The sequence below is a fragment of the Entelurus aequoreus genome, linkage group LG04 (assembly GCF_033978785.1).
Source record: "Entelurus aequoreus isolate RoL-2023_Sb linkage group LG04, RoL_Eaeq_v1.1, whole genome shotgun sequence".
NCBI classification, from domain to species: Eukaryota; Metazoa; Chordata; class Actinopteri; order Syngnathiformes; family Syngnathidae; genus Entelurus; species Entelurus aequoreus.
Window position 1 is genome coordinate 22,721,551 of NC_084734.1, and position 72,089 is coordinate 22,793,639.

Sequence of the window (72,089 nt, forward strand, 5' to 3'; positions counted from 1 at the left end):
ACTAGACTTCTTAAAGGAAAAAGGAGTCTGTTTTGGCTGTCTGAAAATAGGACATTTAAGTCGAGACTGCAGAAATCGTCTATTATGTGAAATCTGTAAACAACAACATCCACAAATACTCCACATTGAACAGACAGAACAAACACAAACCAAATCAATTGGAACCAATGCTGTTGTCCCACCTCCCAAGCATACTTGTGGTCATATTGGGGCCGGGCACCACCCCTCCATCTACTCCATTGTACCTGTACAAGTTAAAAGCAACAAGGGAGACACAGCGTTACAAACATATGCATTTTTGGATCATGAAAGCACCTCCACATTCTGCACAGAAAAACTGATGCAAAGACTGAACATTACAGGACAAAGAACAAACATCCTTCTCAAAACCATGAATCAAGTGAAACCCAAAACCAGCTACCACATCACTGGACTGGAAATAGCCGGGATAAATAGGAATGACTTTATTCAATTGCCTGTTGTATTTACACACAAAACCATGCCAGTTTCACCACACAATATTCCAAAACAGCAGGATTTGAAACACTGGCCATATCGAAATCATATCACATTACCTGAAATTGACTCTGACATCGACCTCCTCATTGGCACGAATGCCTCTAAGGTACAGGAAACCTGGGAGGTGGTCAATAGCCAGGAGGACGGGCCATACGCAGTGAGGACCCTATTGGGATGGGTCATTTATGGTCCTTTAAAAGGAGATGACACCAGCAGGCATAATGGCTGCCCTGTTGCTGATGTCAATAGAATATATATTCTAAACCTGGAGGAGTTATTAGTCAAACAGTACAACCAAGATTTCAGTGAAAGATCCAGTAAAGAAACAGGAAATGTCAAGAGAAGAGGAAAAGTTTCTTGATATTGTGAGTCACTCTGCAAAGATTAAAGGCCTACTGAAATGATTTTTTTTTATTTAAACGGGAATAGCAGATCCATTCTATGTGTCATACTTGATCATTTTGCGATATTGCCATATTTTTGCTGAAAGGATTTAGTAGAGAAAATTGACGATAAAGTTCGCAACTTTTGCTCGCTGATAAAAAAAAGCCTTGCCTGTACCGAAAGTAGCGTGACGTCACAGGAGCTAGGATTCCTCACAATTCCCCGTTGTTTACAATGGAGCGAGAGAGATTCGGACCGAGAAAGTGATGATTACCCCATTAATTTGAGCGAGGATGAAAGATTCGTAGATGAGGAACGTTACAGTGAATGACTTGAGAGGCAGCGATGGACATATCTTTTTTCGCTCTGACCGTAACTTAGGTACAAGCTGGCTCATTGGATTCCACACTCTCCTTTTTCTATTGTAGATCACAGATTTGTATTTTAAACCACCTCAGATACTATATCCTCTTGAAAATGAGAGTCGAGAACGCGAAATGGACATTCAGTGCCTTTTATCTCCACGACAATACATCGGCGAAATGCTTTAGCTACGAGCTAACGTGATAGCATCTTGCTTTAACTGCATATAGAAACAAAAGAAATAAACCCATGACTGGAAGTATAGATAGAAAATCAACAATACTATTAAACCGTGGACATGTAAATACACGGTTAATGCTTTCCAGGCTGGCGAAGGTTAACAATGCTGTGCTAACGACGCCATTGAAGCTAACTTAGCAACCGGACTGCACAAAGCTATGCTAAAAACATTAGCTCTCCACCTACGCCAGCCAGCCCTCATTTGCTCATCAACACCCGTGCTCACCTGCGTTCCAGCGATCGGCAGAAGGACGAAGGACTTCACCCGATGCGTTTGGCGGCCCGGAGACGTAGGAAGTCAAGGTGAGGTCGGCGGCTAGCGCGGCTAGCGCGGCTAGCCCGGCTAGCGCTCCAACAAAGTCCTCCTGGTTGTGTTGCTGTAGTCCGCTGCTAATACACTGATCCCACCTACAACTGTCTTCTTTGCAGCCTTCATTGTTCATCAAAAAAATTGCAAAATATGTCCAGAATACTGTGGAATTATGAAATGAAAACAGAGCTTTTTGTATAGGATTCTACGGGGTACCATAACTTCCGTTACTCGGACTTCGTCACGCGCATACGTCATCATACCGCGATGTTTCAGCCGGATATTTCCCGGGAATTTTAAAATGTCACTTTATAAGTTAACCCGGCCGTATTGGCATGTGTTGCAATGTTAAGATTTCATCATTGATATATAAACTATCAGACTGCGTGGTCGGTAGTAGTGGCTTTCAGTAGGCCTTTAAAGATGAACATTACTGTTTAAACTTACCTTTTAAAGAAGAAGATCCCATCATGCCGAACAACCGTTGTATTGCAGAGCAACGCACCCAGAGCCTGAAACGGAAGTTCAACAAAAATGAAAAGTTCCATAAAGAATATACATCTTTCCTCACAGATATGATTGACAGTGGCTATGCTGAATTGGTACCAGCAGACCAGCTGAATAGAAAAGATGGAAGACTCTGGTATATTCCACATCATGGTGTGCACCACTCAAAAAAAGGAAAATTAAGAGTTGTTTTTGACTGTGGTGCAGTCTTTAAAGGAACATCACTGAACTGTGAACTATTTCAGGGTCCTGATCTTACCAACTCACTTATCGGAGTCCTCATCAGATTCAGACAAGAACCGGTTGACTTGATGGCAGACATTAAAGCCATGTTCCATCAGGTTAAGGTGTCTGATAAGCATGTCGACTACCTGAGATTCTTATGGTGGCCTGACGGTGATATGCAGCAAGATCTGACTGAATATAGGATGAAGGTACATCTATTTGGAGCTGTGTCATCACCAAGTTGTGCAAATTTCGCTTTGAGGAAAACTGCTGAAGACAACCAAGCTCATTTTCCACCTGAGGTGACAGACACAGTACGCCATAACTTTTATGTAGATGACTGTTTACGTTCGATTCCCACAGAACAAGAAGCAGTACAATTAGTAAAAGATCTGACTGCTCTCTGCCAAATGGGTGGGTTTACTCTGTCCAAAGGGATCAGCAACAGCTGTGCTGTATTAACATCTATTCCACAAGAGCACAAGGCTAAAGAAATCAAGGAGTTGGATTTGGACAAGGACGATCTACCAATGGAAAGAGCCCTAGGACTACACTGGTGTGTGGAAACTGATATGTTCAAGTTCACAGTTGTTGTACCAGAAAGACCACACACTAGACGTGGCATTTTGTCTGTGGTCAGCTCTGTATACGACCCTTTAGGATTTCTAGGACCATTTACTCTGCCAGCCAAAATGATTATGCAGGAGCTCTGCAAGGAAAAGCTTGGATGGGATGAAACCATACCACACGTTTTCTCTCAACAGTGGACAGGATGGCTAGCAGATCTCAGCAAAATGAAGGAGTTTAAAGTTGACCGGTGCATGAAGCCTACACACTTTGGTCAAATCACACACTCACAGCTGCATCACTTTTCGGATGCCAGTGAGAGTGGCTACGGAACCGTCTCATATCTAAGACTGGAAAACAAAAACAAAGAAGTGCATGTTGCATTCATCATAGGAAAATCAAGAGTGGCACCATTAAAACAAATGACAATTCCCAGAATGGAGCTGGCTGCAGCTGTCCTCGCTGTCAAAGTTGACACAATGCTGCGAAAGGATCTACAGTTAAAACTGGAGAAATCATTTGTCTGGACGGATAGCACAACCGTGCTTAAATACATAAGCAAGAAACCGAACGCTTTAAAACATTTGTAGCAAACAGAGTCTCTTTTGTAAGGGATGCTACCGACATATCACAATGGAGATACGTGAGCACAAAGGAAAACCCTGCAGATGCAGCATCAAGAGGGCTTACAGCAGATCGCTTCTTAGGCTACAAAAATTGGATAAGAGGACCAGATTTTCTCTGGAAAGCAAGCCAAGAATGGCCAATCTTGCAAGTTGAATCCAAAATCTCTGTTGATGATCCAGAGATCAAACCTGGCATCACAGTGAATGCCATTGTCAAAAGTCAGTTGAACCCAACTAACTATTTCATCCACTACTTCTCATCCTGGATGAGACTGAAGATTGCAATAGCCTGGCTTTTAAAAGTAAAGACCACACTCTTACAACTGACTAGGGAAAGAAAAGAAGTTCAAACTGCTGTGAGTAGTGTTGAAAATGATCCTGTCAAATTGAAGAAGAAGAAGTGGTGGAAGAAGAAGAAGAAGAAGAAGTGGTGGAAGAAGAGGATGAAGTGGACAAAGGAAAAAACAAAGAAGGAAAAGGCAAAGACAAGGACAAGAAGGCATATGTAGGAACACAGGTGAGCCAAACGAGGAAGGACTCAGGTGTGGGAGCACAAACCGTTCTTACCAGCAGCAGACAGCAGCAGACAACAGCAAACCACAGCAGACAACAGCAACAGGCAGGAGAACATATAACACAATATCACTGCAATAATCCCTGGTATGTTTCATTCACCCTGCAAATTCGTTAATAAACATGCATAAACTGGATTTCCGACTGGACCTCACTTTATATACAATGTTTGCTACTGCGTAGGATCACTCCCTCAAACCTGTTGAGTAATGACAATAAATTGGAACATTTGAAGGTGAAGATTGCCATTACAACATGTTTTGATGTCGGATCGACTGTTTGCAATAACAAAGTTTCCTTTCGACTTCCTGCCAACCGTCTTTCATTTCTGTTGATCTTTTACTTTATCTTACTTACTAAATCAGTCACAGTTACAATCTAAATGTTATGTTATCACTGCATCTTAACCCTAATCTGAACACGGAAGTGAAGCACCACCCACCTCTGAACGACACACACAGCAGGGGTTTGCTGCAGGGATGTCGCCTTTTCTCACGGCAAAAATAGTCCTTTGCTGTCGGGAGGACAACTTGCCATGGCTTTGAACCTGATACTGGTATAAGGTAGACTTTTCCTTGTCTATTTCCGCTCGCTTGTGGCTCATCAGTAGCAAGTGAACTGCAGCCAAGTTCCCCCACTACGGCACGGCTCGAGGGTCAAGAAGGAAGTGTTTGCGTTAATCGTTAAATTTGGCCCGTTATTGAAATGTATACTTTTACTTATATATATATATATATATATATATATATATATATATATATATATATATATATATATATATATATATATATATATATATATATATATATATATATATATATACTGTATATATATACCTGTGTGTGTGTGTGTGTGTGTATATATATATATATATATATATATATATATATATATATATATATATATATATATATATATATATATATATATATATATTGCATGTGATCTACTAAAACCTAAAAGTGGTGCAGACCGCCCTATTTAAAAGTGTTTTTTCTGTGTACTACTGGCATTATTTACCCTTCACATTAATGTTATTGTGCTCTCCAACCTGTGTGTGTGATCTTGTTGAACTAACAGCACATATCTATAATATGTACCACCTATTCTGCAATATATATAATTGCAATCGAGAGACAACAGAAACAATTTTTAGCACGTGATGCTCTTCAGGAACACAGTGGACCGTCAAAACTTCAACGCTTTCATGCACCCTGAATGATCCAAATGCAAGAAAATGCTTATTGAAAGACATCTTTTCATACAGGAGATGTATTCTAATAATATGTCCTAAATGGAAAAATTACAGGCATTAAAAAAGTGACACCAAACGCATTGGTCGAATTTGTTTTTATCAGCCCTTAAGTCATCCAGCAGCTATAAAATTATAAAATGATAATGCTGAATAGACGCAATAACTAATGCATTTGATTTATGTTGACACACACTGCCAGCAGACTATTGTTATGGTGTTAGTTTATTTCCAACATGCATACAATTACAAAATGATACATCCATTTTTCCAGTTTCCAATTTCTTATTATTGCATGTCCAAAAGGGAGTAGGAAGAAAGCGGATCTTATTTATTCCTATACCCCAAGGATGTCCAAAGTGCGGCCCGGGGGCCATTTGCGGCCCGCAGGTCATTTTTTAATGGCCCCACGGCTCGTTTTAAAATACGATTAAAAATATTAAAAACATAAAAAGTGGTATGAAAGACCAAACAGGTGAAATGTAACAAGAAAATGTTGCAATGTTTACTCTAATAACACAAAGCTGCCATGCAGGCTGTTTCTTTCTTTAAAAAATAATAATGTATCCAAATCAATGGTATTATGAATTATTGACCTATCCAAGGCTCCAATTACGTCACATTAAATATTGCACTTTAAGATATTTGTTTGGGAAAATGTTGCATATTTTGTGTTTGCCGTATAAAAAATGTAGCTTTTTTTTTTTTTTTTTAATTTTTTAAAGAAGGGCCTAAAACGAACAAACTAAAAACATAAACCACAATTCAACGTATAATTGACGGATAGATCTGAAGTGGATCTCGAGATTATTGTGTTAAAAGTAAATAGTAAAAAAAATGTATAATTTATTTTTTAACACTTTAATGAGTAGGACCCTTTTGGTTCCCCAATCATTTTTGTGTGATTTGTTTTTAAGTGTCATTGCTCAAAAAATAATAATGAATTAAAATTATTGGTGTTATGAGTTATTGACCTTTTTGAGGCTCCAATTATTATATAATCTGAAATATTCCTCTTAAAAAATGTATTGGGTGAAAATATTGCATATTTTGTGATTTTTCCATAAAAAAACACGATTTTCTTTGACAAAAAGAGCATACGACTTAAATCTTTAAAAACGTTATATTGACAGATAGACCTAATGTTGATCTAGAGATAATAATACTGAATAATGACACATTTTAAATATTTTTTGGACCAAAACCCTTTGGGGTCCCCAGGATCAAGCCTGAGTGGAGGCCTTAATGTATATTTTTTATACATATATTGTATTGGTTTTTAAAATAAAAAAAATATCAAAATGGCCCCCGCTTGCTTTGATTTTTCAGTGTTCGGCCCTCAGTGGAAAAAGTTTGGACACCCCTGCTATACCCCTTTTTGTATCCTAGCAGTTTTAGTTAATAACAATAAAGAGATCAATAAAAAAAATTGACAAACGAGAAAGTAGATAATTATAAAATACATAAATAAACAATAAATAAAGATTAGAATTTATGGTTCACATTATGAACCATAAATTATAAATCTTATCTATTGTAATAAGGTTATTAATGTTTATAAGGAGTCTTCTTCTTTGTACTTTGTAAACACTTTGCATCTGAATGGTTTCTTAAATTCGATCACATTGTTTGACTTATTTGCTTAACCCATTCCATAATTTAATTCCACATGCTGATATGCTAAAGGTTTTAAGTGTTGTACGTGCATACTAATGTTTTAAATTAGATTTTTCTCCAAGGTTGTATTTCTCCTCTTTTGTTGAGAAGAATTGTTGTAGGTTCTTGAAAAGCAGGTTAAAATTGGCTTTTTAGCTGTTTGCAAATGCACCAAATCATTGAATTTCAGTGTGTTTGATTGTCGTAATTTTTTTGCACTATAGGGCGCACTGAATTATAAGGCACACTGTCAATGAATGGTCTATTTTCGGTCTTTTTTCATATATATAGCGCACCGGATTATAGGGCGCATTAAAGGGGTCATATTTTTTTTTTCTGAATTGAAAACACTTCCTTGTGGTCTACATAACATGTAATGGTGCTTCCTTGGTCAACATATTGCATTGATTATGTTTTACAGATCATCTTCAAACCGCTTTCTAAAAGTCGCTTCAGAATGCAACATTTTGTGGGCGGTCTTATTTACGTGGCTCACCTTCGGCAGCGTCTTTTCTCTATCATCTTTGTTGTAGCGGTGTAGCGTGCAAGGACAGGAGTGGAAGAAGTGTCAAAAGATGGAGCTAACTGTTTTGATGACGTTCAGACTTTACTTAAATCAATAACAGAACAGCATCTCCTAATTCATGGCTCACTAGTGCAACAAACACGCCGGAAATGTGTCCTGTGAAAAACCGTCTGACCGGAACTCTCTAATAACTTAAGTTCCTTGGGTGAATAATGTAAACTCACTACACCGGTATGTTTTAGCGCTTTCATGGCGAGTTTACTGACAGATATAAGTAAGAACTTTACACTACTTTATATTATAAATGGCAACAGCGGAGGATGAATGTCCCATAACAAGAAGATAGAGAAAAAGAAGAAGCTTATCGGCGGACGAGTGCAAATTCTCAGGACTTATGCAGATCGCAAATACAGATCAGCAGGTACCAGAAGGTAAGAAAAGTTGCTTTTGCATAACATTGCGAAACAAAATACCAGATAATATGTCTTACCTTATATGTACACCATAATAATACTTGAATGTTGAAGCACAGTTCAATCCATCAAGCGGTCCGGCTTCATAGCTTACCAAAGTCATACTAAAACATTTTGATAGATTTTTGAGCACTGTGTGTAATGTTCTATACATTCAATGGAACATATAAAATGTTGGTGTTGTTTACTTGAGTCATATTGCAGTCTACACGTATCTCTTATGTGTGAGTGCCATCAAATTGCAGTCTACACGTATCTCTTATGGGTGACTGCCATCAAATTGCATTCTATGCGTATCTCTTATGGGTGACTGCCATCTACTGGTCACACTTATCATTTCACCATGTACCAAATAAAATAGCTTTGAGGTCGGTAAGCACAACCAGAATTATTCCGTACATTAGGCGTACCGGGTTATAAGGCGCATTGTCGAGTTTTGAGAAAACGAAAAGATATTAAGTGTGCCTTGTAGTCCGAAAAATATGGTAGGTTTATGAGTCCAAAATGATGTATAATTCTAACACCGTAGCCCTATAGTTTAGTTTCAACAAGTTTGCTCAGGCAGGAAGCCTTCCTCTCTGCTCCCCTCTGAATGGAAATGAACCTGTTTATTTGTGGGGATCCTCAAAGGAAAAACAGGGGGAAATAACGAACCAGTTTTGACTGTAAGAAGGCGTCCATAGAAATGGGACAAGTGACTGCACACTGCAAAGTTTGCCTAAAACCATTTGCAGCAAAAGCCAGCAGCACAACAAACCCATTCCAGCATCTAAAACAGAGACACACCACTCTTACGAAGACACAAGAAGGCTGCAACCAACAACCTCCTGCCAAACAACAAACATGGTGGATTTATTTACCCAGGAAAAGGGCAAGATGGAAAGAGATCACTGAATCAGCATCAACAAGTCTCTGCCTTTTGGAAGTTACAAATATATTTCTCAAAAACAAAAGAACAGCTGGCATTTTCATTCCAGGTGGAAAATAAGGGTTGTAGCGAGTCAAGTTTTGTTTTGTTTTTTTTTTATCTAAAAAGTGCACTTTGTTTTGAATTATCATTTGTGCCTGCTGTTTTCTTTTAAAAAGTAGAAACATTCTTTAAGGAAAAAAAAATGGAGATTTAAATGTTCAGCCAAACAAAAGCGACTTTATTGAGTTATGATGTGTATTTCAGGTCTTGCCACCCGCTCCCGGGAGACGTCGGAGACGCTTTGCTGGACAAAAAGTTGCTTTTTTACAAGCGAGCATCATTATACTGCAGTACCTGGAGGAGGTCAAGTAAAAAAAAATGAAACACTCCTAACTTGGAGAATCCAAACCATCAGTTTGTATATTCCTCCTTCTTGGCTTTAAATGTGTGTGCTAAGTCAAGAGACCATAAAAGGAGAAATGTGTGTGTAAGTGTCTAAAAAAATGCTTAAATGTTGGCGGTGGGCTGAACATGTAGTCTCTTCTCAAGGACAGGGCTATCACTTTTGCATTCCAAAGTCCCAATTAGGGCCTCTTTTCTTGGCGAAGTGATCCAATCCACCTGCGAATGTCAAACGAAGGGGCCTTATCTTATTCTGTGCTCAAACTAAAATATCACTATTTACTTAAACTTGGTGGTTTGCTTTTTCCAAGATGAATATGAAGGTTCACCATACGCAAAACATAATGTGACTTTATGAATTGACTTCAGTTACTTTCCTGTGCCACGTTGGACAATACATCATATCAGGGCCGTCCCGAGGCATAGGCCGTATAGGCAAATGCTAAGGGCGCCGTCCATCAGGGGGCGCCACGCCAGTGCCACAAATGTTGGAGGAAAAAATAAAAAAATAAAAAAAGTTGGTACTATTTTTTCTAAATACATAAAATAATCCCACGTTAATTAAAATGCAAAGTAAAGCCTATTTAATAGAAATATTATTTGTTACAACATTACGCCCCCCATCCCCCGGCACGGTGCGGCCTCTCCCTTCCCGTATCATGACTCTTTTTGGACGTCACCACAAAAAAAAATCAACACAAGATGTCAAAACAGCCAAAACTGTCAGGTGCCCAGGGAAGAAAAAAGAGAAAAGAAGAGGAGAAACGAGAAAAAGACAGAGGTAGCAGGTAGGTAACGTTAGCCTACATGAAATTATTTGTCTGTTACAGAATGTGATAGTAACCTGGCTTTTTTGCATTAAGCTAATGTTACATGATTCGGCAATTGCTAATCAATAAATAGCTAGTTCTGTTTTAACGCCGGGTTAATATTGTGGAGGGGGCTAAATTGTTATGGAAAATAATAATGTAACGTTAGGTAATTACAGTACTCCCTGGTGTACAGTAATGTGTAAGTCATTCTAGTTAATGCAATATTAAAAAGCACAAATAGAGAACTCTGTAGGATCCCCTTTTTTTGTAATATAGTTGTTAAAGTCATACTGGTTTGATATCTTGTTTTGTGCAGTGCCTTATTTATATTGCATTTTTAATTTATTTTATGCAACTTGTTGACACATTTTATTTTGTGTTTATGTATGTAAAAAATATTGTATTTCATATATTCATTTTTTATTTTTTGTATTCATTTATTTATACATATTTTTTTTTATCTTGTTAACTATTCTGATTGTTAATTTGCTTTCTTTAAGTAAAAAAAAGGTCAAAGACAAAGCTATTCAGTTTCTTGTGAGTATATACACTTCACTGCCGATGTGGGGGGGGCGCCACCTAAAATCTTGCCTAGGGCGCCAGATTGGTTAGGGCCGGGCCTGCATCATATTTATTGTTAGTTGACCCACTCTGAGTCCAGCCCATGTGTGTGTTGGCCGAAACTTCCTTTCATGCAATCTTTATGTGTTTATTTATTCCTCCTCGCCTTTGTCCAGAGGGATTATGCTACTTTGTTGTCATCCTTCTATGACCTTTACATATTTTCAGTGACATTTTGACATGGGTGGACAGGGTGGGCGAGCCCTGAGGAAATGCACAGGTTGGCTGAACGGCTTCCCGTGTGTGTTTGTGTGTGTGTGTGTGTCCTAATTCAGTAGAAGAGCCTAGAAGGCAGAGAAACATGGTACTCTCTCATGGTTTGGCTTTACTGCTGCAGTGTGAGGCTATTATCAAGCCAAGGCAATAGAGGCGAGGAAAGGGGCTGCTGTAATAGTTTTTTATAGGTTCACCACTGCCCTGTCTCTGCACCTGGCATTTATCTCCCCCTGGAGGGGCAGCAAATGATTTTAAATTAATAAGCAGGTGCAGTGTGGGCTGCCGGTGATGAGCTCGGATGCCCTGATGAGAGGAAGTTGTATAACTATCTGCACTATGTGGTCTAATATTTTGTTTACCTCCGCCTTGGGGGTTAAACAAAGTAAATCAAATAAACAGGGACACGACAAGAGTTGTCACTTGGGAGGTTGGTACTGGAACAATGATCCCATCGTGGTATAGGGAACTTAAATTCACTGTTCAAATAGGCTTTGCCCTAAAAGTCTACAAAAAACCGGGATTTCAAACCATTGTCATGGTGGGGAAAGAGGAACATGTAGTAACTGTAGAACTAGACATGGAACTGGGAATTTAACAACATGATCTCATGAAGTACGGTAAGACCTCGACCTACGAGTTTAACTGGTTCCATGACGGAGCTCTAAACTTAAAACACTTGTACCTCAAATCGTCACGGACTAAAACGTTTCGTCTTAGTTATCGTCAACGACCAAGTTGGCAAGTTGTGTAAATCATAAATAAAAACGGAATACAATGATTTTCAAATATTTTTCAACAAAGCTGGCACAAGTGGCAAAAAAGACTGATAAAGTTGAGGAATGCTCATCAAACACTTATTTGGAACATCCCACAGGTGAACAGTTGGGTGCCATGATTGGGTATAAAAGCAGCTTCCATGAAATGTCATTTACAAACAAAGATGGGGCGACGGTCACCAATTTGTGAACAAATGCGTGAGCAAATTGTCGAACAGTTTAAGAACAACATTTCGCAACAATCTATTGCAAGGAATTTAGGGAGTTCACCATCTACGGTCTGCAATATCATCAAAAGGTTTTAGAGAATCTGGAGAAATCACTGCAACATTGAATGCCCATGACCTTCGATCCCTCAGGCTGTACTGCATCAAAAAGCGACATCAATGTGTAAATGATATCACCACATGGGCCCAGGAACACTTCAGAAAACCACTGGCAGTAACTACAGTCCGTCGCTACATCTGTAAGTGCAAGTTATGCAAAGAGAAAGCCATTCATCTACAACACCCAGAAACGCAGCCGGCTTCACTGGGCCTGAGCTCATCTAAGATGGACTGATGCAAAGTGGAAAAGTGTTCTGTGGTCTGACGAGTCCACATTTCAAATTGTTTTGGGAAACTGTGGACGTTGTGTCCTCCGGACCAAAGAGGAAAATGACCATCCGGACTGCCAAAGGTGCAAAGTTCAAAAGCCAGCATCTGTGATGGTATTTGGGTGTATTAGTTCCCAAGGCATGCGTAACTTACACAACTGTGACGGCACCATTAATGCTGAAAGGTACATACAGGTTTTGGAGCAACATATGTTGCCATCCAAGCAAGGTATTTTTCATGGACGCCCCTGCTTATTTCAGCAAGACACTGCCAAGCCACACACTGCACGTGTTACAACAGCGTGGCTTCGTAGTAAAATAGTGCGGGTACTAGACTGGCCTGCCTGTAGTCCAGACCTGTCTCCCATTGAAAATGTGTGGTGCATTATGAAGCGTAAAATACAACAACGGAGACCCCGGACTGTTGAACAACTTAAGCTGTACATCAAGCAAGAATGGGAAATAATTCCACCTGAAAAGCTTCAAAAATTGGTTCCCAAATGTTTAGTGTGTTGTTAAAAGGAAAGGCCATGTAACACGGTGGTAACAATGCCCCTGTGAAACTTTTTTGCAATGTGTTGCTGCCATTAAATTCTAAGTTAATAAATATTTGCAAAAAATAAATTAAGTTCCTCAGTTTGAAGATTAAATATATTGTCTTTGCAGTCTATTCAATGGAATATAAATTGAAAATGATTTGAAAATCACTGCATTCTGTTTTTATTTACGAATTACACAACGTGCCAACTTCACTGGTTTTGGGTTTTGCATTTTCCCTTTGACTAAAATGGGATAACGAGTCAAAACAAATGCATGTTGAGGGAAAAATTTGCAAGATTAATTGACAATTTAGTCAAAAACGTGACAAAAACAACTGACATAGACGAAATTGAATCATATGTATTGCTCCAAAGCATTCACACGTTTTGTACACCAAGAGTCATATATTTATTCTTCAACTTAAACTTCTTCTTCTCCAGATTTTGGCGCGCTCTACCTTCCACATTGTTCATCTGATTCGAACCGTTCTAACTTCAAACTGTTCAGCCTATTCAGGAATTGCAGGCTGTTCCTTGAAAAATTTCAAAAATTTCCAGATTTTCCATAATTCCAGGTTTTTCGGGACATTTTTCCTATTCAAAATGAATTGGCCATTTTTCAAACTTCCACCATTTTCACATTTGTCAATCGATTCAAACCATTCTACTTTCAACATATTTCACTCATCCTGCACATTCGAAATAAAAAAATTTCAAGTTAAAAAAAATTCCAGGAATTCCCCGAATTCCCGTTTTTTCAAACCCTTTTGTTCACCCTTTATTCTGTCGACTACTCCTTCCACATTTTTCAACCCACTTCAACCGTTCCATCGTAAAATCATTCATCTTAATCAGGATGAAAAACAAAGTTGTTTTTTGAACTGGAAAAATTCCCTGTTTTCCCGAAATTCCAGGAATTCCTTAATACCATTTTTCAAATAAAAATGTTACTACTCAACCGATTTTTAAAAATTCCAACACCAAACATTTCAACTCATTCAGACCATTACAATTATTTTGCATTTTCCCAAAAAATTCCCTCTTTTTCCGAAATTCCCAAATTTCCATCAAATTCCCAAATTTCCATCAAATTCCCATTGAAACGAATGGGACATTTTTCAAAGTTCCACAATTCCCACATTTTTTATCCGATTCAAACCGTTCCAACTTCAAAATATTCAGCCTGTTCAGGAATTGTGTGCTCTTTTTCAACAATTGTAAAAAAAATCCTGGATTTCCTAGAATTCTCAGTTTATAGGGGCATTTTCCCCACTCAAAATGAATTATCAATTTTTTAAAATTCCACAATTCCCACATTTTTCAACCTATTCAAACCATTCCAACATTCAAACTATTCTTACATTCAACTACATTCTGTCAGCCTTCATGAATTGCCTCATCTAGTTATGTTTAAAAAGCTTTTTGAGCACATTCCACAATAAAAATTATAATTTTGGTCACAATAAATGTGATATGAAATTGTCATATTGTTACATTTTATGACAACAAGACAATTAAGTTAACCCTATGGCTTAATATTCTAAAAATACACGTTACCACACTGTTGAAAGATATTTTGGCTTTTAGTCAGAAGGGCTATTGTTGTCAAGTCGACCGAACAAATTACCCATCCCAACTACTGTAAGTAAGAAGAGTTATGACAACTTCAACTAGGAAAAAGGGCGGAAATTCATTAAAAAGCCAGAATAATAAGTTCAGTTAACTTCAGAAAGTAAGTCAAGGTGAGACTTTCAACCAACAGGCCGGCAATGTGACATCATGCGTAGTTTTGACCCTTGAAAATCTGATGACATGAATTTATCCAACGTCTTTTTCAGTTCTCTTGAGTAATGTTTTCCGGTGAACGTCACATGATACAGAAACAAACAGCCAGTGGTATCAACTATTTCCATATGGGCGGTATAGTAAAGCGCTATGCTTGTTTTTCAGCTATATAATTACAAAACCCAAAACCAGTGAAGTTGGCACGTTATGTAAATCGTAAGTAAAAACAGAACACAATGATTTGCAAATCCTTTTCCACTTATATTGAATTGAATTGACTGAAAAAACAAGACATTTATTGTTCGAACTGGGAAACTTTAATTTGTTTTTGTCATTAACTTAGAATGTAATGGCAGCAATACATTGCAAAAGAGTTGGCACAGGGGAATTGTTACCACTGTGTTACATGGCCTTTCCTTTTAACAACACTCAGTAAACGTTGGGGAACTGAGACCACCAATTTTTGTAAGCTTTTCAGGTGGAATTATTTCCCATTCTGGCTTGATGTACAGCTTAAATTGTTCAACAGTTGTGGTATTTTAGGCCTCATATTATGCCATACATTTTCAATGGGAGACAGGTATGCACTCTTTTACTATGAAGCCATGCTGTTGTAACACGTGGCTTGGCATTGTCTTGCTGAAATAAGCAGGGGCGTCCATGATAACAGTGCTTGGATGGCAACATATGTTGCTCCAAAACCTGTATGTACCTTTCAGCATTAATGGTGCCTTCACAGGTGTGTAGGTTACCCATGCCTTGGGCACTAATACACCCCCATACCATCACAGATGCTGTTTTTTTAACCTTGCGCCTATAACAATCCGGATGGTTCTTATCCTCTTAGTTCCGGAGGACAAAACGTCCACAGTTTCCAAATATAATTTGAAATGAGGACTCTTCAGACCACAGAACACTTTTACACTTTGCATCTTAGATGAGCTCGGGCCCAGCGAAGCCGGCAACGTTTCTGGGTGTTGTTGATAAATGGCTTTCGCTTTGCATAACTTGCACTTACAGGTGTAGCGATGAACTGTAGTTACTGACAGTGGTTTTCTGAAGTGTTCCTGGTGATATCCTCTACACACCGATGTCGCTTTTTGATGCAGTACCGCCTGAGGGATCCAAGGTCACGGGCATTCAATGTTACATGCAGTGATTTCTCCAGATTCTCAAAAACTTTTGATGATATTACGGACCGTAGATGGTGAAATCCCTAAATTCCTTGCAATAGCTCGTTGAGAAATGTTGTTCTTAAACTGTTGGACAGTTTGCTCACGCATTTGTTCCCAAAGTGGTGACCCTCGCCCCATCCTTGTTTGTGAATGACTGAGCATGTCATGGAAACTTTTTTTTATATCCAATCATGGCACCCACCTGTTTCCATTAGCCTGTTCACCTGTGGGATGGTCCAAATAAGTGTTTGACGAGCATTCCTCAACTTTCTCAGTATTTTTTGGCAATCTTGCCAGCTTTTTTGAAACATGTTGCAGGCATCAAATTCCAAATGAGCTAATATTTGCATAAAAATAACAACGTTTTCCAGTTTGAACGTTAAGTATATTGTCTTTGCAGTCTATTCAATTGAATGTAGGTTGAAAAGGATTTGCAAATCATTGTATTCTGTTTTTATTTACGATTTGCACAACGTGCCAACTTCACTGGTTTTGGGGTTTGTAGAAACCATGTAGCATGTTGAGCAAACTTGACTTACAGTTGTAGGAACTTGATAAAATCCATTGAACCAACATATTTTAAAGTTATCTCAACTGATATTGTCAAGTTCATCTTCCATCAGACTAAATGTCAACTCGTGTTTTGAAGTGTAAGAAACTTGACACTATAAGTTGACTCAACGTAACTCAGTCAAAGCAACAAGATGGCCTGCCTGAATTAAGTTGAGTCAACACATTTTTTTTCACAATGCACATACTTGTGTCTCCCACCCTTTTGATGGGTTGAAATTACAGATGTCTGATAATATCAGACTGCCGATATTATCGGCCGATAAATGCTTTAAAATGTGATATCGGACATTATCGGTATCGGTTTCAAAAAGTAAAATGTATGACTTTTTAAAACGCTGCTGTACAGAGTGGTACACGGACATAGGGAGAAGTACAGAACGCCAATAAACCTTAAAGGCACTGCCTTTGCGTGCTGGCCCAATCACATAATATCTACGGCTTTTCACACACACAATTGAATGCCACGCATACTTGGTCAACAGACATACAGGTCACACTGAGGGTAGCCGTATAAACAACTTTAACACTGTTACAAATATGCGCCACACTGTGAACCCACACCAAACAAGAATGATAAACACATTTCGGGAGAACATCCACACCGTAACACAACATATACACTACAGAACAAATACCCAGAACCCCTTGCAGCACTAACTATTCCGGGACGCTACAATATACACCCCCCGCTACCCCCTACCCCCGACCCTCCAACCCCGCCCACCTCAACCTCCTCATGCTCTAGAGAGAGCATGTCCCAAATTCCAAGCTGCTGTTTTGAGGCATGTTAAAAAAAAAAAAGCACTTTGTGACTTCAATAATAAATATGGCAGTGCCATGTTGGCATTTTTTTCCATAACTTGAGTTGATTTATTTTGGAAAACCTTGTTACATTGTTTAATGCATCCAGGGGGCATCACAACAAAATTAGGCAAAATAATGTGTTAATTACACGACTGTATGTATTGTATCGGTTGACATCGGAATCTGTAATTAAGAGTTGGACAACATCGGAATATCGGATATCGGCAAAAAAGCCATTATCGGACATCTCTAGTTAAAATATGTTTTTGAAAGTGTTCTGTTAAATTACAAAAAACACATTGGAGCCTGCATACACAACCAATAATTGCAATTTTAATGTGTTGCATCATTGTCTCTTACTGCAAAACTTGTGTTGAAATATGAAACCTTATTTGTCAAGGTACCAAATTTGACCTCAGAAGCACTAACATAAAGTACAGTATGAAAAATAAGGTTCATAATAACTTCATGTGTTGTTATTTTCTTTGGATCCGCCTTTTCAGCTGCACATTGCCTGCAGCAAAAGTGACCCTTTCATATTGGAGTTCCATTCCGTGCATACTCCAGCTCCAGCTCGCTGTGTTATGTTTCAAAACAGCGGCCCAGCTCCTATGCCAAACAAGGTTTACTGCTCTCGTTTTGAAAGGTGTTATACAGTAGGGGCCTCCTCAGCGGGTGGTAGTTTTCTCCTGCTGTTTGCTGTTTTTTGCCTGCATTTGGCTTGGAGAGATACCTGAATGCTTCCCACAACCATGACCAGGAAGTTTTTATTCCAGGTGTTAGAATGTGTGCAGAGGAGGCACAGGGTGGGAGGCTGAAGTAAACAGCATGTGTGCATGCATTTTTATGCAACACCCTCAGCCCTCCTGGTTCCTGGTTGGCAAGTTGCCTTTTCACCAGAAGAAATACGTTGGGTTTTTTTCAATACCACCTACACACACACACACACACACACACACACACACACACACACACACACACACACACACACACACACACACACACACACACACACACACACACACAGGGTAGGCAGCACGTGAAGGTCTGTGAACTCAAAGACAAAAGAAAACACAGCAATGGTTCAAAAGAGCAGATGAAGTATTGTGTACATCAGTTGTGGACATAACTGTCTTTTTAACTCATTGGTCTATGCAGAGACTTTTCAAAGTTGCTTTCTAAATTCTGTGGCAGAAAACAGAATCTCATTAGCTTCGCTCCGGCGTGTTGCTCTGTGGCAGCATAATACATCAGAAATATAATTCCCACGGGATTATTCTCCCTGATTTAGTTTTTTGGATGTATCGTGCATTTCCATATTTGAATTCAAATCAAAAAGTGGGGAAAGTGCAAAATACAGAGCCGATATTGTTCAATGATACTACTTTTTTGGGTCGCCTACACAATTTAGCTGGGAATTCATCTTTTTACCTAACAGTAATAATAATTAAAGCATGTGAAAGGAAGCTAAGACTGTTGTAATGTCCACCACAAGGGGGCTAATTGACGGCACTGCATTGATGCGGTTGCATCCCACCCAATACTCCGACCCACCATCAAAAATGTCGGGAAGATCAGAGCATGTGGAAGGAAGTTATGACTGTCAATAATTTTTCACCACAAGGGGGCGATAAAGGCGGCGCAGTAGTCATGCAGTTGCGTCCCACCCAACACTCCATTCCACCGCCAACAATAACAGGAAGATCGGAGCATGTTTAAGGAGGTTATGATTGTTATGATTTTAACCACAAGGGGTCGATATTTGCACCACTGCAGTAATGCAGTTGCATTCCACCCAATACTCCGACCCACCATTAACAAAATTAACAGGTACTGACTTCAGGGTGTCATCATCATTTATACCAATGAGAATAACGATCTGAGTGTGTGGTGCCGATTTATTACGTTTTGTGGCGAATCCTCGGAGCAATGATTGACGCCAACGTACCACGCCCACATCTTATGGCGTTATGTGTTCGCAATCTACCATAGCCTCTATGTGTAGTATATGTAATTTTAACTGTGACTCATTCGGCCAAAACCCCTGGAGGAGTTTGTTAAAGTATGACTCTTATTTTCCCTGAAAAATGGCCAAAAACCATCAGAGCAAAGTTTGGCACCATACCACGCCCACATCTTATGGCGTAAGAAAAATGTGTTCGCAATCTATCATTGCCTCTCTGTGTAGTATCTGTAATTTTAACCGCGACACATTTGACCAAAATCCGTAGCAGGAGTTATTTTTACCGAAAAATGGCCAAAAACCATCAGAGCAAAGTTTGGCGCCATACCACGCCCATATCTTATGGCGTAGGAAACATTTGTTTACAATTGTTAATCACCTCTATGTGTAGTATCTGCAATTTTAACCATTACTCATTCGGCCAAAACCCCTAGGATGAGTTTGCTAAAGTACGACCCTTTATTTTCAACAAAAAATGGCCAAAAACAATCACAGCAAAATTTGGCGCCATACTACGGCCACATCTTATGGCGTAACAAAAATGTGTTCGCAATCTATCATTGCCTCTGTGTATTTGTAATTTTAACCGCGACTCATTTGACCAAAACCCCTAGGGGGAGTGTGTTAAAGTATGACCCTTTATTTTTACCGAAAAATGGCCAAAAACCATGAGAGCAAAGTTTGGCGCCATACCACGGCCACACTCTCAGTGTAAACTGTATCGCTGTTGATGAAGTATGCATTGCATTCACGTGTGTGTGCGGACAGGAGCCGCTCATATCTTGTGACTGGGCAGGAACGTTGTTAGAAGGGATGAAAAACGGACGTGACGTAAGCTCGTAGAGGACGTTAAAAGCAGTGCCTTTAAGGCACGCCCCCAAGACTGTGGAATACGAGATATAATGACTGATGAACGCCTTCGTTCGATAATGAAGGTTGCCTCAGCTCAAAGCCTGAGCCCCAACATTATTGAACTAGCGTCCAAGAAAAGATGGCAGGTATCTGGCTTGGGCACATCAGATTAGATCAGTGTGTTGCAAACTGAGCAGTTTAAAGTCCTGAATGGTTGGTTTATTCATTATTTTATTTTCAAATTTATTGGCCTGTGGAAAAAGTTAATGTTGATATTTACCTCAGAAGGCTGCAAATAGAAAAGAGGCATTACATTTTTTTTTAAATGTATTTGATATGCCTTCGATATTTTTTAATTATTATTATTATTATTTGAAACTCGATTTTGCATGTCACTATAAAGTTATATAAGCCTTGCTTGTTCAATATTTAATGCAACAATTGTTTGGGTCCCTATCAAAAAGGTTAATTTGTTCAACCTTGGCTCACGGCTTTGTTCAATTTTAAATTTTGGCCCAATCTGTATTTGGTTTGACACCCCTGATGAAAGGAGATGTTCGAGTGTAAATGACCGGAAAACAAACTCTATATGTTGTATAAGTTGACTTGAAGATAGACATGGAGTCTCTCCTCCAGGATAGAGCTATCCCTTTTACATTCTGAAGTCTGAATTGATTGCCTCTTCTTGTGAGAGATTTACCCCAGTCCATATGCAAATTTTCAAACTAAGACTCCTTAATTTATTATGGACTCAACCATTATTTACTTAGCTGGTGGTTTGCTTTCTCCAAGTTGAATATAAACATTCACCATATTTTGAACATAATATGTGTCAATTAATTCACTTCATTGGGCAATTACCAACGCTTATATGTGTAGTATCTGTAATTATAACTGTGGCTTATTTGGTCAAAGTCCCAAGGAGGAGTTTGTGAAACTTTCGACGAAAAATGGAAAAAGAAAACCAAGATGGCCGATTTCCTGTTCATTTTCAGGTATGGGTTCCGAGACTGTTATGTCTCTCTCATCATGGTAGACGGCTCCTGCGATTTCCGTGTTGATACGGGAAACTGGTAGGAGGGTATAATTTGTTTTTTTTATTTTAAAGGCAGGGCTAGAGAGCCAATTTTGAAATGTCATTTTTGGGAACCCCAAAATATAAAAATTTTCGCCATTCCTAACGCGCCAGTAAAAATATGGGGACTTTTCCCGGCATGCTAAGGGCCTCGAAAATTCCATCATATCCCCTTCTACTTGTCACAACAGATTCATATCTTAGTTTTTTTGAGCTGGAATTGTAGGAGGGTTTAAAATAAATAAATAAATCAGCAGCACTCAAAGTGCCAATCTAAGCGTGTGTATTTTTGGTCACTTGCAATTATACAACGCTATCAACTGATGAGATTATTTGCTCGAAGCCATTAATTAGGAATCCTAATTATTTGCTCTATGGCTCATTGTCTAAGCCCCTAACCTGTGTTTCAAACCCATCTCATTTTAGCTGATGAGAATAGTCCCCCTGTGGTCTGAGATCCTGGAGAGACGCCTCATTGCATGGTATTGCATTCCGCTCATGCTGTCAGGTGTCTGGAACAGAAATAAGACATTGGCACACTATTATGAGGCGCAACAAGGTCATCAAAATATTAGCAACACCTCAACAATTTCAGATTGCGTGTCCGTCATGCCTGATTTTATTTTGTAGGGAATAACTGTCACATTCTCGCTGGTCACCACGGTGGTAGGTTTGTAGATTTTGAATATTTTCAGGAAAGTCATTGTTTTGTTATCCCTGTTTGTCAAACATTCCCTAGTTTGTTATAAAGGAAGGTTAGAGAGCTTTAACTGGATGCTATGTGTCCCCAAAAAAGTGGCATAGGTAGGTTGTGAGTAAGCATGAGTGCTGCCGACACGGTTCAGAGACACGTGGAGGAGAGGATTGTTATGTTTCGATGTGGGTGTTGTTGATTGTGACCCTATGATGCAGAAACTGTAGGTGAAGTGCAATTATAATGTGTTTGCCTTAGTTTCCGGACTATACAGCGCACCAGAGTAGTTTAGGTTTTATAGGAAACAAATAATTGTCCATATATTAGCCGCACCGGACTATTAGCCACAGACATATATGATGTGAAATTAGTAATTGACACAGAAATATTTTATAAATGTTTATTTACATACCTTAATTGTTTCCAAACGGTGCCTGTAACACTGCAGTGTTAACGGCTGACTAAAAAAGGCTGACAAAACAAAATAGAAGTCATCATCATGGACCCACGAGCTGCGGAAGCTAGCTCTCCAAGCAGCTAAACAGACTCAATAACTCAACGGTGACATGTTGGTGAGTTTACTGTGGAATTTGTTAAACTGAAACAATACAAAAAGAATGCCATTGTAAGTTAATATTACTAACACAGACACTTGTCAACATGTTAGCATATTAGCTAATGCTAACAATGCGAGCTTGATTATTTTACGAAAGCATATACAAATATACATGAAAAAACTATGTGGAAGTTGCTTCCTAGCGGGTTCCGCTGATCACACGTTCACAGGAGTCTGACGTTGAGTTGAACAAGGTTTTATTAACCATCAATTGTTTACGCTATTTGACTTTTCAGTCCGTGATCTTCCTCTCCAACTCTCCAAGCCCTCCTCCCCCTGCTGTTCCCGACCGCTACTGTTAAAGACTACAGGTGATTAGACAACTTGTATCACCTGGGAAATCTAATCACCTGCCAGCTGTGTCTCGCCGTCAGCACTGCTACGCCCCCCGTCTGATGGTGCTCTGTCCTCAGCACCATGGACAGAGGCGGTGACCTTTGCTCCTGCAGGCAGTGCTGGCCACCTCTCCCTCCACACACTATTATCAAACACATGACGGTTTAGTAAGTATGAATTGTTTTTGTTATATTGTAAAACTTACAACAGTTGCTTGAAGTGATAAATTAAGAAACTGTAGGAGTAAAAATGGTGTGGATGATTAGTGGAAGAAATGGCACTTGTACTTCTAGTTTAGAAGGAAATACTGTCGACGTTCAACCCGCAGCACCACAGTGAGCGAACTCGTCTAAGAAATGGCGCCATGGCACAAACAATAACGCTCCTTTTCAGTTGTTCAGTCGCTGTTTTATGTAAACAATATTTTTTAATTCCAAAACACTATTTAATGATTAAAGAAAGGGACAGCGTGGCGAAGTTGGTAGAGTGGCTGTGCCAGCAATTGGAGGGTTGCTGGTTACTGGGGTTCAATCCCCGCCTTCTACCATCCTAGTTACGTCTGTTGTGTCCTTGGGCAAGACACTTCACCCTTTGCCCCTGATGGCTGCTGGTTAGCGCCTTGCATGGCAGCTCCCGCCATCAGTGTGTGAATGTGTGTGTGAATGGGTGAATGTGGAAATACTGTCAAAGCGCTTTGAGTACCTTGAAGGTAGAAAAGCGCTATACAAGTATAACTCATTTATCATTTATTAAAGTACCAATGATTGTCACACACACACTAGATGTGGTGAAATTTGTCCTCTGCATTTGACCCATCCCCTTGGGGAGCAGTGGGCAGCAGCGGCGCCGCGCCCGGGAATCATTTTGGTGATTTAACCCCCAACTCCAACCCTTGATGCTGAGTGCCAAGCAGGGAGGGAACCGGGTCCCATTTTTATAGTCTTTGGTATGACTCGGCTGGGTTTTGAACTCCAACCTACCGATCACTTTAACCACTAGGCCACTGAGATTATGGCCGTTAGCGAAGAAAAATCCATGAATTAGCTTCACCGTTTTATAAGCCGGAGGGTTCAAAGAAAAAATTGTGGCTTATAGTCCGAAAAAATAGTGCAGAAAGGAAGTGCACAAAAACACGGTCAAAGGCAAAGCTATGCTATGCGTGGCACAAAGCCCAAAAGTCAAGCATCCTGATTAACAAGCAGGAACAAGTGTGTCCTGATTGCCAATCAGGCACAAATGAGGGAGTCGTCGTAACAAAAAACGGGAAATGGAAACAAAATAAAAAGCGCTGCGCAGGAAATGAAAGAAAATACCAGAAAATTATAATTGTCATGCAGGATCATGACAACAGTTCCAGTAACAACCTGGTATGGTGAATTCCTTACCCAAGAAGCTTAAGGCCGTGCTAGATAACAATGGTGTTCACACTAAATATGAACACCAGAGACACAATTTGGACATATACTCTGTAAGGTGTACTGTACTCCCTTGTGCTGCCTGTTATGTAGACAGTAATGTGTGTTGACAAGGGTTGAGCATCGTTCACACACACACACACACACACACACACACACACACGCACACGCACACGCACACGCACACACACACACACCGCACTACCACAGAGCTCATTTAATTTTTTAAATCCAGTTGTCTGTGTAGGGATGTTTGGATCAGGGTTATGCTGCTTATTCCGATACCAAACATCCATGTGTGAAATTGGCTGATACCGACGACATGGATTAACTGTACTTATTCAAATGTATTTGTTGTATATGGTATATCAAAACCTCATTTAAATAGGGCGGTCTGCACCATTTATCAACTGTACGAACAGTCTTAGGAGATCACACTATTTTATAGTCGGTACAAACTGTTTAGCGTATAGCATTTGGATCTTAGTAGATCAGGCGTCAACTACTCTAAATGTATTATCCAATCCATCCATCTATAGCAGGCCTGGGCAATTATTTTGACTCGGGGGGCCAAATTTAGAGAAAAAAATGTGTCTGGAGGCTGGTATATCTGATTTTTAGGAACACTAATACAAAACCTCACAATAATGTCTGATTGAATGCTAAAAACGTTACAACAGTCCACCTTAATAAACATAATATAATTGTATTTCTTTTTTTACATAATGAGACACCCAGAATGTACATGAAAATAAAGAATGTGGAAAATACAATTGTGGGGGGAGGTGGGGCCAGCGCGCTTGCAGGAGAAAAGACCACTGCCGCTGTCCATGGTGCTGAGGACGAGCACCATCGGGTAGAGGCGGGGTATGTGCTGACGGCAAGACACAGCTGGCAGGTGATTAGATTTCACAGGTGGTACGTGTTAATCTAATCACCTGTTTTTTTTATAACAGTAGCGGAGAGACTTGGAGAGCATGAGAAAAAGGAGGACTGAAAAGTTGTGTGTCATGCAAGTGCTTGAGAGAAAAATAAAACCTGTTGTTAAATCAGAACACCGGTATCCAGCTGACGTGTGTGATTCACACACCCTGAACAATAAAACACTGAATATTGACAACATATGAACGTCACCCCCTCCCGTTCAAAATATTTTACAATCAAGCGAAACACAACAAAAATGTAACAAACACAGTTTGTTGTGATATCTCCTTTTACGTCTGTCCCTGACACCCGCATTTCAGGCTGGCTACTCTGGAAACACTCTGTGGAAACGCTACCCATCCACACTACTTGGTGCCTGGTCTGAGCTGCTGTGACTTCGATTATCATAGTAAATAATTAGATTATCATAGTAACTAGAATATCGCAGATTCCAACCATTGAAATACTTTGTATAGTTCAAGACTTACGGTCATTTGAAAACATCACTGCACATCATAATGGCAGCAACAGTTTCCATCTTGAAGATCTAAAAAAATTATTTGGCAATGTCTGCCAGATTGAAAAGCTTAACTGTCCGCGTGCGGCCCCCGGGCCTTAAATTGTCCAAGTCTGGTATATATCTACTGTAGGACGTGGACTCATATGGCCCCATTCATTGCCGTCTACCCGACACATGAAACGTGATGAAATGGAGGGTTGCACTGTCCACTTTAGCTGCCAGATGGCATTAGAGTGTTGAATATCCTAAAATTAGTTTTTGGCACCTCCAACAGTTGCTATGTAGAGTGGAGCTTTCCATCATTTTCAGCAGACAGCATTGCAAAATGAATGGGGCCATATGAATCCCTTTCCTACTGTAGATATGGCACCTGAGCTCCTCCATATCAGCAGAGATCCATCTTCAGGGCCCCGTCACCTGTGTTTGCCTCGACTGGTCCAGCCAGTCCGACGCGGCGGGGGGCTCGTTCACCTGCACCGCGAGACGAGGCACCAGGCGGCATAACGCTCACTTGCACATCTGTTGAGGAAGCGACAGGATGGTTTATTTATTAGCTCCCAATTAAAACTTCAGGAACAAGAGCACTTCAATGGGAATATAAATATCAAATGGAGTGAGCGCTACATGACTACTTAGTCATGCAATCTGGCTTCAGCACCATCGCACGCCTCAGAGAGAAAACGGAGCAGAAGATCAGGATGTGGAAGTGGAGGCACTCAGATCTTTTTGTGCGGAAAAATAAGCTTTTTTATACAGCGCTTGTAATTTACACCACGTCGTGTTAATTCATTTTGCATCATTGTATTTTTTTTCTCCTAATGCAAACAGGCTCTCTATTTGGTTACGACAGCACGTTATAATCGATCGGTCTGGCTTTGTTAGGTGCAAGACTAAATGTTGGGGGTGTCGCCCAAGGACTGCACTGCTTAAAGTCAGTGTTCAAAAACAAGAAAAAAAAATACAAAAGTTAGGGGCATTTTACTTGAACTAAGCAAAATTATCTGCCAATAGAACAAGAAAATTTGGCTTGTCAAGACTTTCCAAAACAAGTAAAATTAGCTAACCTCAATGAACCCAAAAATACCTTAAAATAAGTATTTTCTCACTAATAACAAGTGCACTTTTCTTGATAGAAAACAAAACAATAATGAGACTTTTTTCTCAATATGTTGAAAAATATTCTTAAACTAAGTAAATGCTAGTGCCATTTTCTTGACATAATGATATGCGCTCGGCATTAAATTTCTTGCATTTTCCCATCGATAACATGACATCATCGCGCCAAGTGCGTGCTCTTTCAGTCAATTAGTGCGCAAGGAATATATATATATATATATATATATATATATATATATATATATATATATATATATATATATATATATATATATTTACAGCACGGCCCCCGACCAATTTTTTTTTTTTATTGTATTGTGAAGAATTTATCTGAATGTGCATGAACTTTTTTTGACAGAGATGAACTATTTCTATTCAAAATTGTTTGAAATGTCACATGTTAAATGTTTAAATAGTAACTCTCAGTTTGCTGTACTGTGCCAACTGTACTACTATATGAGTATGTATGTTCTATTGTTTATTCGAAAATAAAACAGCAAAGTCCATTTGGCTGTCATCTGTTTGAATTAGGAGACGCAATTGTGTCAAAGTCAGGATTTTTTATTTCATGCTTGAAATACGAAATTCTTACTTTGAAAAAGCAGTTTTATACTTGTGAGTGTTGATGACACAGCTTTGCAACAGTTGATATTCTAGTTTCAAGCATGTTTTACTCAATATAGGTCATAAAATCTCAGCAACAAGCTGTAATATCTTACTGAGATAATTTAAGGACCAAAACACTTAAAACAAGTAAAACACTCTAACATAAAATCTGCTTTGTGAGAAGAAGTATCTTATCAGACAGAAAATCGGCAGATATCACCTTTATTTGAGATATTTAAATTTACTTAGATTTCAGTTTTTGCGGTGTGATTGTAGGACATTTGTTAAGCTCCCCGAGGAGCCACAAGCAGCGTTGTTAGGGTGAATATGGATTTCAGTCAGGCTTACAATCGACTGACTTCTCTCCAAACATGTCACTGTGACTGTAGTAGACATCAAATACCTCATCTGTCACTTTTTTTTTTAAACATTTTTTCTCTGCTGCCAGTCTAACTTTACTCCTCAATGATTCCACTTCCTATCAGCGAGATAGGCACTGTTAATATGCACGGCACATGGGTTAATTCTCCCTGAATTCATCCATCAAATCTCAGATACTGTTAAGCAGGGGTGTTCACACTTGTTGACTGGGGGGCCGCATTTGGCTAAAAAAAATAAATATATATATATATATATATATATATATATATATATATATATATATATATATATATATATATATATATATATATATATATATAGTCGAGGTTTCTGTGGTTTATCCGTTATACAGTGCTCTATACCGGGGTAGAGCGGAATATACGTTAGGTCAGGAAAAAACACAGATGAGCAGGGAAACCTGCGAAACAAGCTTGTAGGGATGAAATACTGTACTGTGTGTGTGTGTGTGTATATATATATATATATATGTATATATATATATATATATATATATATATATATATATATATATATATATATATATATATATATATATATATATATATATATATATATAAATATATATATATATATATATATATATATATATATATATATGTGTGTGTTTGTGTGTGTTTATATACATGCATATATATGTATATGTGCATACATATATATACACACACACATTAAATATATATATATATATATATATATATATATATATATATATATATATATATATATATATATATATATATATATATATATATACTGCATGTGTGTGTATATATACTTATATATGTGTGTATATATACATATATGTGTATATATATATATATATATATTGTTGCGTTTGACCAGATGTTCCTCCAAGTGGGATGTAAAACGCTGGTCAGTCCCAAGTTCCTTAGATGACATATAAACTGAACTCAAATGTACCACCAAGCACAGGATAGGTATTCTGTAATTTATTGTCAAATATTTGAGAATAGAGACCAGCCTCGAACAACACATATGAATGCGTAGCCCAAGTTGATCTGACAACATCCCGGAATGCACTCTCCTCTTCAATATCGACCCCCCCCCCCCACCCCCCCACCCTCACGGCCGCACAGATGCCCATTGTGTCCGTTATCTCAAGTCGGCCCGAGAAGGGAAGCAGGGAGAACTCCTCTTCTCTGCCTCCTACTTCAAGGCCGTCCACAGTGCAAGCACTTTGTCATGAGACGATCAAAACAATGAAAAGAGTACAAGATGGAACATTAGCTATTTAAAATATGACTATAGAAATATAGAAAGAAGTAACTCTTAATTATGGATAAATGTGGATATATGCATCCGTCAATATATATATATATATATATATATATATATATATATATATATATATATATATATATATATATATATATATATATATATCAATATATATATATATATATATTAGGGGTGTGGGAAAATATCGATTCGAATTTGAAACGCGATTCTCACGTTGTGCGATTCAGAATCGATTATCATTTAAAAAAAATTGATTTTTAATTTTTAATTTTTTTTTTACATTTTTTTAATTTTTTTAATTTTATTTATTAATCCAACAAAACAATACACAGCAATACCATAACAATGCAATCCAATTCCAAAACCAAACCTGACCCAGCAACACTCTGCAATAAACAGAGCAATTGAGAGGAGACACAAACATGACACAGAACAAACCAAAAGTAGTGAAACAAAAATGAATATTATCAACAACAGTATCAATATTAGTTACAATTTCAACATAGCAGTGATTAAAAATCCCTCATTGACATTATCATTAGACATTTATAAAAAAGAAAAAAAAAAAGAACAATAGTGTCACAGTACACTTGCATCACATCTCAAAAGCTTGACAACACACTGTGTCCACTATTTTCACAAAGATAAAATAAGTCATATTTTTGGTTCATTTAATAGTTAAAACAAATTTACATTATTGCAATCAGTTGATAAAACATTGTCCTTTACAATTATAACAGCTTTTTACAAAAATCTACTACTCTGCTTGCATGTCAGCAGACTGGGGTAGATCCTGCTGAAATCCTATGTATTGAATGAATAGACAATCCTTTTGAATTGGGAAAAAATTGTTTTTGAATCGAGAATCGTGTTGAATTGAAAAAAAAATCGATTTTGAATCGAATTGTGACCCCAAAAATCGATATTGAATCAAATCATGGGGCACCCAAAGATTCACAGCCCTAATATATATATATATATATATATATATATATATATATATATATATATATATATATATATATATATATCCATCATTATATATATATATATATATATATATATATATATATAACCATCAGGTTCTTGGTCACCTCCCTGACTAGACTAAGATGAATACAGTAATGTACAGAGACATCATGGTTGAGAACCAACACTTCCCATCCAACCTGCAGGAGATTGAGAGGTACTGCAAAGAGGAATGGTTGAAAATGTCCAAAGCTAAGTGTGCCAAATTTGTGGCATCGTTTTCAAAAAGACCTGAGGCTGTCAGTTCTGACAAAGGTACATCAACAAAGTACTGAGTGAATACCTATGTACATGACTATGAAGGTTGTCATTCATCCAGGTCATTGTCATCCCAGGGTGTTCAATCGAGCGCAACTGGACTGCTTGGTTTGTCTTGGAAGACGTTTCGTCACTCACCCGAGTAGATTTCATCAGGTCGTGCTTATAGACTTAGATTGGTCAGATCTAGTCTAAGACATAGATTGGTTGGATCTAGTCTTAGATTTAGATTGGTCAGATCTAATCCTAGACTTAGATTGGCCAGATATAGTCTCAGACTGAGATTGGTCAGATCTAGTCCAGCGGCTGGTGCCAAAACCCCAAATATTTATACTCCAAAAAAACAGGAGTGCGTGTCTGTGCAAGGATGGTTTCACCCTATGGTAGTGAGAAAAACAACTGTTTTCATGCAAACGAGCAATCCTAACTGTCAAAGCCAACGATAAGTCATTAAAGTGTAATTTACCCTCGTTAGCATTGAGGTATTGTGTGGATCGACTACTACCAGTCCAAAATAGTCGGAACCCACCACATAAGCATTCCATTTAATTGTAAACATATGGCACACATTGCATTCTGGTCAACTTCTGTGAGCTAAATGTTTCTAACTCCTGTTATTTGTTGGAGGATACATTGCAAAGTCTTTTAGGAATGGTTGAAAGGACAGTCTTGTATGTGGGAAACAGTTGGTGTCGCAGACCACCTCCTTCAAAGATGGTTTTTCAACCTTGACATAGATGGCTTCCTTCACTCCTCTTTCGTACAATCCATCCTCCCTGTCCAGGATCTGTACATTTTTGTTCTCAAAGGAGTGCTGTTTCTTCCTGAGGTGGAGGAAGACCGCTTAGCCTTGGCCTGAAGATTTTGCCCATCTATGCTGTGCCGTATGTCGGCTTAGTGGTTGTTTTGTTTCCCCAATACATGAATCAGTGCATTCATCATTACACTGGATAGCATACACCAGATTGTTTTGTTGGTGTGAGGTATCCGGTCTTTAGGATGCACCAGTCTCAGGGTTTTAAGTATTCCGGGATGTTGTGTTGGTTCAACATTCTTCTGACTTTCTCAGATAGACCTGATACATATGGAATGACTATATTTTTGTGTCTGTCACCTACTCGGATAAGCGACAAAACGTCTTCCGAGACAAACCAAGCAGTGCAGTTGCGACCGATTGAACGCCCTGAGATGACTTATGTACATGTGAGCAAAAAGGAATGTATTAAATGTTGAAATAATGCTATAACAACAAAATGTCAGGTCATACCCTGTGAATACTGACGGGATGCACTGTATATGTAGCTACAAGTTTTATGTAATGCCTGTTTCGATACACCGCTTATAAACAGCCAATTACTTGCACTCTATGTTGCCATTACACTAATGACATACCATATACGGTATGACTAACAGCACAGCTGTACACACATCTACAGCATGTGACTGCTCACTACTGGTACAAGACACATTGCAAACATGTAGAGATGAAACATCAATGCATGTCATGGTCCCTGTTCCGGATCATGTTTTTGTTATGTTCTGTTAGTTTTGGACTCTTTTAGTTCCTGTTTGACACCTGAGTTTGTTTTAGTTACCATGGCTACTAATGATTTTCACCTGTCTCTGGTGTTCAGGACTAACACCTGCTTCTAATCAGAGGACTATTTAAGCCTGCCTTTGACAGTCAGTCGTTCTGGTGTCATTATTGGTTTCATGCCACAGTTTCGTGTTTGTTCTATGCCATAATTAATGCTATTGGTTTCATGCCACAGTTTCGTGTTTGTTCATGCCATATTTAATGCTAGTTGTTTCATGCCACAGTTTCGTGTTTGTTCATGCCATATTTAATGCTAGTTGTTTCATGCCACAGTTTTGTGAGATTCATGTCTATAGTTTCATGTCCTAAGTTTTTGCCTTTGCTTCCGCGTGCGATAGGCACGCTTGCCTTCGGGTTGTTTTCTGTTTTGTACCTCGTTAAGTGTTTCTTAAAATTAAATCATGTTCCTACCTGCAAGTCCTGTCCGTAGTCGTCCGTTTGCATCCTGGGAGAACAAACCTCGCAGTAAGCTGCAAGCCCGCCGTGACAATGCATATGCACGACAATGGCAGAGGGGAAAAGCTACGTTGCAAAAAGTTCTTATTTAATAAATCACACTAGTCAGCAGAATAGAACAAAGGCAATGTGGTAGCAGCAATCAGATAATCACACTCAAAATAGCACTGCAAGATTATAATAGCAGTAATAATCTTAATTGCACACCTGGCGGTTAATTAATAATCACAGCTTTCAAACACTGCAGCACCAAATAACAGTCCCCACATACCCATATCAGTACACACAAAAATGCACATGAAGTATATCCATTTAATAAAGTCAAATACAAATAAGGCAACCAGAGAAGTAGCCCACACTTCTCTTTTGTAAAGTAAATCTGTACAGCAGATATGGGTATCTACTAGGGTTGTACGATATCAGTATTAGTAAAGTACTGCGATACTAATGAATCATAATTGGTACTATACCGCCTCTGAAAAGTACACGTTCCCCTTTTTTTTTTTTTTTAACGTGCATGACGGTGTGCCGTTGTCAAAGTCGTGACATTGATGGTTTTACGAGCAGAAGAGCATCTTCGGCAGCGCACAATCACAAAGTACTAACAAGCTGACACAGTGAGTAGACAGAAATTGAGAATGGACACATTTTGGCTTAAAAACTAATGATAAACGTGACGCTAAAACAGAGAGCTGAGCCAGAAGGCAAAGCTCTCGGTCTACCGAGCTATCTACAGTCCTACTCTCACCTATGGTCATGAAGTGTGGGTAATGACCGAAAGAATAAGATCGCGGATACAAGCGGCCGAAATGAGTTTCCTCAGAAGGGTGGCTGGCATCTATCTCCCTTAGAGATAGGGTGAGAAGTTCAGTCACCCGAGAGAGACTCGGAGTAGAGCCGCTGCTCCTTTGCTTGGAAAGGAACCAGTTTAGGTGGTTCGGGCATCTCATGCGGATGCCTCACGAGCGTCTCCCTGGGGAGGTCCTCGTTGCACGTCCCACTGGGAGGAGACCCCGCGGCAGGCTAAGGACCAGATGGGGGGATTACATCTCCTCTCTGGCCTGAGAACGTTTCGGGATTCACCAGGAGGAAGTTGCTAATGTTGCTCTGGAGAGGGAAGTCTGGGGGTCTCTGCTGGAGTTGTTGTCCCCTCGACCCGATTCCGGATAAGCGATTGAAGATGGATGGATGGAAGCTAAAACAGTAAATCGCAGCTCTACAAGGACTGTTTTAAACATGGTTAGCTAGCTAGCGGCTAACGTCCATCCACAGTGTTTTAGTTACTTCTAAATCAATAATCCTCGCCTCCATGGCGACAAATAAAGTGAGTTCCTTACAAATATCATCCCTGCAGGCTCAGGAATAGCTAAACATGCTTCACTGCACGCTCCTCAATGTAAACAAATGCCACAGGTGGATCTACACCTGACATCCACTGTAATGATACCAAGTACAACAGCGTATCTAGTCGATACTACTAGGATTACATCGATATTTTTTATCATCACAAACTGTTTTTTCCTTTTTTTTTTCATTCATGTTATGTTGATAAACTCAGGAAGTACATCCCTGGACACATGATGACTTTGAATATGACCAATGTATGATCCTGTAACTACTTGGTGTCGGATCGGTACCTAAATTTGTGGTATCATCCACAACTCCAAAACTAATGTAAAGTATCAAACAACAGAAGAATAAGTGATTATTGAATTTTAACAGAAGTGTAGATCGAACATGTTGAAACAGAAATTAACCAGATATTAACAGTAAATGAACAAGTAGATTAATAAACCATGTTTACAGCTAGTCCTTCATAATTTTGACAAAATAATAGATAGATAAATGACACAATATGTTACTGCATACGTCAGCAGACAAATTAGGAGCCTGTGTTTGTTTACTTACTACTAAAAAACAAGTTGTCTAGTAGTTTCAATATTTTATTTAAGGACAAAATTGTTCTTCGATTACAATAAGAAACATATGTTTAATGTACCGTAAGATTTTCTGTTAAAAAAAAGCCAATAATGCCTTTTTTTGTGATACCCTTTATTTAGAAAAGTATCGAAATACATTTTGGTACCGGTGCCAGTATCAAAATAGTGGTATCGGGACAACCATAGCATCTACATTAAAATATGATTTGCCCGAGTAGCAATTAAAAATAAATAAATAAAATAAAATATTTCATAATACTTTCACTCTATTAATATAGAGGTGGATAGTATTGCAGTACAACTACCATGCCTTGTTTTAGGACTGTATTCTACTGTATATAAAAAGGGGTATATGCGCGCATATTTGAATACCCTGGGGTCACATTTAGAAGTCAGTGCTAAGCAGATCCAACTCTAGTGAAACGCTAAGCATCATATAGCAGTATTTGTCACGTGGGGGGGTCGCAGCTGGCTGCGGGGTTGTTCTTCCCATGCAAAGACGGCACCGGACGACAGCGTGAAGGTGAGCTTGGATTTATTTAAACATAAATCACTCAAACTTTCACAAATGCAAACAATAAACAAAAAAAGGCAAGCGTGCCTAAAACACAAAAGAAGCTGCTATTAGCAGAAGCAATGACATGAACTATGACTTACTTAGTCAGCAAGAGCCATGAACAGGTGTGACATAAAGACAATGAACGCAGAACGAGTGAACAGAAAGAAAGACTTAAATAACAGACATGATTGACAACAGGTGTGTGACTCAAAACATGAAACAGGTGCGTGACATGACAGGTGAAAACTAATGGGTGACCATGGAAACCAAACCAAACAAGGAAGTGCAACCAGGAACTAAAAAGAGTCCAAAAAACAAACACATGGCCAAAACAAAAACATGAACAGACATGACAGAACCCTCCCCTTACGGACAGATCCCAGATGTCCAAAAAACAAAACACAAAACAGGATCAAGAGTCATGGGACGGCGGGAGGGGGACATGGCGGTGGGTCGCCAGGCCAAGTGGCCCCGAATCCACCGAGGCATAGTCATGTGGCGGCGGCGTTCCTCTCGCCGCCGCCGCAGGCGAGGTGGACGACCCGGGAAGGGCCACACCCGTGGCCGACGAGAAGGTGGGCGCACCCGGCGTGGCGGACGACCAGGCAGCGGCCACATCCGTGGCAGACGAGAAGGCAGACGAGAAGGTAGGCGCTTCGTCGTCGTGGCAGGCGTGGAAGTAGCGGATGGCGCAGGTGCGGGTGCAGCAGGCGAAGCAGGCGGCGAAGCTTGGCGTGGCACTTCGGGCGGCGAAGCTTGGTCTTGGCCGCTTGGAGGGTCTTGGCTGCTCGGAGGGTCTTGGTCTTGGAGAGGGTCTTGGCGAGGGTCTGGGTCTTGGTCTTGGCGAGGGTCTTGGTCTTGGTCTTGGCGAGGTTCTTGGTCTTGGTCTTGGTCTTGGCGTGGGAGGTCTTGGTCTTGGTCTTGGCGTGGGGGGTCTTGGTCTTGGTCTTGGCGTGGGTCTTGGTCTTGGCGGGGGTCTTGGTCTTGGTGTTGGCGTGGGGGGTCTTGGTGTGGGGGGTCTTGGTCTTGGCGTGGGGGGTCTTGGTCTTGGTCTTGGCGTGGGGGGTCTTGGTCTTGGCTGGGGTCTTGGTCTTGGCGTGGGGGGTCTTGGTCTTGGCTTGGGTCTTGGTCTTGGCGTGGGTCTTGGTCTTGGTCTTGGCGTGGGTCTTGGTCTTGGTCTTGGCGTGGGTCTTGGTCTTGGTCTTGGCGTGGGTCTTGGTCTTGGCGTGGGTCTTAGTCTTGGCGTGGGTCTTGGTCTTGGTAGCGTGGAGCTTGGCAGCGTGGAGCTGGAACCGGAGCTTGGCTGCGTGGAGCTGGAACCGGAGCTTGGCCGCGTGGAGCTGGAACCGGAGCTTGGCCGCGTGGAGCTGGAACCGGAGCTTGGCCGCGTGGAGCTGGAACCAGAGCTTGGCCGCGTGGAGCTGGTACCGGAGCTTGGCGTGGTGCTTGGCAGCGTGGTGCAGGAACTGGAGCTTTGGCAGCGTGGTGCAGCAACTGGATCTTGGCAGCGTGGAAAGACCGGTGGTGGTGGCCGAACCGGAGGTTGCGGCTTAGCAGGCCGAAAGACTGGTGGTGGCGGCCGTGCTGGAGGCTGTGGCTTGGCAGACTGAAGAACTGCCCCACCTGAACAGTTCCCAGCCCTAGCCCCCCCCTCAAGGAGCGGATCCCAGACGCGCTCCGGAACCGTCTTTTGGGGTGGGTGGAGGGGGGTCAGGAGGGGGGCAGAATCCTCCCCATTAAATTGTCCAGAAATTCTATTCACTACCCCCACTTTAGACTGGGTCTGAAAAAATCTAAATTTAGAAAAAAAATTCTCAAAAGGATTATTTTTAGAAACAAAGTCTTTAGTGGGCGGCTGACAGAGGGCGTAAATAGAATCTAAAAAAAAGTCTTGGTGTCTGACGTCATCACCAGTGTGCGGGATGACGTCATCAGCACGGGTCTCCTGCAGCGGCGAGGAAGACTGGGCTGGTTGGGGATCCTGGGGGAACGACGCGCCATGCTGGCGAAAAGAAGCCTTTCTGGCTGGCCTCCATCTTCGCCAGCGCGTCTCCATCACCTCTTCGTGGCTCGTCTGCGGAAGAACGTATGCTGCGTTCATACTGTCACGTGGGGGGGTCGCAGCTGGCTGCGGGGTTGTTCTTCCCATGCAAAGACGGCTCCGGACGACAGCGTGAAGGTGAGCTTGGATTTATTTAAACATAAATCACTCAAACTTTCACAAATGCAAACAATAAAGCTGCTATTAGCAGAAGCAATGACATGAACTATGACTTACTTAGTCAGCAAGAGCCATGAACAGGTGTGACATAAAGACAATGAACGCAGAACGAGTGAACAGAAAGAAAGACTTAAATAACAGACATGATTAACAACAGGTGCGTGACTCAAAACATGAAACAGGTGCGTGACATGACAGGTGAAAACTAATGGGTGACCATGGAAACCAAACCAAACAAGGAAGTGCAACCAGGAACTAAATAGAGTCCAAAAAACAAACACATGGCCAAAACAAAAACATGAACAGACATGACAGTATTTGTACGTGCTAAACAAGAAATAAAAACTATGAACGTAACAAATCACTTACTGTACAATGTCTGCCCTCGCTAGGATGCCGACTAGCACAAGACATTTGTTCCCTGTTTAAATGACAAATTCAACATAATCTTAACTCCTCAGCCTGGCGATGTCTTCAGCTCTGAATTTAATTGACCAACTTTCAACCAACTGATAACATTCTACTGTACAAAGTGTGATGCATAATTTCTAATCCAGCACAAACTTTGACCAACTCATGTTAATAGCTGCATAAGCTATCTCAGTGATCAATACACCGTGTTACTAAAAGTAGTTCCTCGGTGGTAGTTTTTAAATGACAATGTTGAGATTACTTGATTAATATGCAGGTCATGTAAATGGATTTTTGGATGTTTTTAGAGGTCTTTATAAATAGATGACTCCAATACCCACCCTGTCAGCCTATAGTACTAGCTGTTTATTATGATTTAGAAAACACAAAAAAGGAAACACGCATGTGTTCATGTCTCACTTAAGCATTGTAAATGATAGACAAAAAAATAAAAAATAAAAATAAAATAAAATAAAAAATAAAACACAGTTCCCCGTTTAAGAAAGGACATCTTGGTTTTAGATGACACCGTGGTTTCCATACAGATTAAAAGAAAATTAGGTAATTTTCACAATTCCAATTTGTTTTGCCCATATTTGACTTGTAAATAGTTTTTTTCCATGTCAATGTGAACAGTACAATAACGATTTTTTTCAACACCAATACTAGCTTTTTTGGTATGTGGATAAACAAAACCCAAAACCAGTGAAGTTGGCACATTGTGTAAGTCGTAAATAAAAACAGAATACAATGATTTACGAATCCTTTTCAGCCTATATTCAATTAAATAGACTGCAAAGACAAGATACTTAACGTTCGAACTGGTAAACTTAGTTATTTTTTACAAATATTAGCTCATTTGGAATTTGATGCCTGCAACATGTTTCGAAAAAGCTGGCACAAGTGGCAAAAAAGACTGGGAAAGTTGAGGAATGCTCATCAAGCACTTATTTGGAACATCCCACAGGTGAATAGGGTAATTGGGAACAGGTGGGTGCCATGATTGGGTATAGAAGCAGCTTCCATGAAATGGTAAATGGTAAAATAAATGGTAAATGGCTATACTTGTATAGCGCTTTTCTACCTTTTTTATGGAACTAAAAGCGCTTTGACACTATTTCCACATTCACCCATTCACACACTGATGGCGGGAGCTGCCATGCAAGGCGCTAACCAGGATCCATCAGGAGCAAGGGTGAAGTGTCTTGCTCAAGGATACAACGGATGTGACTAGGATGGTAGAAGGTGGGGGTTGAACCAGTAACCCTCAGATTGCTGGCACAGCCACTCTCCCAACTTTGCCACGCCATCCCCATGGTGCTCAGTCATTCACAAACAGGGATTGGGCGAGGGTCACCACTTTGTGAACAAATGCGTGAGCAAATTGTTGAACAGTTCAAAAACAACATTTCTCAACGAGCTATTGCAAGGAATTTAGGGATTTCCCCATCTACGGTCCGTAATATCATCAAAAAGTTCAGAGAATCTGGAGAAATCACTGGAAGTAGGCGGCAATGCCCGTGACCTTCGATCTTCGAAAATGTGTGGCACATTATGAAGCGTCAAATACCTGTACAAATAAGCTGTACATCAAGCAAGAATGGGAAAGAATTCCACCGGAAAGCTTCAAAAATTGGTCTCCTCAGCTCCCAAACGTTTACTGAGTGTTGTTAAAAGGAAAGGCCATGTAACACAGTGCTAAAAATGCTCATGTGCCAACTTTTTTGCAACGTGTTGCTGCCATTAAATTCTAAGTTAATGATTATTTGCAAAAATAATTTTGTTTCTCAGTTCAAACATTAATTATCTCGTCTTTGCAGTCTATTCAATTGAATATAAGTTGAAAAGGATTTGCAAATCATTGTATTCTGTTTTTATTTACGAATTACACATTGTGCCAACTTCAGTGGTTCTGGGTTTTGTAAATGAGATAGGTATCCGATGCAACTGCGGTATGAACGATGATGTCATCATGTAATGTTTTATGCGTACGTGTGTACGCACCTCACTTCACAGACGCATTCCGCTCACATTCATATATTTTTTGCATAATGGGATTGACTAAACAAAAAGATCGATTTAACAAAAAATCGGAATTGGGCATCAAACAGGCTATTTTGGCAACACTGAAGGTCAATTCCGATTTTTTGCCGATATGTGACTTTTATGTCGCACATGTTCTTTTTATTGTCAATGTGACAATGTTCCGATATTTTCCAATCCGACCCAGGCCCTTGTATGTAATGCAGGACTGCTCCCAGCTAATTCCGGGCACTAAGCCAAATTATATTTAGAAGCCCTTCCTCCTTGCATTTTTTTTTCGTAATTTTTCTATTATTCATCCATCCGTCCATCCATCTTCTTCCGCTTATCCGAGGTCGGGTCACGGGGGCAGCAGCCTAAGCAGTGAAGCCCAGACTTCCCTCTCCCCAGCCACTTCGTCCAGCTCTTCCCGGGGGATCCCGAGGCGTTCCCAGGCCAGCCGGGAGACATAGTCTTCCCAACGTGTCCTGGGTCTTCCCCGTGGCCTCCTACTGGTCGGACGTGCCCTAAACACCTCCCTAGGGAAGCGTTCGGGTGGCATCCTGACCAGATGCCCGAACCACTTCATCTGGCTCCTCTCGATGTGGAGGAGCAGCGGCTTTACTTTGAGCTCCCCCCGGATGGCAGAGCTTCTCACCCTATCTCTAAGGGAGAGCCCCGCCACCCGGCGGAGAAAACTCATTTCGGCCGCTTGTATCAATCAATCAATCAATGTTTATTTATATAGCCCTAAATCACAAGTGTCTCAAAGGGCTGTACAAGCCACAACGACATCCTCGGTACAGAGCCCACATACGGGCAGGGAAAAACTCACCCCTGTGGGACGTCGGTGAATGACTATGAGAAACCTTGGAGAGGACCGCATATGTGGGTAACCCCCCCCTCTAGGGGAGACCAAAAGCAATGGATGTCGAGTGGGTCTGACATAACATTGTGAAAGTCCAGTCCACAGTGGATCCAACACATCAGCGAGAGTCCAGTCCACAGCGGGGCCAGCAGGAAACCATCCCGAGCGGAGACGGGTCAGCAGCGCAGAGATGTCCCCAACCGATGCACAGGCTAGTGGTCCACCCGGGGTCCCGTCTCTGGACAGCCAGCACTTCATCCATGGCCACCGGACCTATGCAACTCCCCCTCGCAAGGGACAGGGGAGAAGAGGAGAGAAGAAAAGAAACGGCAGATCAACTGGTCTAAAAAAGGGGGGTCTATTTAAAGGCTAGATTATACAAATGAGTTTTAAGATGGGACTTAAATGCTTCTACTGAGGTAGCATCTCTAACTGTTACCGGGAGGGCATTCCAGAGTACTGGAGCCCGAATAGAAAACGCTCTATAGCCCGCAGACTTTTTTTTGGCTCTGGGAATCACTAATAAGCCGGAGTTGTTTGAACGCAGATTTCTTGTCGGGACATATGGTACAATACAATCGGCGAGATAGGCTGGAGCTAAACCGTGTAGTATTTTATACGTAAGTAGTAAAACCTTAAAGTCGCATCTTAAGTGCACAGGAAGCCAGTGCAGGTGAGCCAGTATAGGCGTAATATGATCAAACTTTCTTGTTTTTGTCAAAAGACTTGCAGCCGCATTTTGTACCAACTGTAATCTTTTAATGCTAGACATAGGGAGACCCGAAAATAATACGTTACAGTAATCGAGACGAGACGTAACGAACGCATGAATAATGATCTCAGCGTCGCTAGTGGACAAGATGGAACTAATTTTAGCGATATTACGGAGATGAAAGAAGGCCGTTTTAGTAACACTCTTAATGTGTGACTCAAACGAGAGAGTTGGGTCGAAGATAATACCCAGATTCTTTACAGAGTCGTCTTGTGTAATTGTTTGGTTGTCAAATGTTAAGGTGGTATTATTAAATAGATGTTGGTGTCTAGCAGGACCGATAATCAGCATTTCCGTTTTCTTAGCGTTGAGTTGCAAAAAGTTAGCGGACATCCATTGTTTAATTTCATTAAGACACGCCTCCAGCTGACTACAATCCGGCGTGTTGGTCAGCTTTAGGGGCATGTAGAGTTGAGTGTCATCAGCATACGTACCCGTGATCTTGTCCTTTCTGTCATAACCCAAAGCTCATGACCATAGGTGAGGATGGGAATGTAGATCGACCGGTAAATTGAGAGCTTTCCCTTCCGGCTCAGCTCCTTCTTCACCACAACGGATCGATACAGCGTCCGCATTACTGAAGACGCCGCACCGATCCGCCTGTCAATCTCACGATCCACTCTTCCCTCACTCATGAACAAGACTCCGAGGTACTTGCTTTCTATTAATGTGAGACAATTTTTATAAGTTTTAAATAAAAGTTTCATTTAATTTGATGAATGTTTTTTACGAAAATAAATCAATGAGTATTAAATTGTTCTATAATAATTTTCTTGTGTGCAAAATACCAAGTTTAACATACCCTATTTTTCAGACTCTAAGGCGCACTTAAAATATTTTTTTTCCCTCAAAAAACGACAGTGCGCCTTATAACCTAGTGCGCCTAATGTATGGAATGATTCTGGTTTTGCTTACCGACCTCGGAGCTATTTTATTTGGTTCATGGTGTAATGATAAGTGTGACCAGTAGATGGCAGTCACACAAAAGATATGTGTAGACTGCAATATGACTCAAGTAAACAACACCAACATTTTGTATGTTCCATTGAAAATAGAGAACATTACACAAGGCGCTCAAAAATCTATCAACATGTTTTAGTACGACTTTGGTAAGCTATAAAGCTGCACCGCTTGATGGAGTGTACTGTGCTTCAACATACAAGTAATGTTATGGTGTGTGTATAAAGTAAGACATATTATCTGGTGTTTTATTTCACAATATTATGCAAAAGCAACTTTTCTTAGCTTCTGGTACCTGTTGATGTGTATTTGGTAAGTCCTGAAAAATTGCGTGCTTCCGCCTTTGTAGTTCGTGGAGACGCCGTAGTCGTTAAGCTTCTTCTTTTTCTCTATCTTCTTGTTATGGGACATTCATCCTTCACTATTGCCATTTGTAATATAAAGTAGTGTAATGTTCTTAATTATATCTGTCAGTAAACTCGTCATGAAAGCGCTAAAACATAACGGTGTAGTGAGTTTACATTATTCACCCAAGGAACTTGGGTGAATAATGGTGAATAACTTAGTTACTAGAGAGTTCCGGTCGGACGGTTTTTCATGGGACATATTTTTGGCGATGTTATTGCACTAGTGAGCATCCTGAAGTGACTTTCAGAAAGCGGTTTGAAGATGGTCTGTAAAACATAATCTATGCAACATTTTGACCAAAGAACCACCATTACATGTTATGTAGACCACAAGGAAGTGTTTTCAATTTCCAAAAAAAATAAATAAATATGACTCCTTTAATACACCCTATAATGCGCCTTATATATGAAAAAAAAAATAAAAAATAGACCATTAATCCGGTTCTCCCTGTGGTCCAGAAAATACGGTAATTGAAACATACATTTTTTAACCTTCCTAATTTAACTCCGACTGGGACTTACAACCCAGTATCCCTGCCTTTCAAGACAAGCACTAATGGCATGCACCGCGGGAATCTGTGGGTCGATTTGAGGAAATGTGCCTTTTTAGTCTTATCGTGGCGGAGCAGGAAGCGGCTAGTAATACATTTGCGGTACAATTTCACTCCCTGTCAATAATTTACATTTCACATCAATCAATCAAATTTTATTTACACAGCGCTTTTCATACATGAAATAAATTCAACGCAAAGTGCTTTACAAAGTTAAAAACAATAAACCGATGGCTCATATCCCCCATTATCACATATGCACGCACGAACGCAGATACCAAACACAAACACACACACACACACACACACACACAAATGCAACTATATGGACAAATGATTGCATGGCTGAGTACAGAGGAGACATGTGAGTAAACACTATCACAGGAGCCATCTGCACCAGGAGTTCATCAGACCACGGCCACCAGGACGCTGACACAAAAGCCCCCCCACAAGTGCGGCCGATAACCCCTGAGGCAGATGGCTCATCCGAGGAACGTTGGAAAATAAAAATAATAAAACTTGTAAAATAGTAAGAACCATGAGTATAGATAAAGAATAAAATACAAGTAAGACATTTGAAGATTAATCTAAATAAATAAATAAATATTAAAACAGATACAGATACAATAAATAAATAATAAATAAATAGAACTAAATACAATCTTGCGTAACTAATAGGATAAAAATAGAATACAAATGACTTCAATAAAATAATTAATATCAGGTAAAAGCCAAATCAAAAAGGTGGGCCTTAAGCCTGCTCTTAAAAACATCAACGTTCTCCGCAGCCCTGAGGTCCTCCGGCATGCTGTTCCTTAGACAGGGGCCATAATGTTGGAAAGATGCCAACCCGTGACTTTGTGTCCAGACTTTTTGAATAATTAGGAGATGAGTGCCAGAGGATCTCAAGGCCCGGGAAGGTTCATAGGGTAAAAGCCAATCTGAAAGATAAGAAGGCCCAAAACTATAAAAAAAAAACATTTATAAACCATAGGAAGAACCTTAAAATGTATCCTGAAACACATGGGGAGCCAATGCAGAGATTTTAAAACTGGTGTAATGTGAGCCCGTTTTTGCGTGAAGAAGTGCAAAAACGGCCCTTTGGTCAGCACGTGATCTGCGTATCTAACGCACCTGAAGTGAAAGAAAATGCTGGCAATGGCGAAAAGATGATGTTTCGGAAAATATTATATAACAGACCATAGGAGTACTCACCCACACGCTCCTCGCTCCTTTCTTTCTCATAAACTCTCTGCCCTTTCTTTTCAGATATCTTAATAACTGCACTAATTCCTCTGTCAACTGCACCCATTTTCAAAGTCAGAAGAAAAGTGAGACAGAGTGGAACTGGGGTGTCGGTGGTGGGATATCTTGTTAAAAAGTGTTAATGTCACTTACAAAACAGCAGCACGTCTGTAAAACGGAGAACAAAAGCCCCTCAATAAGAGGTTGTCTGCCACCTCGCGCTGCAGTGTCCTTATCACATCTGGCCTATTAGATGTGAAGTGAAGAGACCCCCGACATCCGTGCACCCCCACTGACAGGTCGACATGGCCAGCATGAGCATTTGTCTTTGGCGTGGTTCTCCTCCTGCGTGTTCGTTTGGAGCAGACAGATGGTCTCACGCACACACACTCACTGGACACTTCATTGGGTACATTTGCATGGGGTGATAATACTAATAATATTACAATTTCCTTATAAGACGCCTTTGTCGGCACTCAAGAACACCGTACAAAATCAAAACAATAAAATCTAATAGAAACAATTTACAGTGAATACGCAGCTAGACATAGGTGTGTTTTGAGTCCTTGTGTAGTGGTCTGGTCTGTGGGACCCGTTTTAATTTTTTATTAAAAGAAAAATTATACAATTAATTAATTTTTCAAACTGAGACTCACTGACTTTGGCTCATTTTCTGTTAATAACATATATCAGAATACATAATTAATGACCACACACCATACACCACCCCTACAGATTTATATTACATATAAGATGTCCGGGTACACTGGACCCGGGGCTAATAAAAGTGTGGAAATTGATGTTCTGTGTACCACACGAACCCACCCACCCACACACACACACACACACACACACACACACACACACACACACACACACACACACACACACACACACACAGACAGCAGGCTTAGACAGGAGGAGGACAGGGTGTAGGTACACAGAACATCAGAGGGTCAAATGTGCGAGAAAATGATAGCAGACAGTGTTGACAAACAATGTTGCAACCTTGTGTGGGAATCGCAGGTGCAGAAACACAAAAGAATAATCCCTGTGGGATGCAGAAACTGGCAGAGAAATTTTCCGTGCAACGTTCATATTGTTGTTACTCAGCAAGCGTTTGCCACAAAATGCAACGGGTCCATCAGACCCACAAACACTGGCTGAGTAACAACAATATGAACATTACACAAAGGTTAAAGAAGGATATTGAGTCTATATGGCCAAGGTCTGGGGGTTGGTGGACAGTCTATATAAGGGGACAGTGAGATGCACCGATGAGGATCTCAGGGAACGTGACGGTGTGGCGACATGGAGCAGGTCGGTAAGGGTGGCCGAATGTAAAATTAATAATCACGTTTTTTTTAGCTGATGTATCTTCAATATTTATCTAACTTTTCTTCACATTTGAGGTACACAAAAAATGGTGAATCTAATTGTTAAATCTAAATGTTAAATCGACATCTAAATGTTAAATCTAAAGGTTGTCAATTTGATGTAAAAATATTACATTTTAAATATAAATATTACATTTTAAAGGCAAATGTTAAATCTAAGTCCAATGTTAAATTTAAATGTTGAATCTAAAGTTTGAATCTACCGTGCATGTCAAATTGAAGTATAAATATTATATTTTAAATATAAATAGTACATTTTAAATGCCAATATTGAATCTAAATCTAATGTTAAATCTAAATGTTGAATCGAAATCTAAATGTTAAATCTTCAAGTTGAATCTACCGTAAATGTCAAATTGAAGTATAAAGTTACATTTTAAATATGGATTTTACATTTTAAATCCAAATGTTAAATCTCAATCTAATGGTAAATCTAAATGTTGAATCGAAATCCAAATGTTCTAATTAAAAGTTGAATCTACCGTAAATGTCAAATTGAAGTATAAATTAAAATGGTAAATATAAATATTACATTGTACATGCAAATGTTAAATCTAAATCTAATGTTAAATCTAAATGTTGAATCAAAATCTAAATGTTAAATCTAAAGGCTGAATCTACCGTGCATGTCAAATTGAAGTATAAATATTACATTTTAAATATAAATATTACATTTTAAATGCGAATGTTAAATCTAAATCTAATGTTAAATATAAATGTTGAATCTAAAGTTTGAATCTACCGTGCATGTCAAATTGAAGTATAAATATTATATTTTAAACATAAATATTACATTTTAAATGCAAATATTGAATCCAAATCTAATGTTAAGTCTAAATGTTGAATCCAAATCTAATGTTAAATCGAAATTTTGAATCCAAATCTAAATGTTAAATCTTAAGGTTCAATCTACCGTAAATGTCAAATTGAAGTATAAAGTTACATTTTAAATATATATTTTACATTTTAAATGCAAATGTTAAACCTCAATCTAATGGTAAGTCTAAATGTTGAATCGAAATCTAGATGTTCTAATTCAAGGTTGAATCTACCGTAAATGTCAAATTGAAGTATACATTTAAATTTTAAATATAAATATTACATTGTATATGCAAATTTTAAATCTAAATCTAATGTTAAATCTAAATGTTAAATAAAAATATAAATGGTAAATCTAAAGGTTGAATTTACCGTGCATGTCAAATTAAAGTATAAATTATACAATTTAAATATAAATATAACATTTTAAATGCAAATGTTAAATCTAAATGTTGAATATAAAGTTTGAATCTACCGTGCATGTCAAATTGAAATATAAATATTATATTTTTAATATAAATATTACATTTTAAATGCAAATATTGAATCTAAATGTTGAATCGAAATCTAATGTTAAATCTAAATGTTGAATCGAAATCTAAATGTTGAATCTTATGGTTGAATCTACCGTAAATGTTAAATTGAAGTATAAACTTACATTTTAAATATAGATTTTACACTTTGAATCTAAATGTTAAATCTCAATCTAATGGTAAGTCTAAATGTTGAATCGAAATCTAAATGTTCTAATTAAAGGTTGAATGTACCGTAAATGTTAAATTGAAGTATAAAGTTAAATTTTAAATACAGATTTTACACTTTGAATCTAAATGTTGAATCTCAATCTAATGGTAAGTCTAAATGTTGAATCGAAATCTAAATGTTCTAATTAAAGGTTGAATCTACCGTAAATGTAAAATTGAAGTATACATTTAAATTTTAAATATAAATATTATATTGTAAATGCAAATTTTAAATCTAAATCTAATGTTAAATCCAAATGTTGAATCAAAATCTAAATGTTAAATCTAAAGGCTGAATCTACCGTGCATGTCAAATTGAAGTATAAATATTACATTTGAAATATAAATATTACATTTTAAATGCAAATGTTAAATCTAAATCTAATGTTAAATCTAAATATTGAATCTAAAGTTTGAATCTACCGGGCATGTCAAATTGAAGTATAAATATTATATTTTAAATAAAAATATTACATTTTAAATGCAAATATTGAATCTAAATCTAATGTTAAATCTAAATGTTGAATCGAAATCTAATGTTAAATCTAAATGTTGAATCAAAATCTAAATGTTAAATCTTAAGGTTGAATCTACCGTGCATGTCAAATTAAAGTATAAATATTAAATTTTAAATATAAATATTACATTTTAAATGCAAATGTTAAATCTAAATCTAATTTTAAATGGAAATGTTGAATCGAATTTTGAATGTAATATCTAAAGGTTGACTCTACCGTACATTTCAAATTGAAGTATAAAGTAAAATTTTAAATATAAATATTCCATTTTAAATGCAAATGTTAAATCTAAATCTAGTGTTAAGTCTAAATGTTGAATCGAAATCTGAATGCTAAATCAGGGGTCGGCAACCCAAAACGTTGAAAGAGCCATATTTGACCAAAAATAAAAATAAACTAATGTGTCTGGAGCCGCAAAAAATTAAAAGCCGTATATAAGTCTTATAATGAAGGAAACACATGATGTAAGTGTCTATATTAGCTATAATAGCCTACTAACAAAATGACTATGTGTCGCAGGCTGAAGCAAATCTTCGTTGAAGATGGTGATGATAGCTCGGTTGGTAGAGTGGCCGTGCCAGCAACTTGAGGGTTCCAGGTTCGATCCCCGCATCCGCCATCCTAGTCACTACAGTTGTGTCCTTGGGCAAGACACTTTACTCACCTGCTCCCAGTGCCACCCACACTGGTTTAAATGTAACTTAGATATTGGGTTTCACTATGTAAAAGCGCTTTGAGTCACTAGAGAAAAGCACTATATAAAATATACTTCAAATGTTGAAATGTAATATTTATTCTACACATTGCTACAATATTAAAAACCATCACTAAATCAGAGGCTACTCAGAAGGTGAGATATCTCCTGGAAATTACTGGCTTTTAATGGCCAAAGGTAAATATGTGTGTGTCCAAGTTAAAGAAAATGGCAGGCTGTCTTCTTTTAATAGATGTATTACAATCTTTGGCAAGCTAGGTAATGTTTGCTGTGGTCTGGAACAACATGGCACACAAACAACTATCAGAAATGCATCCAATATTACATGCAGATAATGTGTCATGAGACATGCAAAACTAAATTATATACAAAGAGGATAAAAGTAAAGGATATTTAATGAGCTCAAATATACCTACAAATGAGGCATACTGATGCAATATGCACATACGCTAGCCTAAATAGCATGTTAGCATTGATTAGCTTGCAGTCATGCACTGACCAAATATGCCTGATTAGCACCCCACACAAGTCAATAACTTCAACAAAGCTCACCTTTGTGCATTCACGCACAGTATAAAACGTTTGGTGGACAAAATTAGACAAAGAAGGAGTGGAAGATTTCGCATGTAAACAAACTGTTGCGTCACAGTCCACACCATGGTGAGTTCAAGAAGCACCGAAATTAGTAGGACAAAACAATGTTCACCAAATACTCTCATCAGTTAAGCATACAACACAAATATATTAAACAGTGGCCTTTCTAACAATTGGGAAGGTTTGTGTCATGCTTGTCCTCAAACAAAATACATACTAAAACCAAAAAAATATTTTTTCCCCATCTTTTTCCATTTTCAGTCCTTTTTTAAAAAAGCTCCAGGGAGCCACTAGAGCACTAAATAGCACTAAAGAGCCGCATGCGGCTCGAGAGCTGTGGGTTGCTGATGTTGAATTGAAATATAAAGTTCAATTTTAAATATAAATATTACACTTTAAATGCAAATGTTTAATCTAAATCTAATGTTAAATTTAAATGTTAAAGGGGTCAAATAATGATTTTATTCTGAATTTGAAACACTTCCTTGTGGCTTACATAATATGTATTAGATATCCGTTGGTGTAAATGTTGCCCCACAGTCGCTTACATTATCTGTTTTTCGACTCTGTCTTCAAGATGTTCGATTCTGGAGGCTTTCACAGATAACAAATGAAACCATGCCCCACCTGCTCCAAAAGTATCATCATTGTATCTTTTTACCTTGAAGACTTCAGCGCTGTTTTTTGTCGATACACTGTTGAAAATAAACGTCTATACATTAGATTCACAAGATCACGACAATAGGTACAACTGCACACACTCAGAGAGTGCATAAAAACAAACTGTGGTTTTTTTTTAAGCAGCATTTACGTCACCGCATGACGTTATTGTGCCAATGCTAAGATTAGATTTGTTTGTGTGTTTCCTCATAGCCTGAAACCTCTGGCTGAGAGCTGTACTTCATGTCTAAATAAGAATGTCCACGTCGCTGTGACATCACAACGCAGCCAGACAGCAAAACAAACAGAGGCATGCAACCTTATGATTTGATGCTTTGGCATTGTTCAACACCTGTATCCAACGTTCTAACATTCAGAAGTCAGAAAATACGACATTCACCCTTGACAAGTGTAAATCCAAATATTTAGAGTATATGTCAATATTGCATTGTCCCAACAGCTCTCAGCGCCCACATCTTTAAATGAGCGGATGTACAAAAACGTTGCATATGTTTGCATATGCCGTCTTGGTTATTGTATGACCAAAGGGTCACAAAACCCATCTGTTGCGTATGGACTACAAGATTGTTTTGTTAGGATGATAATACTAATTAAATAAAATTGCTACATTGATTAAAGGTGATCTCTTTGAAATGCTAATTGAATTTAGCGTAGCTTTGAAAAATTACAGCATAAACAGTGCCTTTTTCTTCCCCGCTTACCTGTGAGTCATTCGTGGGTGTATTTTTGCCATTCTGGTCATTTTGGGCACCACACGATCCGATTTGATTCGATTCTTCAACTTTATTTATCAAGCGCTTTTCATACATAAAAGAAATGCAACGCAAAGTGCTTTACAAAGTTGAAAACAATACACTGATGACCCAGATCCCCCAATAACACATGCGCACGCACAGAGACAGATACCAAACACAAACACACGCGTACACACACACACACACACACACATGCAACTATATAAACAAATGAATGCATGGCTGAGTACAGAGGAGCCATGTGAGGAAACACTATCACAGGAGCCATCTGCACCAGGAGGTCATTAGGACGCAGACACAAAGGAAAGTAAAAACAATGAAATGTTTAAAATAGTAAGAACCATGGGTAGAGAGATAAAGGATACAATACAATTACTGTAAGACATATGGAGATTAAAACAAATAAAATAAAATAAAATAAAAATAAAAAGATTACACGGTAAATATATAATAAATAAATACAACTAAATAAAATATTGCATAAATAATAAGATAAAAAGTAAGGTATGAATGTTGTCAATACATTATTTAGCATTAGGTAAAAGCCAAATCAAAAGGGTGGGTCTTAAGCCTGCTCTTAAAAACATGAACATTATCCGCAGTCCTGAGGTCCTCCGGCAAGCTGTTCCATAAACGGGGGCCATAATGGTGGAAAGAGGCCATCCCGTAACGATTTGATTAAGAACTGATTCTCAATTCAAAATTAATATGTTTTTAAAACATTGGGTGCCAGTTCTATGATTAAAAGATTCCTCCATAAAATGTACAAACAGTTTAGATACGTTTCTATATTACTTAAAATAAAACTAGTTTTGATTAAAACAATTCTACCCAAACATTTAATAAAGTCAAATACAAATAAGGCAACAAGAAAAGTATCCAACACTTCTCTTTTTTAAATCAAATCTGTACAGCAGATGTATGAATCTACATTTGTACATCAGTTACTGTATATGATATACCTGAATGGCTGGACAGGAAAGATTTACAAAATAATAATAATATGTATATAAATATATTATTTTTTATTTATTTTGAACTGTTCAAAATAATAATCATGATTCATTCAAAAATATACTGTATTTTTCGGACTATAAAATCCTTTAATTTCGTCAAAAATCGAAGGTGTGCTTAATAACCCGGTGCGCCTAATGTACCGAATAAGTCTGGTTGTGCTTACCAACCTCGAAGCTATTTTATTTGATACATGGTGTAATGATAAGTGTGGCCAGTAATAGCAGTCACACATAAGAGATACGCCAGTAGACAACACAAATGTTTAAATGTTTCATTGAGAATATAGAACATTACGCACAGCGCTCAAAAATCTGTCAAAATGTTATAGTACGACTTTGGTAAGCTATGAAGACGCACCGCTTGATCGATTGTCGGCGCAGACGTACTGTACAGTGCTTCAACATACGGTATTATTATGGTGCGCGTAAATCAGACCTGGGCAAATTAAGGCAACATGTGGTGCAGTGATGTTTTCAAATGACCGAAAGTCTTGAACTATAAAAAGTATTTCAATGGTTGGAATCTGCACTTTTGCATGATATACTAGTTACTATGGTAATCTAAGTCACAGCAGCCCAGACCAGGCACCAAGTAGTGTGGGTGGGGAGCGTTTCCACAGAGTGTTCCCTTCGCGTTCATATTTTGCTGTGTCTGTTGCATTTTTGTTTTGCGTTTCGTTTGATTGTAAAATTAAAATATGTCAATCAAAAGGCGGTGTGACGTTCATATGTTGTCAATATTCAGTGTTTTATCGTTCATAGTTAATATCGTAAATCCCACATTCTTTTTTTCATATACATTCTGGGTGTCTCATTCAGTAAAAAAAAATGTAAATTCCATTCCGTTTTTTCAGGCGGTCTGTCATAACGTTTTTAGCGTTCAATCAGACATTATTGTGAGGTTTTGTATTAGTTTTCCTAAAAATAGATATACCGGCCCCCAGACACATTTCTTTCTCTAAATTTGGCCCCCTGAGTCAAAATAATTGCCCAGGCCTGGTGTAAAAATACCCCAAAATGGCACCTATTAGCAGACATGGCGTTTTGTTTGGTGCTATTATGCAAAACCAACTCTTCTTATCTTCTGATATCTGCTGATGTGTGTTTGGGATCTGCATAAGTCCTGAAAATGTGCGCGAGTCCGCCATTATAGTCCGTGCAGACACCGTAGTTAATAAACTTTTTGTTTTCCTTATCTTCTTGTTATGGGACATTCATCCTCTACTGTTGCCATTTCTAATTTAAAGTTCTTACTTATTTCTGCCAATAGTCTCGCTATGGAAGCACTAAAATCTACCAGTGCAGTGTGTTTACATAATTCACCCACAAAACTTTAGTTATTAGAGCGTTCCGGTCGGACGTTTTTTCACGGGACACATTTCTGGTGTTATTGTTGCACTAGTGAGCCACGGATGAGGAGATGCTGCTCTGTTGAATGTCATTAAAACAGTTAGCGCCATCTTTTGACACTCATTTGACTCCCGTTCTTGCACGCTACACCGCTACAACAAAGATGACGGGGAGAATATGCTGTCAAAGGTGAGCCACGTAAATAAGACCCGCCCACAAAATGGCGCATCCTGAAGCGACTGTCAGAAAGCGGCTTGAAAATGGTCCATAAATCATAATCTGTGCAACATTTTGACCACCATTATGTAGACCAAAAGGAAGTTTTTTAAATGTAGAAACAAATCATAATATGGTTGACCTTTAATGCGCCTTATAATCCGGTGTGCCTTTTGTATGAAAATAGACCTGAATCGACCCCGTTCATCTGCAATGTGCCTTATAATCCGGTGCGCCCTATGGTCCAAAAAATAATAATAATGATTTTTGACAGCCCTAATAACCACCACCTAGGGACAAAAAACTATGATTTTATTTTGTATTATTATTATTTCATTATTATTATTATTATTATAATTATTATTATTAGGGATGTCCAATAATATCGGACTGCCAGTATTATCGGCCGATAAATGCTTTAAAATGTAATATCGGAAGTTATCGGTATCGGTTTTAAAATTATCGGTATCGGTTTCAAAAAGTAAAATGTATGACTTTTTAAAACACCGCTGTGTTCACGGACGTAGGGAGAAGTACAGAGCACCAATAAACCTTAAAGGCACTGCCTTTGCGTGCCGGCCCAGTCACATAATATCTACGGCTTTTCACACACACAAGTGAATGGAAGGCATACTTGGTCAACAGCCATACAGGTCACACTGAGGGTGACCGTATAAACAACTTTAACACTGTTACAAATATGCGCCACACTGTGAACCCACACCAAACAAGAATTACACACACATTTCGGGAGAACATCCGCACCGTAACACAACATAAACACAACAGAACAAATAACCAGAACCCCTTGCAGCACTAACTCTTCTGGGACGCTACAATATACACCCCCCGCTACTCCCTACCCCTAAACACCGCCCCCCAACCCCGCCCACCTCAACCTCCTCATGCTCTCTCAGGGAGAGCATGTCCCAAATTCCAAGCTGCTGTTTTGAGGCATGTTAAAAAAAATAATGCACTTTGTGACTTCAATAATAAATATGGCAGTGCCATGTTGGCATTTTTTTCCATAACTTGAGTTAATTTATTTTGGAAATCCTTGTTACATTGTTTAATGCAGGGGTCACCAATGTGGTGCCCGCGGGCACCAGGTAGCCCGTAAGGACCAGATGAGTAGCCCGCTGGCCTGTTCTAAAAATAGCTCAAATAGCAGCACTTACCAGTGAGCTGCCTCTATTTTTTTAAATTTTATTTATTTACTAGCAAGCTGGTCTCGCTTTGCTCAACATTTTTAATTCTAAGAGAGACAAAACTCAAATAGAATTTGAAAATCCAAGAAAATATTTTAAAGACTTGGTCTTCACTTGTTTAAATAAATTCATTATTTTTTTACTTTGCTTCTTATCACTTTCAGAAAGACAATTTTAGAGAAAAAATACAACCTTAAAAATGATTTTAGGATTTTTAAACACATATACCTTTTTACCTTTCAAATCTTCTTTCCTGACAATTTAAACCAATGTTCAAGTAAATTTATTTTTTATTGTAAAGAATAATAAATAAATTTAAATGTAATTTTACATGTTAGCTTCTGTTTTTTCGACGAAGAATATTTGTGAAATATTTCTTCAAACTTATTATGATTAAAATTTAAAAAAAAGTATTCTGGCAAATCTAGAAAATCTGTAGAATCAAATTTAAATCTTATTTCAAAGTCTTTTGAATTTCTTTGAAAAATGTTTGTTCTGGAAAATCTAGAAGAAATAATGATTTGTCTTTGTTAGAAATATAGCTTGGTCCAATTTGTTATATATTCTAACAAAGTGCAGATTGGATTTTAACCTATTTAAAATATGTCATCAAAATTCTAAAATTAATCTTAATCAGGAAAAATTACTAATGATGTTCCATTAATTATTTTTTTTAATTTTTTCAAAAATATTTGAATTAGCTAGTTTTTCTCTTCTTTTTTTCGGTTGAATTTTGAATTTTAAAGAGTCGAAATTGAAGATAGACTATGTTTCAAAATGTAATTGTCATTTTTTTTGTGTTTTTTCCTCTTTTAAACCATTAAATTAAGTGTAAATATCATTAATTATTAATAATAACATAGAGTTAAAGGTAAATTGAGCAAATTGGCTATTTCTGGCAATTTATTTAAGTGTGTATCAAACTGGTAGCCCTTCGCATTAATCAGTACCCAAGAAGTAGCTCTTGGTTTCAAAAAGGTTGGTGACCCCTGGTTTAATGCATCCAGCGGGGCATCACAACAAAATAAGGCATAATAATGTGTTAATTCCACGACTGTATGTATCAGTATCGGTTGATATCGGAATCGGTAATGAAGAGTTGGACAATATCGGAATATCGGATATCGGCAAAAAAGCCATTATCGGACATCTCTAATTATTATTATTATCATTATAAATTATTATTATTATTATTATTTGTATTATTATTATTATTATTATTTCATTTTTTTCCTGCTGGATCTACCCTCAATTTTATGCTGCAGCTGTTACATGTAATGTAATATATTGTTATATATTGTATATATTATATAGAAATATAATATAATATATCAGTATATATCATATACTGTATGTATGTAATATGTAAATATTACATGTTATATTTTATATTGCTACTACGGTACATTTTTAGTCTACTTTATACCTGCATTATCCTTTCCATCCTTACACTGTCCATCCTTTGTAACTGAGCTACTGTGTGGAACAATTTCCCTTGTGGATCATTGAAGTTTGCCTACGTCTAAGTCTATGTCTAAAACGAATAAAACATTTTTTTTGTGGATCTAAATAAAAATATTTTTTGTGAATAACCCAATTAACTGTTTTTGGACTGCCTCTCAATGTTCTGCGAGTTGCCTCTGAATCAACGTTCTTGTATTTCGCAGAACATTTGACCTAATGTTGTGTTTATGTTTTATGTGAGGTTATAAATCCCAAACAATTTGCTCATGGTGCGTACATCTTTCATCTCACTTCATCTGAACCCGCGTGTCCTTTCTCCTCATTTCTGTCGTGAAGTGGACACGTGCGATCACCATGCCGTGGATCTGACACCAGGCAATTGTTCGCCTCAACCGCCGACAAGAGACAGAGCAGGTTGTAGGTACACGAGAGAGATTTGTCACACTGTCCGACAACAAAAACCCGCGCACACACCGAGCTTCGGATGATTTATAAGGCTTATTTCTGAGGATGGTAAAGCGAAATTCATCACGCTCCCACCTGACAGCGCTGCTCAGCGGTGATAGATGACAAGCTGCCAGGGACAGACAGTGAGCCTTCCATGAAGCTCTCCTTCACCAGATAGTCTGACCCCAGGTGCTGCTGTGCCACATGCCCCGCCTGGATGGCCCGTGCCAGGCGCCTGCCCTCCTCCCACGGCACGCCCTCCCAGCTGGGCACCCAAGATGGCGCCTAATGACTCGGGGGGACAGCCTGTCAGGCAGATGGTGAGTGAAGCCTACAAACTAACCGCATTGTCCGATTTGAAGAGAGAAGGAGAAGAAATCCTACAAAACCCCAAACCAGTAATGTTGGCACGTTGTGTAAATCATAAATAAAGACAGAATACAATGATTTGCAAATCCTTTTCAACCTATAATCAATTGAATGGACTGCAAAGACAAGATACTTAACGTTCGAACTGGAAAACTTTGTTCATTTTTGCAAAATATTAGCTCATTTGGAATTTGATGCTTGCAACATGTTTCAAAAAAGCTGGCACAAGGGGCAAAAAAGACTGAGAAAGTTGAGGAATGCTCATAAAACACTTATTTGGAACATCCCACAGGTGAACAGGATAATTGGGAACAGGTGGGTGCCATGATTGGGTATAAAAGTAGCTCAGTCATTCACAAACAATGACGGGGCGAGGGTCACCGCTTTGTAAACAAATGCGTGAGCATTTTGTCAAACAGTTAAGAAACAACATTTCTTAACGAGCTATTGGTACGAATTTAGGGATTTCACCATCTACGGTCCGTAATATCATCAAAATGTTCAGAGCATCTGGAGAAATCACTGCACGTAAGCAGCAAGGACGAAAATCAACGTGACTGTCGATCCCTCAGGCAATACTGCATCAAAAAGCGACATCAGTGTGTAAAGGATATCACCACAAAGGCTCAGGAACACTTCAGAAAACCACTGTCAGTAAATACAGTTTGTCGCTACATCTGTAAGTGCAAGTTAAAACTCTACTATGCAAAGCAAAAGCCGTTTATCAACAACACCCAGAAACGCAGCCAGGCTTGGCTGGGCCCGAGCTCATCTAAGATGGACTGATGCAAAGTGGAAAAGTGTTCTGTGGTCCACATTTCAAATTGTTTTTGGAAACGGTGTCCTCCGGAACAAAGAGGAAAAGCACCATCCGGATTGTTATAGGCGCAAAGTTCAAAAGCCAGCATCTGTGATAGTATGGGGGTGTATTAGTGCCCAAGGCATGGGTAACTTACACATCTGTGAAGGCACCATTAATGCTGAAAGGTACATACAGGTTTTGGAGCAACATACTGTATGTTGCCATCAGTGTTGGGTTAGTTACTGAAAACCAGTAACTAGTTACAGTTACTAGTTACTTTATTTCAAAAGTAACTCAGTTGCTAACTCAGTTACTAACACCAAAAAGTAACTATTTGGTTACTTTTTTTTTCTTCTTTTTTTTAAAAGCTCCCGTTAATGCCCTTTTAGCCATCATTTCAGTACTGTTATTGCACTGGAGAATAATACAATGTGTTGATCAACTTGACGTGCATTTGCATCACTGAACTCTGCTAAGCAATGTGGTCTACATACAACACACAGAAACAAAGATATATTTTAAAGGGCCAATTTATTTCAGGCCGAATTTCAGTGCCTCTCCCCGGGACAACCATTCTCCCGAATTTCTCACGATTTCCAGCCGGACTTAAGGCACGCCTCCTCCAGGTTCGTGCAGACCTGAGTGAGGACAGCCTGTCGTCACGTCCGCTTGGCCAACCAAGAAGTAACCACTAGTGTTCTGTGGTTGCTTTTTGGTTGGCCAACGGTTTACGTTGTATTGCGCACACCACCCTCCCCTCCCTCCCTTCCCCTCCCCACACACACACCCACACCCAGACACACATACAGCGCGCCTCCGACTTGTGACACTGCAGCGCTGCAATAAAACACACTCAGATCTTCTGTTTCTAGCTGATACTACATACAAAATAATGTAAAATAACGCAGTAACGCATCATGTAGTAACGGTGATTGAGTTACTGAATATAAAAAATAACGCGTTATATAACTAGTTACCGCCGAAACTAACGGCGTTACAAAGTAACGCGTTAGTCCCTACACTGGTTGCCATCCAAGCAACGTTATCATGGACGCCCCTGCTTATTTCAGAAAGACAATGCCAAGCCACGTGTTACAACAGCGTGGCTTCAAAGTAATAGAGTGGGGGTACTAGACTGGCCTGCCTGTAGTCCAGACCTGTCTCCCATTGAAAATATGTGGCGCATTATGAAGCCTAAAATACCACAACGGAGACCCCAGACTGTTGAACAACTTAAGCTGTACATCAAGCAAGAATGGGAAATAATTCCACCTGAAAACCTTCAAAAATTGGTCTCATCAGTTCCCAAACATTTACTGAGTGTTTTTAAAAGGAAAGGCCATGTAACACAGTGGTAAAAATGCCCCTGTGCCAACTTTTTTGCAATGTGTTGCTGCCATTAAATTCTAAGTGAATGATTATTTGCAAAAATAAATGTGTTTCTCAATTCAAACATTAAATAACTTGTCTTTGCAGTCTATTCAACTGAATATAAGTTGAAAATAATTTGCAAATAATTGTATTCTGTTTTTATTTACGAATTACACAACGTGTCATCTTCACTGGTTGTCGGTTTTTTAATATTCACTTTCTTGCTCAGATAACATTTTCGAGATTACATAACTCGGACCATGAGCTTCTTGTCTCTTAAAACATCAAACAGCTGGGCAAGTTTTTAAAAAGTCAGACTCTACTATAGAATCCAAAAACCCAATTGTTCTTTATCTTCAATAGATGCTGTCAGGGAAAGTTAAAAAACACAAATACAACGCTAAATATGGAATTGACCAACTGTGGCTATTTATTATATCCCTGGCAGTGCATTTGACTTAGTAATTTACTCTGACAGCCACAGAAACATTGCTGGCTGAGATAATAGGTGACAAAGAGAGGTTGGACAGTGTGAATTATAATGAATCAGGAGGTTTTTCAGGGAAAAGCTTTTCACAAAGAAAGATATTTGTTTTTACATGTTTAACTTTTTACTCATATTCCTGTATTTTTTTTTACGATTTGGCCTTAATCTCCTTTGTACAGTGGAACTTAATTGATTATTGAACAGCGTTTGTAAATAAAAAAAGTTTGTATATTGAAGCACATTTCTCAATAAAAAACATTACGCCTTTTCCACCGCAGGAACTTTTCCAGGAACTTTCCCATTTACCCGGGTAAATAAAGTTCCCCCTGTGTTTCCACCAGTATTTACCCGGGTAGATTTAGTTATTCAGTAACCTTTCAGGGTTCCTCCCATCGAGGTGGGACTTTTCGAAGCTACCCTCAACCTTTTCAGAGGCGGGACATTTATTGTTTATATATTGTTATTTACAGATAAACACTGACATTTATTATTGATATATATAGCTCGGTTGGTAGAGCGGCCGTGCCAGCAACTTCAGGGTTGCAGGTTCAATCCCCGCTTCCGCCATCCTAGTCACTGCCGTTGTGTCCTTGGGCAAAACACTTTACCCACCTGCTCCCAGTGCCACCCACACTGGTTTAAAAATGTAACTTAGATATTGGGTTTCACTATGTAAAGCGCTTTGAGTCACTTGAGAAAAGCGCTATATAAATATAATTCACTTCACTTCACTATATTGTTATGTACAGATACATATTGACATTTATTATTTATATCTTGTTATTTACAGATAAACACTGACATTTGTTATTTACAAATAGTTATTTAGAGATAAATCCTGACATGTATTGTTTATATATTGTTATTTACATATAAACACTGACATTTATTATTAACATTTATTATTATTATAAAAACGATCCTAAATTTTTGTTTTGTACAGTAGCATCACTAACCCAACAAGGGACTCCTCCCAGTAGCTCCACCCACTCGGCAGATGACTTTATGAATTTATTTAATAAGAAAATTGAACTCATCAAAAAGGAGATTAAAGACAACGCATCCCAGCTACAACTGGGTTATATTAACACAAAATAGTCTCTGTATTTTTGATGAAATAACATTATAGGAATTATTACGGCGTGTAAGTGGGATAAAACAAACAACATGTTTACTTGACCCACTTCCTGGGAAACTTATCAAGGAACTGTTTGTATTATTAGGTCCATCAGTGTTAATTATTATAAACTTATCACTTTCCTCTGGCACTGTTCCCCTAGCATTCAAAAAAGTGGTTATTCATCCTCTGCTCAAAAGACCTAACCTCGATCCTGACCTCATGGTAAACTACCGTTTATTTCGAAAATTCTCGAAAAAATTGTTGCACAGCAGCTAAATGAACACTTAGTGTCTAACAATCTCTGTGAACCTTTTCAATCCGGTTTCAGGGCAAATCACTCTACGGAGACAGCCCTCGCAAAAATGACTAATGATCTATTGCTCTCGATGGATGCTGATTCATCATCTATGTTGCTGCTTTTTGATCTTAGCGCCGCTTTCGATACCGTCGATCATAATATTTTATTAGAGCGTATCAAAACACGTGTTGGTATGTCAGACTTAGCCTTGTCTTGGTTTAACTCTTATCTTACTGACAGGATGCAGTGCGTCTCCCAAAACAATGTGACCTCAGACTATGTTAAGGTAACGTGCGGAGTTCCCCAGGGTTCGGTTCTTGGCCCTGCACTCTTTAGTATATACATGCTGCTGCTAGGTGACATCATACGCAAATACGGTGTTAGCTTTCACTGTTATGCTGATGACACCCAACTCTACATGCCCCTAAAGCTGACCAACACGTCGGATTGTAGTCAGCTGGAGGCGTGTCTTAATGAAATTAAACAACGGATGTCTGCTAACTTTTTGCAACTCAACGCTAAGAAAACGGAAATGCTGATTATCGGTCCTGTTAGACACTGACATCTATTTAATAATACCACCTTAACATTTGAAAACCAAACAATTACACAAGGCGACTGGGTAAAGAATCTGGGTATTATCTTCGACCCAACTCTCTCATTTGAGTCACACATTAAGAGTGTTACTAAAACGGCCTTCTTTCATCTCCGTAATATCGCTAAAATTCGTTCCATTTTGTCCACTAGCGACGCTGAGATCATTATTCATGCGTTCGTTACGGCTCGTCTCGATTACTGTAACGTATTATTTTCGGGTCTCCCTATGTCTAGCATTAAAAGATTACAGTTGGTACAAAATGCGGCTGCTAGACTTTTGACAAGAACAAGAAAATTTGATCATATTACGCCTATACTGGCTCACCTGAACTGGCTTCCTGTGCACTTAAGATGTGACTTTAAGGTTTTACTACTTACATATAAAATATTACACGGTTTAGCTCCAGCCTATCTTGCCGATTGTATTGTACTATATGTCCTGGCAAGAAATCTGCGTTCAAAGAACTCCGGCTTATTAGTGATTCCCAGAGCCCAAAAAAAGTCTGCGGGCTATAGAGCGTTTTCTATTCGGGCTCCAGTACTCTGGAATGCCCTCCCGGTAACAGTTAGAGATGCTACCTCAGTAGAAGCATTTAAGTCCCATCTTAAAACTCATTTGTATACTCTAGCCTTTAAATAGACCCCCCTTTTGAGACCAGTTGATCTGCCGTTTTTCTTCTTTTCTCCTCTGCCCCCCTCTCTCTTGTGGAGGGGGGGGACACAGGTCCGGCGGCCATGGATGAAGTGCTGGCTGTCCAGAGTCAGGACCCGGGGTGGACCGCTAGCCTGTGCATCGGTTGGGGACATCTCTGCGCTGCTGACCCGTCTCCGCTCGGGACGGTTTCCTGCTGGCCCCACTATGGACTGGACTTTCGCTGATATGTTGGATCCACTGTGGACTGGACTTTCACAATATTATGTCAGACCCACTTGACATCCATTGCTTTCGGTCTCCCCTAGAGGGGGGGGGGGGGGGGTTACCCACATATACATATATATATATATATATATATATATATATATATATATATATATATATATATATATATATATATATATATATATATATATATATATATATATATATATATATATATATATATGTCCTCTCCAAGGTTTCTCATAGTCATTCACATTGACGTCCCACTGGGGTGGGACACTTGTGATTTAGGGCTATATAAATAAACATTGATTGATTGATTGATTGATGATAAATTGTTATTTACAGATAAATACTAACATTTATTATTCATATCTTGTTATTTACATATACACACTGACATTTATTATTTATAAATGTTTTTTTTACAGATAAACACTGACTTTTGTTATTGATATATTGTTATTTACTGATAAACACTGACATGTATTATTTATAAATTATTTACAGACAGACGCTGACATTTACTATTTACATTATGTTATTTAGAGCTAAATCCTGACATGTATTGATTGTATATTAGTATTTACATACAAACACTGACATTTATTATTGATATGTTTTTATTTACAGATAAATACTGACATGTATTATGTATATATTGTTATTTACAGATACACACTGACATTTATTATGTATATATTGTTATTTATAGATAATCACTGACATGTATTATTTATTTATTGTTATTTACAGATAAACACTGACATTTATTATTTATATATTGTTATTTACAACTGAAATGGACCACAAGGAATCGCCTGACCCTCATAAATTCATCATTTACCAAAAGGACGACTTTCTGACTGTTGGACATTGCGAACAAAAGCCTGAGATTTTATGATTCGGTACACTTTAAATCTTATTGTTTTGTATATGATTGCTTCGTATTTCAATTACTTACTCTTTAGTAAAATAACTGTGACCTAATATTGTCTGTTTATTTACATGGTATCAGTGTAGAAATATAGTAAACCACTCCTCCTTACGTAATCAGCCTGATTTGTATAAACTACCCTGAACTGTGAAATGCGGTGGAAACACAAACCACACACTTCTACAGGAACTTATATATCCAGTAAGCAGAGCGTCTACCAAAAGTTTAAAATCACAAAACTATTTAACTTTAACAGCCAGATTGCTACAATGATTAGGTACAAAAAATAGGGTCCTTTTTACCTTGTTGTTAATCTTCTGGGCGTCCAATAGAACGGAGGGGAGATTGAAGAAGGCGGTGTCGCAAACGCTGTGAATACTTCCTGATTGTTTTCAAATTGCACATTGCTCATCCGTTGCTTCCTTTGGATTCCTAAACTACAAAACCCAAAACCAGTGAAGTTGGCACGTTGTGTAAATCGTAAATAAATACAGAATACAATGATTTGCTAATCCTTTTCAACCTATATTCAATTGAATACACTGCAAAGACAAGATACTTAACGTTCAAACTGGAAAACTTTGTTATTTTTTGCAAATATTAGCTAATTTGAAATTTTTATGCCTGCAACATGTTTCAAGAAAGCTGGCACAAGTGGCAAAAAAGACTGAGATTGTTGAGGAATGCTCATCAAACACTTATTTGGAACATCCCACAGGTGAACAGGCTAATTGGGAACAGGTGGGTGCCATGATTGGGTATAAAATCAGCTTCCATGAAATGCTCAGTCATTCACGAACAAGGATGGGGCGAGGGTCACCACTTTGTCAACAAATGCATGAGCAAATTGTCGAAGAGTTTATGAACAACATTTCTCAACGAGCTACTGCAAGGAATTCAGGAATTTCACCATATCCAGTCTGTAAGATCATCAAAAGGTTCAGAGAATCTGTAAACCAACATTGAATGCCCGTGATCTTTGATCCCTCAGGCGGTACTGCATCAAAAACCAACATCAGTGTGTAAAGGATATCACCAAATGGGCTAAGGAACACTTCAGAAAACCACTGTCAGTAACTCCTGTTTGTCGCTACATCTGTAAGTGCAAGTTACAACTCTACTATACAAAGCGAAAGCCATTTATCAACAACACCCGCTGGGCCCGAGCTCAAAATGTAAAAGTGTTCTGTGGTCTGACGAGTCCACACTTCAAATTGTTTTTGGAAACTATGGACGTTGTGTCCTCCGGAACAAAGAGGAAAAGAACCATCCTGATTGTTATAGGCGCAAAGTTCAAAAGCCAGCATCTGTGATGGTATGGGGGTGTATTAGTGCCCAAGGCATGGGTAACTTACACATCTGAGAAGGCACCATTACTGCTGAAAGTTACATACAGGTTTTGGAGCCACATATGTTGCCATCCAAGCAACGTTATCATGGACGCCCCTGCTTATTTCAGCAAGACAATGCTAAGTCACATGTTGCAACAGCGTGGCTTCTTAGTAAAAGTGTGCAGGTACTAGACTGACCTGCCTGTAGTCCAGACCTGTCTCCCATTGAAAATGTGTGGCGCAATATGAAGGACTGTTGAACAACTTAAGCTGTACATCAAGCAAGAATGGGAAATAATTCCAACTAAAAAGCTTCAAAAATTGGTCTCCTCAGTTCCTAAACATTTACTGAGTGTTGTTAAAAAAAAGGCCATGTAACACAGTGGTAAAAATGCCCCTGTGTCAACATTTTTGCAATGTGTTGCTGCCATTAAATTCTAAGTTTATGATTATATGCAAAAAAAAAAAAAAGTTTCTCAGTTCGAACATTAAATATCTTGTCTTTGCAGTCTATTCAATTGAATATAAGTTGAAAAGGATTTGCAAATCATTGTATTCTGTTTTTATTTACGATTTACACAACGTGCCAACTTCACTGGTTTTGGGTTTTGTAGAAGAATGTTGTAAAAAAGGTAAAAAAGTCATTTGAAGAGGCACACAATTTAGCACACTAGATAACTGTGCTGAAAGAATAAGAAATGGTGAGCCCAACAACGTCTGCATACACATGATGGGATAATGAAACGTGAGGACACTAAAATAGGTTTGCCGACCAAAGCATGTTTTTATTCGATTTGTGGTACATAAATTGAAAAGTTTGTCCGCTGTATTCTGATTTTAAATCCATTTTCATGACAAAAAACAACAACTACAACTCAGTGATTTAATTTCTTTGATAGGACAACTTACATCCAATGGAACACTCGAGATTACGAAGTTTAATTAAATAACTTATTTGAGAGTCAATTAAAAGTATATCAACGCTCCATTAAAATGTTAATTTGTTGTTTTTCTGCAACGGCACGCTTCTATTCGTTCTGCCGTCCTCCCCCTCCACGTTGTTGCCGTGTCTAATTGTGCCACGGACGCCCAGACTGAGTTATTTGTGGTCTCCGAGCATTTGAGGCGCATTGGTACGTATGTCCTGCTCCATCTTTCCATTATTGGACTTTTATGAGAACATTCAGAGGATGACAGAGCAGCCCTCGTTACTGTCACCGCTGACGTGGCCGCGTTTGCTTACCCATAAGTCAAGTTAGCCATTCCAGGCCCTGAATGATAATAGAGACTTTGGAGGGCCTTTTTTGATGGAACGTTTGTTTCGCCGTGTTGTTCGGACATGACAAATGAAACCCCCGGGGAAGTCACCTGTGACGTGATTTCACCCTCAAATGAATAATCTTCACCTCTTGACAGCCAGGTAATTAATGGAGAAGTTTAGCAGGTCCATTTCAGCAGACCCTCTTAATCTAATTTTGTTTCCACTCTGTGATTTGTAAATTACTGGGAAATGACGCGCCATTTAACACTGCCTCTGCCCATGACAATGGTCATTTTTCTTTTGGCGGGATTCTCTCCTCCCACTCTTCTTCCGACTTCCCTCCTTTTTTCTCCATCCCTCACTTTACTGCTTCTCCACGTTTTACGGCAACACATAAGGAGCGCTGATCTAAATGTCAGCACCGCAAACCCTTTGTCCACGTTCCACCGTTGGCCGCGTAGAACGTTGAGTATTTGTTACGCTGGCATTTGAGCGGTTGGAGTTACCATTTGCGGAACATGTTAACAAATGACAAATCCATCAAGGTGTCTTTTGGTTCCCAGACTGATAGCCGTTTGACGGTCATCTGTCGGTAAACCGTGGAAAGGTTACGTCAACTTGGAACTTGGCCTATCAGGAAATGATATCCTGCTTGGTGACAGTCAGCCAAACACTTGTCAGTGAGACCTTATGTCAAAATGACTTTTGATTGAATGGTTTGCAAATTGACCTTTAAAGGAGCCATTGTTAATAATCTGGCCATAAATGGTACCGCAATCATGGTCAAAATTCTGTAGTCTCCTCCCCCTCTCCCTGACTGAGGTTGCCAGATACGCAGTCGAATCCAGCTCGATGGACTGGGCTATTCCAAAGAACTTAAAACTTCCACTGCCTCTTACTAAGGGTTGAGGTGCAGGGATCAAAATAGCTGAATAGAAAAGTGTTTTGTCAATAATAAATCTCTAACCAGAGAGCTGAGCCAGAAGGCAAAGCTCTCGGTCTACCGAGCTATCTACATTCCTACTCTCACCTATGGTCATGAAGTGTGGGTCATGACCAAAAGAATACGATTGCGGATACAAGCGGCCGAAATTAGTTTCCTAAGAAGGGTGGCTGGCACCTCCCTTAGAGATAGGGTGAGAAGTTCAATCACCCGAGAAAGACTCGGAGTAGAGCCGCTGCTCCTTCGCTTGGAAAGGAACCAGTTTAGGTGGTTCGGGCATCTCGTGCGGATGCCTCACGAGCGTCTCCCTAGGGAGGTCCTCGTTGCACGTCCCACTAGGAGGAGACCCCGCGGCAGGCCAAGGACCAGATGGGGGGATTACATCTCCTCTCTGGCCTGGGAACGCTTCGGGATTCCCCAGGAGAAAGTTGCTAATGTTGCTCTGGAGAGGGAAGTCCGGGGGTCTCTGCTGGAGCTGTTGTCCCCGCGACCCGATTCCGGATAAGCGGTTGAAGATGGATGGATGGATGGAAATCTCTAACCAACACATTTTACACAGAAATTTGGCTATTTTCAAGAAGAAGAAACAACAAATGGCAATCATATGGTTATTGTCAGTACTATCAGAAAACAAGGACTAAAACCGACTACAACCAATGCGAGCAATGGTTATACTGGTGAAAATAAGTAGAAAATGCTTGGCAACCAAAAATAAAGAGGAGACATTTTACCAAGGTATGCCTATAGACCAGTGGTTCTCAACCTTTTTTCAGTGATGTAGCCCCTGTGAACATTTTTTTAATTCAAGTACCCCGTAATCAGAGAAAAGCATTTTTGGTTGAAAAAAAAGAGATAAAAAAAGTAAAATACAGCACTATGTCATCAGTTTCTGATGTATTAAATTGTATAACAGTACAAGATATTGCTCATTTGTTGTGGTCTTTCTTGAACTATTTGAAAAAAAAAGATATAAAAATAACTAAAAACTTGTTAAAAAATAAACAAGTGATTCAATAATAAATAAAGATTTCTACACATAAGTAATCATCAACTTAAAGTTGGGGATTGTAATAGAGATCCATCTGGATTCATGAACTTAATTCTAAACATTTCTTCACAAAAAAGAAATCTTTAACATCAATATTTATGGAGCATGTCCACAACAAATCTAGCTGTCAACACTGAATATTGCATTGTTGCATTTCTTTTCACAATTCTTTTTGACAGACATTTTACCTTCAAGTACCCCCAGGGGTACGCGTACCCCCATTTGAGAACCTCTGTTATAGACTACTGTTTTGAACGTTTCAGATTGCCATATAACTTGGTACATGTAGTCCACAATATGCAAACGCCAATGAGGAATTATTTTATCATGTGATTTGGCTGTCTCCAGACGTTTTTCACATTGCCGTAAAGACTAATGTTGGAACCCATTTCCTCAGCGTATCAGCATATTGAGAAGGAAATAGGCACTGACACTACCCATATCCACATAGGTTTTATTTGTCAACAAATATATTTTGCCCTGTCAGTTGGATGACACATCGACATACAGGCATATATTTCCCCCGTTAGCCTATATGTCGATGTGTCATTGACCGGGCTAGCATTACACTACGAGCGAAGCACCATCACACTAAGCATTCGTTGCCGGAACAAACTGGCTTTGTTAGACAAGATCCTAGACTGTATTGGACAATATAGTTTACATACAAAATGTCCATTTCCATTTATTACAAGTAATAAGAAAACGTAAATGCCTGACTTATCAAGGAGGAAATTAGCAAGTTTGGCGTTAAATGAAAAAATGGTCTCCGCCTTCAATCGTCTCCATCTTTCAAAGGCATCCCAATACAAATCCTGGTTTTGTTCAGTGCTTTCTCATGAATAAGTTGAAAATCATAATGAGGCCTTTTTGATTTACTAAGGTCTGACATAGTTGTAACTTTACCAGTGGCAGTAGCTAGACGAAGATGATGGTGCGTAACGAGCAACCTGGATGTGACACACTCACGGACTAATTGGTCAAACGGTGGAGGGCGTGGCATCGAAATTAAAACAATAAGATTTCGGGGCTGCAACTCTCATTTTGAAAGGAGCATATCCCGCCTGAACTACTGTTATCAGTTATAGAGGTATTGGAAAATAACATGATTTATTAATGCCTTTTGACATATCAGGGCCATTTAATGATGACTTGACATTCAATTATTACATATGGTTCCTTTAATTATGGAATAAAAAATGTGTGCATTATTACCACAAAACTCCAGAGCAACCAATTGTAAAAACAAGTGCTATACAAGTATAATCCATTCATTTACCATATTGTGTTCATCATTGAAGAAACTTACACACATCCGGTGTTCTGAAAATTACTTTTGAAAAGTAATTAATTATAGGTACTTGTTACCTTACTTGTTACTTTAACAAATATAATTAATCACTAGAGAAAGTAATGAATGCGTTACTTAAAAGAAAAACTGGTTTGGTTTAATACAATTAAATAATTAATATTATATAATTACATGTAATAAAATACAAATTTAGCCTTGGACTGGCCCCCACCCTAGTGAACACTTGTTGACCGTGGACTTTACTGACCCAGTGGACTTGAATGCTCTTTATCTGTAAAGACATTGACAACTTTTTTACCTGGTAGACTTTTGCAGAAGTTTGCTTGTGGAGGCCCCGCTCGAGGTGCATTACGTACACAATCGACAATGCATGTTGCGGGAGTGAGACCAACGCTGTAACATTTACCTGTCACCTGTATAAATAAATGCTTGTGAAATCTTCCAGAAGACCCGACCTTTGACTGCTCAACTAACGGATGTGGTTCGAGTCTGACACATAATTAAAGCCCACTGTAGAGTGATTTTTTTTTTTTTTTTTAACTCAGTCGGTAACATTGGGGACGGCGTGGCGCAGTTGGTAGAGTGGCCATGCCAGCAATCGGATGGTTGCTGGTTACTGGGGTTCAATCCCCACCTTCTACCATCCTAGTCACGTCCGTTGTGTCCTTGGGCAAGACACTTCACCCTTACTCCTGATGGGTGCTGGTAGCGCCTTGCATGGCAGCTCACTCCATCAGTGTGTGAATGTGTGTGTGAATGGGTGAATGTGGAAATACTGTCAAAGCGCTTTGAGTACTTTGAAGGTAGAAAAGCGCTATACAAGTATAACCCATTTATCATTTATCATTATAACATTGAGTGAGGTTCAAGACAGGTGAAGTGCTTAGTTTTTCTTAAAATTGAATTGAATGTGCTCACCTCAATGTTATATAAAGGCCGCTCATTAAGAAGGGAATAAGGACAAGAAGAGAGTACATCACTTTCATAAAACGAATGTATTTACTTTTTTTTTTTAATTAAAAACATTTGGGGTCTTCAATCATATTTCCCATATATTACCTTTTTTAGTGTAAGGGAAATACATGCACCTATCCTCTTGCAGGAAAATATCTTATACATATATGTAATCAGACTTTATTGATAAAAGTCTGATTACCTTTTGTTTGTTTGGTCTAAAAGTTCAGTTTGGAACTTTGTATATACAGCTAATATACATACATATATATATATATATATATATATATATATATATATATATATATATATATATATATATATATATATATATATATATATATATATACAGTATATACTGTATAAGCTCAAAAATAAAATAAAACAAAATAAAATAAAATAAATAACTAAAACAAAAATGTACAAAAATATATATATCTGTCTTATGGCAGATTAGACATACTGCCTTTTCCTTACACTCAACAAAAAAATGGCCGGTGTGGCGAAGTTTGTTGAGTGGCCGGGTCAGCAATCGGAGTGTTGCTGGTTACTGGGGTTCAATCCCCACCTTCTACCTTCCTAGTCACGTCCGTTGTGTCCTTGGGCAAGACACTTCACCCTTGCTCCTGATGGCTGCTGGTTAGCGCCTTGCATGGCAGCTCCCGCCATCAGTGTGTGAATGTGTGTGTGAATGGATGAATGTGGAAATACTGTCAAAGCGCTTTGAGTACCTTGAAGGTAGAAAAGCGCTATACAAGTATAACCCATTTATCATTTATTTATCATTTATATGTCTACTGATGTTTAAAAACGTTACACTCTGAGTCTATGTTACGTTTCCCCAACGATTTCGCCATTTTTTCCCTCGTGCACTGATTGACAGAAAGAGCGTGCACTTGCCGCGCTCTCGCCCAACTTGACAATGTCACTTTATCGATGGGAAAATGCATTTTAAGACAATATGATTTGCCTGAGCAGCTAGGAGACCCAGTAACAAGCGGTAGAAAATGGATTGATGGATGGGCTAGAAAGGACACATTAAAAAAATATATATATTTTTTTTTTACTCGGAACTACCCAGGGGCTAGATTGGGGATACTGGCAGGCCGGTGGCGTAAGATCCAAAAAATTTTTTATAAAAATACATTTTAAAAATATATATATATATAAAAGGGAAAAGCGGTAGAAAATGGATGGATACATATATATATATATATATATATATATATATATATATATATATATATATATATATATATATATATATATATATATATATATATACATACATACATACATACATACATACATACATACATACATACATGTATGTATGTATGTGTATATATATATATATATATATATATATATATATATATATATATATATATATATATATATATATATATACCTCGTTGGATTTCGACGACGTATCCATTCAGCGCACTTAGGACATAGCAGACTGTCAAAAAAAGGGAAATTGCATCCACACTAAGCAGACATGTCTATATCAGCTCCCTGCACTCTGTATGATCAGGAAATATGAAAATATTGATATTTTTACTTGGGAAATGTTTTTTTTTTTTTTTTAATGACTGCAATCATACAGAAAATACATTTATAACACATTTTAATGAACATTTTTAATATTTATTGTATTAATTATTCATTTTTTATGTATTTTTGTTCATCAAAACAAGAGACAAGAGGCTCTGCCTTACCTGCCTACCCTGACTGCACGTCCCTGCAGATATCAATCTTGGCGGGGAAAGATTTTTATTAAACATTTTAGTCACCAGACTCTCCAGAGAGGATGAAAAATGTATGCGGCTGTCAAAAATGACACATTCGAGTCTCTAACTAATTTATTTAATTCAATACATAAGGGTTTTTTTGCGCAGTTAATGCATGCACACCATGCCAAGCCACACCTCTCTGTTTTTATAATACAA